Source organism: Triticum aestivum, chromosome 4A, assembly GCF_018294505.1.
Source record: "Triticum aestivum cultivar Chinese Spring chromosome 4A, IWGSC CS RefSeq v2.1, whole genome shotgun sequence".
In the NCBI taxonomy this organism is placed as follows: domain Eukaryota; kingdom Viridiplantae; phylum Streptophyta; class Magnoliopsida; order Poales; family Poaceae; genus Triticum; species Triticum aestivum.
Genome location: NC_057803.1, coordinates 88,515,808 through 88,587,896, shown reverse-complemented (window position 1 = coordinate 88,587,896; position 72,089 = coordinate 88,515,808). Strand labels below are relative to the sequence as shown.

The following is a 72,089-nucleotide window of genomic DNA, read 5'->3' as shown; positions in this document are numbered from 1 at the left end:
AGCACCGGGCGCGTATCCTCCGTTTCTTCTGCTGCGACCGCGAGAACTGACGCCCCAAGCTTAGTGTTCTCATGTCTTTGTCGAGTATAAACTGCTGTGAGTTCAGAACTTTTTTGTCGTCTAAAAAGTTCAGAAGTTGTAAACTTTGTTTAGACTCGGAGTAATAACAAAAGGGAACGCCTAATCTTTCAGTCGATTTTGTCAAAGCCGTTTGGATTTACTGGTTCGTCCTCCTTCCGCCAGCCACTATCCATCTTCCTCCTCCCGCTAGTCGACATTCTGCCGAGCCTGACCGCGTGCGGCCCAGCCTTGTTTGACCTGATCATCCCTCTAAACCCCGCACTCAAACAATCGAGCTTCTGATTGGCCTCCACAGGTGACATCGCGGCCACGTCGCCGCTAGCTCCGGCTCGCTTTAGGCGAGACCTCGACGGGGAGTCCCCGTCTCGGCCTCGGGGTTACATGCACACGAGAACCGACCCATGCAAACAAAACCTCAATTGCATGAGGAATAAATGTGTAAGTAACAAAATGAAACTTCAAGTTGCTGATGGAGACATGTCGGCGATCTCGACCGAGCAGCGCCATTGCTGGGATTCCTCTTCCCCACGCGGCACATACCCTTTTTGTGGTGGTTGACAACCTTTTTTTTTTCTTTTGAGAATGATGGTTGACAACTAACAGACAAATCCTTGCAGCAAATAAGAATGCGCTGCGTACCCTGATCTTGGCCGGCTCAACAAGGCTTATGAGCACTTATTTATTTGTTTATTTATGTGCTTTTTACCTAGATAATGTTCTATTTTCTCAACAAAAAAAAAACTTTTGCCTACACCTAGTTTGGCTCCCTATAATTTAACTTTGATTTATTCAATTTATGCTTATGAAATTGATTCTGAAAGAGTTTAATTTCAATATTTTACTCGGATGCCACATGACAATGAAAATTACTCATTTCTAATTTCTTAAGAATTTGAATTTCGTGTTCACACATACTCCCTCTCTCTACAATTGTAAGTCATTTCTTGACACTATACGTCTTACATTTTAAGACGGAGGGGGTAAAAATTGATTGGCATCAACTGAAATTCGACCAACAAAGTGCACGCATAGAGAATCTACTTACAGCCTTTCAGCAATCCGAACAATACAAGCTTGTGAACATTTTTTTAAAACTTGGGAATTTATTTCTTCCATTTTTTGTGAACATTTTTTACTGGCCATCAATTTTCTACATTTAAATTGCATTATTCTTCCAAACCTATATCAAAATAAAAAATTACAAGCTGGTAGTTCGGCCGGACCACTGTCGCACATGATGTGGATCGGAGACTATATAGGTCGGAGCTCATATTTTTGGCGCGCGTGTGTTTCCTCACTATTCTCAGGAGATCAGGCGCTCACTCGGACGGCACATGGCCGCTCCCTATTAGAGCAACTCTAGCAGACCTGCATCTTTTCGGCCCGCAAAACGTGTTTGCAATTTGCGGAAAAACGTCTTTGCGGGACAGCGTGGACGACCGCAGTTGCAGACCCCGCATAATGAACCCGTAGAAAAGAATATTCTTAGAATATATTTTTTTTACAGGTCGGCTTTGCGGTGTCTGATCTGGCGCAGTTCCTCCTGGCCCGCAAAAATTAAATTTGCACCTTAATTTGATCAAGCATATTGCATTTCTTTGCTTTTTCAACACTATTGGATACAAAAGACATCAGCAAATCTTTGCTAGAGTAATAAGACCAAAGAAAACAAGAACCACAAGTATGCATTTTTAAAGATTTCCAACTTCCATTACTGTGTCCTAAAAAATTTTGCGGGCCAGGGCGGGATGCGGAGTCTGATCGGGCTGGTTTTTCCGCCCCAACCCGCATTTTGGCGGTTATTTTGCAGGTCGGGGCGGGATGCGGGATCTGCTAGAGTTGCTCTTAAGCATCACTCTCCTCCCTCGGCCCTGCTTCCCTAAGATCGCTCGCTCAATTAACTCGCGCTTTTTTTGGCTGTGTTGTGCTACTGATTCGGGAAAAAGATCAACCTCCGGTTTTTTGTGATTTTGAATATGTTCGTGAAATGAAAAAACAAGTTCATGGATTTATTTAAATGTTATTGGGTTTTAAAAAGTTCATGTAATTCAATAAAAAATTACTAATAAAAACCACGCATTATGACAATGTTCACTGAATTCCAAAAAGTTTAATGATTTTGAAAATAGTTCATCGATTTCTAAAAAAATCATCGATTTTGAGAAAATCTCATTGATTTTTTTTAAATCATCGACTATGAAAAAAGTTCATCGTTTTTTTTAAGTTCATCCATTTTGAAAACGGAAGCCCATCAATTATGAAAAAACATTAAATTTGTATAAATGTTCATCAATTTTGAAAACTCCATCCATTAAAAAAGTTCGTCGATTTTAGAAAAATGTTTACGAATTTTTTAAAAAGTTTACGAATTTAGAAAAAGTCTGTGCATTTAGCAAAAAGAAAAGAAAAATACAAAAATAAAAAGAAATAAGAGCAGAAATAGAAAAAAGGAAAAAAAGAAAAAATTGTTCCAAAAAAGGGGAAAATGGAAGAAAGAAAGAAGAAAAGAAGAAAAAAGATGTAAGTAAACTCATCAGGTGAGGTGGTTTGGGTGGTTAGCCCTGCGTACGTCGAACCACAGATGGTTGGTTCGAATGGCAATTTTTTACTGTGTTAAAATAGGAAAAAAATATGAAAGATGGGCCAGCCAAGTATGTAGCAGGGGTGTGTGCCAGTTTACAGTTTGCACTGTAGCCGGTGCCTGAAGCGTCAAATAGGAAATGTCCTTCACACAAAAAAGGAAATGCCATTCACAGTCGTCCTCTGTGTGCGAGACCTTTATCTTGCATAAGGCATTTCCTATTCGGCGCCGTTAATGCGTAACCGGCAAGCCGGCACACACACACCCTCCGCGTCGAGTAGCCCCATTTTAGCTTTGTTTTATCCTTTAAAATGCGGAAAACATGGCCAGTTGGCGACTTGATCCCGCGATCTCTTGTTCTCAATAAACGGGAGTAATAAATAGGGACAACACACTGTTGTGTTTACTTGCTCCCTTTTTCCTCTTTTAATTTTTTCCCTTTTCATTTTTTCTTGTCCTTTTCTTAAATTCATGATTTTTTCTCAAATTTTGTGATTTTTTCCAAAAACAATGACTTTTTTCAAACTTGATAAAGTTTTTGTCAAATTGATGGTTTTTCCAGTTTTTTGAAGTTTTTTTTCATAAGTGATGAACTTTTTTCAAATTTTGTGAACTTTTACTCAATTCGATGAATTTTTTTTCAAACTCGATAAACCTTTTTTTCAAATTGAACGAACTTTATTTTAAAAGTAATGATTTTTTTCCAAAATTGTGAAAACAAATTCAAATCGATGAACTTTTTTCAAGTCCTTGATTTTTTTTGTAATTTTTTGTGTTTTCATCTGTTACGATTTTCTCAAATTCATTGGCTTTTACAACAATCATGTCACGTACTCACCCGAGAGCGAACGAAGTTACATACGGAACCGAGAGCGAACGAAGCAAACATTGTTTTTTTAGTCAAAAAGCAAACAAAGCAGGCGGGCACCTTGATGGGCCAGGCTAAGGTCGCGGGCGCGTGAAAATATTGTTTGCTTTATGCCAGATAGAAGACCGCTGAAAGGATCGACAAGAGGTGTCTAGAGGAGGGGTGATTAGACACTAAGTGCCAAAAGTTGCAGTTTTTAATATTCTTAAGTTTAAGTGGAGTTTAAGCACAAATTTAACAAACACAATACATATCAAGCAAGCATGCAATGAGTATATGAGCAGCGGAAAGTAAAGCATGCAACTTGCAAGAATGTAAAGAGAAGGGTTTGGAGTACTCAAACACAATTGGAGACACGGATGTTTTTGTCGTGGTTCCGATAGATGGTGCTATCGTACATCCACGTTGATGGAGACTTCAACCCACAGCGGGTAACGGTTGCACGAGTCCACGGAGGGCTCCACCCATGAAGGGTCCACGAAGAAGCAACCTTGTCTATTCCATCACGGCCGTCGCCCACGAAGGACTTGCCTCACTAGCGGTAGATCTTCACGAAGTAGGCGATCTCCTTGCCCTTACAAACTCCTTGGTTCAACTCCACAATCTTGTTGGAGGCTCCCAAGTGACACCTAGCCAATCTAGGAGACACCACTCTCTAAGAAGTAACAAATGGTGTGTTGATGATGAACCCCTTGCTCTTGTGCTTCAAATGATAGTCTCCCCAACACTCAACTCTCTTTCACAGGATTTGGATTTGGTGGAAAGAAGATTTGAGTAGAAAGCAACTTGGGAAAGGCTAGAGATCAAGATTCATATGGTTGGAATGGAATATCTTGACCTCAACACAAGTGTAGGTGGTTCTTTCTCAGAAAATGTGTATTGGAAGTGTAGCTATGTTCTGATGGCTCTCTCCATGAATGAAGAGTGGGTGGAGGGGTATATATAGCCTCCACACAAATCTAACCGTTACACACAATTTGCCAAACTCGGTGGGACCGAATGGTTAAACTTGGTCGGACCGATTCAGCAAACTTAGTGACCGTTAGGATTTTCGGTGGGAATGAGATGCAACTCGGTAGGACCAATATGGTTAGGGTTAGGGCATAACGTAATCTCGGTGTGACTGATTACACAAACTCAGTGGAACCGATTTTGGTAATAAGGTAACCAGAGAGTTGGTCAGACAAACTCGGTGAGACCGATTACATAAACTCGTTGGGACCGATTTTGGTAATAAGCTAACCAGAGGGTTTGCATTATAATCTCGGTAGTACCGATTGCTCAAACTCGGTGAGAACGATTTTGGTAATGGACATACACAAAGAGATTACAATCCCATCTCGGTGAGACCGAGATCCCTATCGGTGAAACCGATTTGCTAGGGTTTGTGGCAGTGGCTATGACATCTAAAACTCGGTGGCGCCGGATAGATAGAATCAGTGGGGCCGAGTTTGACTTTTGGTTTAGCTCATATGTGGATGTGGGAAGGTAGTTGAGGGTTTTGGAGCATATCACTAAGCACTTTGAGCAAGCAAGCCATTAAGAAACACCTCATCCCCTCTTGATAGTATTGGCTTTTCCTATAGACTCAATGTGATCTTGGATCACTAAAATAGAAAATGTAGAATCTTGATCTTGAAGCTTGAGCCAATCCTTTGTCCTTAGCATCTTGAAGGGGTTCCACATCCTCTAGTCCATGCCACTCCATTGTTGAACTTATCTGAAACATACTAGGTAAAAGTGTTAGTCTAACAAGAGATATGTTGACATTAATTACCAAAACCACCCAGGGAGCACTTGTGCTTTCAATCTCCCCCTTTTTGGTAATTGATGACAATATACATCAAAGCTTTAGATAAAGATATAGAGAATAGCAATTAAAGCTTTGGAAAGACATGTAACATGCATAGGCTCCCCCTACATGTATGCAATCATGTGAATATTGAATATAGGAGCATGTGAATGCGTAAACATGACAGAGTAAGCAATGTGTTACATGTATCTTGGCTATATGCATCAGAGCAAATGATGTGAATGTGAGAAATGTACCTTCATGCTCATGAGTCCTTCTTGCAAACAGTATGTACATCAGCAAGAACTTCTCATTCACATGACTGTGATGCATATACTTACCTTGTGGTCTTGAGTTGGCTTAGGATGGGATGAACCTACGCAAACAAGGTTAAATAACACAGATACACCTACTGACCAGAGCAAGCAAGAGAAACCACAAGAGAACCAAGACTGGGATGACATGTAGAGTGAGTACTAAGTACCATGTTGGATATAGACATGTCCCCAAAGGTAAAGATATGCAATAAAATCAGAGATTTCCTTCCCTTGGATGTCTTGCTCCCCCTGAATCTGCATGGGATATTGGGAGAAGATAGGGAACAGAAAATCAGAGCAACAAAAAGGGAAACAACAGAGCTTGAGCTAAAGCAAGCAACCAAACATGTCTTTCCCCTTTTAAAGACATGTGACATCTCTCCTCTTGAACACCAAGCATCTGGGGTCTTTGATGATATTATTTTATCCTAGTTGAGAAACTCTCTCCCCCTGAGTATTCTCTCTTTCTCCCCCTATAGGAAGGATTAAGCTTTGATGTGATCTCTCTCTCCCCCTTTGACATCAATTTCCAAGAAGGGCTCTTCTGGACATGTGATACAAATGGGTTGGTCCTCGAGTCACAGAGCAAAGCAGCATGTCTAATATGATGCTGGTAGAGGACAAGAATCATTGAGTGGAGCTGGAGCAAACAGAAATCAGGAATAAGTGGCAAGTTGGTTTTCCTGTGGTGGAATCGGTGACTCCGAGTTGTGTGCTTCGGTTGCACCAAAAGATTTCAGTTGGGCCGAAGAGAACAAACCGTAGTGACTGAGTTCATTAGAGTGAAACCACTTGTCACCTTAGCTCGCTAGACAAATAAGATCTCACAAGGATATGCAAGGAATTTACTGAAAGATTTGCAATGAATTGGATGCAGAAAATGCAGAACAAAAAGGAAAGAAAAGAAACTAAAAGTTCTAGATGAAGTTTTTTTTAAAGGGGAAACAAATATGCAAGAGACAAAAGCATGGAGACACACACGAGAACTTCATCTAGAGATGGTCGGTGACAAAGTCACCTATGTTAGAGTATATTGACTTAGGAGTCAAGTGAGAGCACTTGATCATAGGTCATACTCATCGTTTAAGCTCAAAATGGGGTTACCATTTTTTGTTTAAGCCTTTTGATGTATTCACATCTTGTCGAGTTGCTTTAACTCATGACTTGGAGTAAAGCTTCTCTAAGATGGAATAACATACCTTGGGTGGTGGTGTTGTAGTTGAACTTGTGTGGGTTGCTCAAGGTTGATGTAGTTCATCAAGGGTTGGGAGCACCACTTGGAGTTTGAGTTCATCTACCTACATGGGTTAGCTTTGCAAGGAAGAGCACTTGTGTATCCAAAATGACAATCATGAGACTCAACATAGAATTTGCCAAAGGATATGTTTGAATGGTTTCGTGCTTCCTTGTCTTCAACCACCATTGTGTAGAGACTTGGTGATGTAGAGATTGCTCAAGATGTGAGCGAGTTGCAATCTCATAGATTTAGATTCAACCAAGTACCTACACGGGTTAGATAACATGCAAGGTACAAATATATCCAAGACATATGAATAGCATCATAAGAGAAATATCGAGGATTAGTCATAGGCTCATGCCCCGCATGTATCAAATGGAGTTCCTACTCCAAGTTTGAAGCATCAATGATGTTCAATTCACCTCTCAACCTGCAAAACACTTTCTCATCAAGTGGTTTAGTGAATATATCCGCCAATTGCTTATCGGTGCGAACATGCTTAAGGTTAATGTCCCCTTTTGCAACATGATCTCGAATGAAATGATGATGAACTTCAATATGCTTAGTTCGAGAATGTTGCACGGGATTGTGAGCAATCTTAATAGCACTTTCATTGTCACATAGCAATGGAACATGTTTCACATATATCCCATAATCTTTAAGAGTTTGGGTCATTCAAAGTAATTGAGCACAACATGAACCAGCGGCAATGTATTCCGCTTCGGCGGTGGATAAGGATACCGAGTTTTGTTTCTTGGAAGACCAAGACACAAGAGATCTACCAAGGAATTGACAAGTACCTGAAGTGGATTTTCTATCAACCTTGTCTCCTGCATAGTCGGAATCGGAGTAGCCAACAAGATCAAAAGAGGACCTCTTAGGATACCAAATGCCAAAATTTGGTGTATGGATTAGGTATCTCACTATCCTTTTCACAGCCTTAAGATGACACTTTTTGGGAGCAGCTTGATATCGTGCACACATGCACACACTTAGCATAATATCGGGATGAGAGGCACATAGATATAACAATGAACCAATCATAGAGCGATAAACCTTTTGATCAACCGGTTCACCATTTTTGGTCAAATCAAGATGTCCACTAGTAGGCATGGGTGTAGTCATACCTTTGCATTCTTGCATATTGAACTTCTTGAATAAGTCCTTGGTGTACTTCGTTTGAGAGACAAAGGTACCTTCCTTAGTTTGCTTGATTTGCAAACCGAGAAAGAATTTGGGTTCACTCATCATAGACATATCAAACTTCTCCGACATTAGCTTTCCAAACATCTCATTAAAATGAGGGTTAGTTGAACCAAATATGATATCATCAACATAAATTTGGCACACAAATAGTTCTCCATTAACCCTTTTAGTAAAAAGAGTAGAATCAATTTTACCAATTTCAAAGCCTTTTTCAATAAGGAACTTGGTCAAGCATTTATACCATGCTCTAGGAGCTTGTTTAAGACCATAAAGGGCTTTGTGAAGTTTGTAAACATGATTAGGTTTCTTAGGATTGACGAAGCCGGGAGGTTGCTTAACATAAACTTCCTCCTCAATTTTTCCATTTATAAAAGCATTTTTAATGTCCATTTGGTACAAGGTGATATCATGGTGATTAGCATAAGCAAGTAAGATGCGAATGGACTCAAGTCTAGCAACGGGAGCATATGTCTCACCATAGTCCATACCTTCAACTTGTGTGTAGCTTTGGGCGACAAGATGTGCTTTGTTGCGAACCACTTGTCCATCTTCATCTTGCTTGTTGCGAAACACCCATTTGGTACCAATGATGTTGTGGTTGTTGTCGGGCTTCTGGACCAATGTCCACACTTGATTTCTCTCAAAGTTGTGTAGCTCTTCATGCATAGCGTTTATCCAGTCCGGATCCTCCAATGCTTCTTCAACCTTCATAGGTTCAATGCTAGAGATGAATGAGTAATGTTCACAAAAGTTAGCTAAACGAGTTTTAGAGCGAGTGATTCTCCCGGTTTGGATATCATTGTAGATTTGCTCGACGGGATGATCCTTAGCAATTCTTGCTCGAACTCGTGAAAGCTTTTGCTTGGGTCGGGGTGGAACATCCTCTTCATCTTGTGCTTCTTCTTGGCCTTCTTTATTGTTGACGTTGTCGTTCTCTTGTCGTGGTGGAGAAGGAGGTTGTTCATGTTCATCTTGGTGCGCTTCCTCGTTTTCTTCATCTTGGCGTGTCCCACTTGTGGATGCTTCCGTATCAACTCCTGGTTCACCTTGTCGTGAGGTAGAAGCTTCCACTTGGACGGACGAGGTACTCTCCTTCACTTTCGTTTGACGAATCTTGCCAATGGACAAGTCTTGAATTGCTTCCGAAGGGTCTTTGTCTCCTACATCAATTGGCAATTGCTCTACTTGCGAGCCGTTAGATTCATCAAACTTCACATCTACCGTCTCTTCAACCTTTCGGGTGAAATTGTTGTAGACACGGTAAGTGTGAGAGTTTGAGCCATAACCAAGTAGGAAACCTTCATGAGATTTAGGAGCAAATTTAGAACGACGATGCTTGTCAAGAATGGAGCACTTTGAGCCGAATACTCGAAAGTATCCAACTTGGGGTTTGTTACCGGTGAGGAGCTCATATGCCGTCTTGCCGAGTAGCTTGTGAAGATACAAGTGATTTGTTGCATGACAAGCTGTCTCAACCGCTTCCGCCCAAAAGTGCTTTGGCATTTTGTACTCATAAAGCATCGTTCTTGCCATCTCGATAAGAGTCCGGTTCTTCCTTTCAACAACTCCATTTTGTTGAGGTGTGTACGTAGCCGAGAACTCGTGTGAAATCCCTTCTTCGTTAAGAAAGGTGTCCACATTTGCGTTCTTGAACTCCGTTCCGTTGTCGCTCCGAACCTTCTTGATCTTCACGTCAAACTGATTTTGGGCCTTCCTAGCGAAGTTTTTGAAGATCTTTTGGACCTGCGATTTGTCATCAAGAAAGAACACCCACGTAAATCTTGAAAGATCATCAACTATGACTAGACCAAATGAGTTACCACCGAGACTCTTGTAGGCATTTGGACCAAAGAGATCCATGTGAAGTAGCTCGAGTGGTCTTCTTGTGGTCATGATGTTCTTCGCGTGGTGACTTCCTACAACTTGTTTCCCTGCTTGACAAGCACTACAAAGTCTATCCTTGTCAAATATGAAATCTTTTATTCTAAGGATATGATCACCTTTAATAAGCTTATCAATATTTCGCATACCAACATGACCTAGTCTTCTATGCCACAACCAGCCTTTAGAAGATTTGGTAATTAAGCAAGTTCTAGGTTGAGCCTTTTTAGTGAAATCAACAATGTAAAGATCTCCTCTACGTATATCGGTAAAGACCATTTTATGATTGTCTATACGAAACACTTGGCAATCTACTTCAGTGAATAAGACATTGAAACCGAAATCCGCAAGTGTAGAAACTGAAAGTAAATTGTATCCAAGGGATTCAACGAGCATGACATTTTGTATGGAGCTATCATGTGAGATGGCCACCTTACCAAGGCCAACCACCTTACCCTTTGAATTATCACCAAAAGTGACATATTTTCGAGGGCCGTCGTTTTCAGCAAGCTCACGGAACATATCTTTATCTCCAGTCATATGATTAGTACATGCACTATCAAGGACCCATTCCTTTCCTCCAGCCATGTAGCCGCGAAGATTTGCCATAAGACCAAAATGCCTCATTGCATCATCAAGATCATAGTCACTATCATCATCTTCATCATAGTATCCATGTTCAACATCATTTTGTGATTGATCAATTCCTAGAGAGGGTAATTCATTAGATAAATGATCATCACAATGGTTACATTTATGAATTCTAATAGCTTCGGATATGATATCGCTAATGATTCCAACATTTCCTTTAGCACGCATGAGATTGGTAAGCTCAAATAGACAATCACCAAAGCTAGGATCACTAGAGTTCATCTTACTCAAGGCAATAGACTTATGGAGAATTTCGTCTAATTTTTCAAGGAATAATCTGGAAATCGTTCCTCAAGAAATCTCCATATGGTGTAAGCACACTTGAGAGTAGGCAAACATCTAATCAAGTTTCTAGGCAAGCCTCTAATGATGAGCTCAACAGTTCTAAGATTGCGAATCATGTCAATATATTCATCTAGGGTAGGCTGCAAAGAATCAACATGAGGTGCACAAGGGCTAGTAATGTACTTGTTCAAATGATATTCATTGAAAATCTCAAGCATTTCATTTTTCCACTCATGAAAATACTCTCCATCAAGAATAGGCACTCTATGTCTAAGACTCCCCAAAGTAGACACATCCATCTTCCTCCAATGGTGTTAAACCAAGGCAATGGAGACCAAAGCTCTAATACCAATTGAAAGGATCGAGAAGAGGTGTCTAGAGGGGGGTGATTAGACACTAAGTGCCAAAAGTTGCAGTTTTTAATATTCTTAAGTTTAAGTGCAGTTTAAGCACAAGTTTAACAAACACAATACATATCAAGCAAGCATGCAATGAGTATATGAGCAGCGGAAAGTAAAGCATGCAACTTGCAAGAATGTAAAGAGAAGGGTTTGGAGTATTCAAACGCAATTGGAGACACGGATGTTTTTGTCGTGGTTCCGATAGATGGTGCTATCATACATCCATGTTGATGGAGACTTCAACCCACGAAGGGTAACGGCTGCGCGAGTCCACGGAGGGCTCCACCCACAAAGGGTCCACGAAGAAGCAACCTTGTCTATTCCATCATGGCCGTCGCCCACGAAGGACTTGCCGCACTAGCGGTAGATCTTCACGAAGTAGGCGATCTCCTTGCCCTTACAAACTCCTTGGTTCAACTCCACAATCTTGTTGGAGGCTCCCAAGTGACACCTAGCCAATCTAGGAGACACCACTCTCCAAGAAGTAACAAATGGTGTGTTGATGATGAAACCCTTGCTCTTGTGTTTCAAATGATAGTCTCCCCAACACTCAACTCTCTCTCACATGATTTGGATTTGGTGGAAAGAAGATTTGAGTGGAAAGCAACTTGGGAAAGGCTAGAGATCAAGATTCATATGGTTGGAATGGAATATCTTGACCTCAACACAAGTGTAGGTGGTTCTCTCTCAGAAAATGTGTATTGGAAGTGTAGGTATGTTCTAATGGCTCTCTCCACAAATGAAGAGTGGGTGGAGGGGTATATATAGCCTCCACACAAAATCTAACCGTTACACACAATTTGCCAAACTCGGTGGGACCGAATGGTTAAACTCGGTCGGACCGATTCAGCAAACCTAGTGACTGTTAGGATTTTCGGTGGGACTGAGATGCAACTCGGTAGGACCGATATGGTTAGGGTTAGGGCATAACGTAATCTCGATGTGACCGATTACACAAACTCGGTGGGACCGATTTTGGTAATAAGCTAACCAGAGAGTTGGTCAGGCAAACTCGGTGAGACCTATTACACAAACTCGGTGGGACCGATTTTGGTAATAAGCTAACCAGAGGGTTTGCATTGTAATGTCGATAGTACCGATTGCTCAAACTCGGTGAGACCGATTTTGGTAATGGACATACACAGAGAGATTACAATCCCATCTCGGTGATACCGAGATCCCTATCGATGAAACCGATTTGCTAGGGTTTGTGGCAGTGGCTATGACATCTGAAACTCGGTGGTGCCGGATAGATAGGATTGGTGGGGCCGAGTTTGACTTTTGGTTTAGGTCATATGTGAATGTGGGAAGGTAGTTGAGGGTTTTGGAGCATATCACTAAGCACTTTGAGCAAGCAAGCCATTAAGCAACACCTCATCCCCTCTTGATATTATTGGCTTTTCCTATAGACTCAATGTGATATTGGATCACTAAATTAGAAAATGTAGAGTCTTGATCTTGAAGCTTGAGCCAATCCTGCATCTTGAAGGGGTTCCACATCCTCTAGTCCATGCCACTCCATTGTTGAACTTATCTGAAACATACTAGGTAAAAGTGTTAGTCCAACAAGAGATATGTTGACATTAATTACCAAAACCACCCAGGGAGCACTTGTGCTTTCAACCGCGGGAGCAACTAATGAAGTAGTCTTTGAAGAACATGGTGTCAATGATCCAGGATAGCAAACGTTGGATCTATAAAGTAAAGTAGATCCTTAAAAAAGATCTATAAAGTGAAGTATGAAAAACTGCGTGACTGGTGTGCGGTTTGTGGGATGCTTGGCCATCTTCACAAGGAACACGGAAGCAGAATTCACCCTTCGTCGGCCCTGGTTTTTGAAGATCTGCATGCATCATGGTTTATGCATAGAGGGGGATGAGGCCGACGTGGTTGTCAGCGGGGTCGAGGCAGTCGTAGTGGTGGCCGTGGCAGGAACTACAATTCCAACGCTTTCCAAGATGGGAAGATAGAGCTAGAGGAACCTGAAGATGGGCTTGATGCAGTTATGACCAATGTTGAGAAGAGCGGGAAAAGGGGCTCTGAACTTGCTTCAGGGAACAACTTTGGGCTATTTTATTCCAGTGACAGAGACCAACACGGCCCTGGGAGAGCAGCTTGCACTACCAGCCCCCACGATTCCAGCAAGTACTAATGCAAAACAAGAGCCTAAAAGAGCAAAAGTGATGCTCGAAGATGAGAAGAGTTTGACACCAGAGAACGGAGTGCAGAACAAGACTGATCCAGAGTTGACTGGCCCGAACGACGGGCGGCCGCCGAGCCTAATGAGTGCCTTCTGCTTAAACTGTCGCGGTGTGGGCAAAGCCGCGACAGTCCGTGAACTTTGCGATTTTGCGAGGAAATTTCCCCTGCCCTTCTCTGTATCATAGAAACTCAGCTAGTAGGCTCGAGGGTAGAAGCTTTAGCAGGAATGCTTGGTTATGATAATGGTTATGCAGTTAGTAGTAATGGTAGGACTGGTGGCATGGCATTTTCTGAAAGAATGAAATAAAGATAGATTCCCTTGGTTACTTTGATTATCATCTTGATTGCTCTGTCAAAGAACCAGACCTAACGGTTGTGTATGGGGAGGCTCAAACCCACCTTAGGCATCAGACATGGACAATTCTTAAAAACATAAGCACAATAAGCAACCTCCCATGGTTGTGCTTAGGTGATTTCAATGAAGTGCTATGTCCTGAAGAACATGATGGAGTTGGACAATGAAGTAACATGCAAATTCAAGCCTTCATGGATACCATTGATGTTTGCATGTTGCTAGATATCGGCTACTCGGGCCGGTTCCAGACCTTTGAGAAAAAGGTTGTGGGAGGAACTTTCACAAGAGTATGACTTGATCGTGCATCACTATCGGCAGATTGGCATATGAGGTTTCCTCTGGTAGACCTTCAACATCCGACGGCGGTGACATCAGACCACGGGCCTAACTTGTGGATATGCACAGGGAGCAGAGGCCAAACATCAAAAAACTTTTCCGTTGTGAAGTGATGTGGGAGGGTCATGTGAACTTGAAGGAAGCAATCAGCTCTAACAAGACCTCGTCAGGCACGTGTTCCAGGGTGGAGGATTTATGAAGGAAGCTCTTGGATCTGGCCAATGTTCTCTCATGCTGGAACAATTTCACTTTTGGCAACATTCACAGAGAAATACAGAATTGGAAGACGGAGCTTGAGAAGCTGCGATCAGATCCTAATAGGGCACCAGTGCGAGGAAATGTACTAGTGCGAGGAAATCATGTGGCGTCGGTGGTCTAGGGTTGAGTGGTTGACTTCGGGTGACAAGAACACCAAGTTCTTTCATCTAAGGGCTAGTATTCGATGGAAGAAGAATATGATCAAACCGGTTCAGAACGCCCTTGGTGTGTCGGTAGATGATCCGGTGGAATTGAAGGCAATGTTGCATGATTTCTATTCCACTTTGTACACGTCAGAGGGGGTGACCAATATGGAGGCGGTCCTCAATACTATTCCGAGCAAAGTCACAACAGATATGAATCATCTTTTATGTGCTCCTTACACCAGTGATGAAGTAAAGATCACCCTTTTTCAGATGTTCCAGCGCATTTTTATCAGCGGCATTGGGATGTATGTGGCAAAGAGGTAACAGAAGCAGTTTTGCGAATTGTTAGAGGGGAAGAGAGCTCTAAATGCATAAATGATACCGTGTTAGTGTTCATAAGGTAAAGAACCCATCCCTGTTGCCTTAGTTCAGACCTATTAGTCTTTACAATATATTATACAAGATTGCATCCAAGGTTGTTGCAAACAGGTTGAAGCAAATCCTTCCAGACATTATTTCTAAGCAATGGTCGGCGTTCGTGCAAGGAAGGTTGATTATTGATAACATCATCACAGTGTATGAGTGCTTACATTTTATGAAGCGAAGCAAGTCCAAGGAGAATAGCTTCTGTGCTTTGAAGCTGGATATGATGAAGGCACATGACGGACTGGAATGGGCCTACCTTCAGGCTATGATGATAGAGTTGGGATTTGCGCCTCCATGAGTACATATAGTGATGGGCATGGTCCGGTCTATTTCATTTTTAGTCCTTTTAAATGGTGATAAACTTGAGAAATTCACACAAAGCAGAGGTATTCAGCAAGGAGATCCAATATCCCCATATCTTTTCTTAATTACGGCAGAGGGCCTTTTCGTGCCTCCTGGAATCTAGTCCCGTCATCAACTCTAGGTGGAGTTAAGGTGGCCCCTACAACCCCGGCTATGAACCATCTTCTTTTCGCTGATGACAGCCTGTGGCTTTTTAAGCCAAATATAGAGGGGCGGTTACAGTATCAAACCTACTAGAGAACTATTTCTTGGCATCGGGACAGAGATAAACCATGATAAGTCTTCTATCTTTTTCAGCAAAGGATGTCCAAAGTTGGTTCGTGCAAGTGTTAAGACTGTGTTGAATGTGCAAAATGAGTCCTTGAGTAACAGATACCTAGGTATGACTACCGATGTGGGTCAGTCAAAGAATGGAACATTCAAGTATCTAAGAGATCGAGTATGGGAGAAGGTCAGAGGATGGATGGAGAAGCTACTATCCATAGGTGGAAAGGAAGTTTTAATAAAATTGGTTGCACAATCTATACCAGTATATTCTATGGCTTGTTTTTTCCTACCACGAGGTTTGTATGAGAGCATAACATCTCTGATTAGATAGTTTTGGTGGGGTAGTAAATAGGGAAGAGAAAACCAAGTTGGGTGTCATGGGATGTGATCACTAAGCCCAAGCATTTGGGAGGCCTCGGTTTTTGAGACATGGATATCTTCAACCTTGCTTTGTTATTTGGACAAGCATGGCGATTATTGCACCATCCTTCTTTTTTGAAAGTGGTTTACTACCCGGGTACTTCTTTTTTGAAGCCATGCTAGGGTCACATCCCTCACATATTTGGCGTGCTATCTTGGATGGAAGAGACATGATGATTCAGGGCTTGATTAAGAGAATAGGGGACCGAGGAACCACAAGCATATGGGACGATAATTGGATCCCGAGAGATAATTTCAAGAGGCTAATCACATGTCTAATTGCGGAGCTACCTCAGAAAGCCTCCGAACTCATTGACCATACTTCTTCTTCATGGTACGAGCAGCGAGTTAGATCAGTTTTTATCCCAATGGATGATGAAGCAATCCTCAAGATTCCCCTGTGTATGCATCAGGTTGATGATTTTTGGGCCTGGGGTGAGGAGGTAAAGGGTAACTTCACTGTTCGATCTAGATATCGGATGACCCGGAGACAAAAATGAGCAGGGAAGGATGGTTGAATGAGCAGCAGGGTGTCTCCAATTTATAGGTCGAGATCACTGGAGGGACGAATCTATGGAGTCTAAAAGTTCCTTCAAAGATTAAGAATTTATTATGGCGGTTTGCTTAGAATACTATACCAACAGCCAGCCTGCTATACCATCGAAACATGTCAACAACTAGTTTGTGTCACTTTTGCAAAGTCGAGGATACATGGAAGCATGGACTATTAGAATGTTCGTTGGCTAGGAGTATGTGGGAGTTGTCGGCGAATGAGATAGTCGAGCAGGTGAGTGCGACTGGGGATCTCAATGTTAGATTGTGGCTGTTATCAATACATGAGTAGTTATCACATGCTCATTTCACTACATTGACAGTCGCCCTTTGGGAAATTTGGGGAGCCCGTTGCAAGACATTTATCAGAGCACAATACCAATACATGGCATCATGCAATCATATTTGAGGGACATCAGAGAAATCGAGCCTCCGAGACCGTTGGCTCCAACTAAGGTAGCGCATCGGACCACGGGGTAGATTTCCCATCCCGAAGACTTGGTGAAAATTAATGTTTGATGCAGTTGTTGGTCGAGGAGGATCCTATGGTGCTGCCGGCACCTTATGCAGGGATCAAGCTGGCAAGTTCTTAGGTGCGTCGGCAATCATCTTTCCAAACATATCTGACCCAGCGACACTAGAAGCTTTGGCTGTTAGAGAGTGCCTAACTCTAGCAGGCGATCTGTATGAGAGGAGGATATAGGTGGCATCGGAATGCATGGTGGTAGTTGATGATATCAAGCAAAGGAGTGCAACTATATATGGTGCAGTCACACATGAAATCATACTTAGGAAGTCTACTTTTTCTATTTGTAATATAGTTCATGAATTTAGAAGCTCAAATATCGAGTCTCGCAAACTTGTGAAGCTTGCTTTATCCCTAGGGCCTGGTCGCCATGTTTGCTTTGGCCAACCTGGTTGTCTTTCTTTCGTCCCTGTAAACATTGTGTGAGTTCGATAAAAAACTCCGGAGTTTGCCTAAAAAAACTAACAAAGGAGCGCTCCTTCGGGAGCCTCCCCAAGGGTCACTTCGGGTGGGCTGAGAGAGCGTCGCTTGGCCGCCGCAACGCGTCGCGCTCTGGGAGCTCCCTCCAGATATTTTTTTTCGCACGCATTTTCAGTTTTTAGATGGGGTTTTTCGGGGTTTTCGGCTTTTAGGTTTTCCACTAGTCATTCTTAACTTTTTGATCAAAAACAAAAATTAACAAAAATGAAGCAAAAGACACTTTTTTTTGCTCCCGCAAGAGTCACGGGTTTACTCCCCCGAGAGACATGTCCGTGCCTCTCGAAAACGGGGAAAACACGTTTCTTTTTTCTTTTACTTCCGCGAGAGGCTCGGATTTGCTTACGCAAGAGGCACCAACGTGCCTCTCAAAAAACAAAAAGAAACACATTTTCTTTCATTTTCCTTCCGCGAGATGCATGAATTTGCTTCCACGAGGGACATGGATTTGCTTCCGCGAGAGGCACGGCCATGCCTCTCGGAAACGGACAAACACGTTTTCTTCTTTTCCTTCCGCGAGAAACATGGATTTGCTTCAAACGGATTTACATTTTCTTTTCGCACATTATAAAATGTAAATGCAGTGTGAAAAGATTGTTCGCTCAACTTTTTGAAAATGATTCTATCATTCAAAAAAACGTATGTGAATTTTTTGAAATGTTCACGTATTTCAGGAAAAAAGTGTATGACATATTTCAAATATGTTATACCACAATGTAAAAAATGTTCGAGCAATTCAAAAAAATCATTTGAACAATTCAAAAAAATGTACACTACATTTAGAAAAATATTGACATCGTTAAAAAAATGTTTGTGATATTTAAAAAAATGTTTATGCAATGTAAACAAGTATTCACAAAGTTTAAAAATTGTTTCATATCACACAAATTTTTTTAACATGCATTTAAAAAATGTTTAACATGTATTCAAAAACATGTTGAACTTGTAATTATAAAAATTTTAACATGGAATTTCAAAAGTATATTTAAAAATGGTATTTGAAAAAAATAACATTGTATTTAAAAAACGTTAAATGTATATAGGGAAATATTTTGGATATGTACAAAAATGTGCAATTTGTATAAATAAAAATAGATATAAAAACATATATTTGAAAACATGTTGCTCATGAATTTGAAAAATGTTTAACATGTATAAAAACTGTTCCCGATGTATACAAAAATGTACAATGTGTATAAAAAATAGTTATATTTTGGAAAAAGGTAATATAAAATAACAAAGGAAAAGTAAGAAAACCGAGAAAATGGTGAAAACACAAAAAATAAAACGAAGAAAAAAATAAAACCCAGAGAAAATCAATACAAACAATGGAAACACCGATAAAAAACCCACAAAAAACACGCACAGAACTACAATATTGGCCGGCCCAAATGCCACCACCTTGTAGGCGAGCCGTAATAATAATCACTATGAGCGGCATATAGCTTGCGCGCTCCTATGCGACCTGGCAATAGGATGCCTCATAGTAACATGGTTTGTGAAGTTAGAGCGTGCATATTGATTTCACCATCATGGCGGACTGCAAGTTGTTTCCTTGATTATGATGATTGTGTAGGGCAGGCCGGACGGTTTATATGCGGCGGCCATAGTCAAAAACATTGGAGCCTTCAGTCTTCCTGTTGGCGTCGGAGCTATCTCCACGGTCTCGCAATTGGCGAGTCGTATTGGCCAGCTCAATCTGGGTTTTTTGTGAGTTTTTGGTTTTCCGTGTTTCCTTTGTGGTTTTCTTCAATTTTTACTTTTTTCATTTACCTTCTCCTTTTTAACAATTTCCTGGGTCAGTTATTCGTGTTCCTTTAGCGGTTTTTTTTCCTTTCCTTTTTATTTTTTTCAATACACGTCTAATAATTCGTGCACACTATACATTTTTCTTATACATGGATTTTTTTATACAAGCTTAATATTTTTCAAAGACACGATAACATATTTTCAAATATATGTTTTAATATATACCTTTTTCATACACACTGTATATTTTTCATACATCTGGAATACTATTTTATACACGTTTAACATTTTTCAAATACATGTTTCGAACATTTTTTAACATGTGTTCAACATTTTCAAGTACACATTGAAACATTTTTTTATGAAACTAAGCAAACCTTCTTTACATTATATAAACCTTTTTATAAAAATTGCATGAACATATTTTTGAAATGCCTGAACATATTTTTTAAATGTTAGGTAAATTTTTTGAATGGTAAAAACTTTTTTTTGAGTCACACGAACATTTTTTATCTATTGTACAAACATTTCTTGGAAATGTCACGCACATTTTTTTGAATCATGTGAATTTTTTGAAATACCACAAACATTTTTTGAACACTATCATCATTTTTTTTAAGTTATGCTAAGAAATTGCATGAGCCGTCCTACTCGTCAGCCGGCTGATCTTTCAGAAAGATCCGCCGCCTCGTGAACCGTCAGATATGGCGAATCTAGCGGCCGAGCAACATCCAATACATTTGCAATAAAAGCTTTGTTGCAGAAACATTTGCAACAAGGGTTGTGTTGCAAAAAACTTCTTTTTTGAAGCCACCAGTCAATTGCTGGCAATTATATTATGAGGGTAGGGAGCAGTATTTACAAGGCCGCTGCCGCGGTTTGAGGAGAAAAACAAAGAGAAGGGAAAATTAGGGCCCCTAGGCCATGCTTGGGTGTCTCTCATGTTGGATCCCCAAAGGGGTGCTGCAAGCATTTTGCTCCGCCAATCTTCATGCCTCCAAGGATCCTTGCACTGCCTGGAGTGGCCCACGGCGCGGCGATCTTCTTCTGGAAAACCCTACGGTTTCGCTCCAGCCATAATTCCCATGAGATGAGCATGGTGAGTGACCTGATTCCTCTATGATGCTCGGCCTGGGTGGTGTTGATGATGTGTGCCCGGTATGTCTCCGATCTGGCACCCTCTGGCCAGGTGCTTGGGGCAAGAGCAGCGCAGCCGTGCCATCCTGCCGCAGCAGCTGTTCGCACACGAACACGTCACCATGTATCTCCTACGTTGAGGGTGATGCACCACAGCTCACGTCGAAGGAGACCCGTCCGGAAGCGCGTTACGCAAGCAATCCGGCGTGCGCTTTTGTAGACCTGAAACCCCACGCGCCCGGGAGGGACCCCGTCTGGACGCATGTTGGCTATGGACTGTCCTAGGTCGGCCGGACCGCCCCTAGGGCCTCGAGGTTCGCCGCCCTGCAACAAGAAGAACGAACGAAGAATAAGGAAGAAGAAGAGCAAGGGAGAGAGATAAAGATAAAGGTAAAAAGTGATAGATGAATTGATTGATTGTGCGTTGTTCAATCGGCCGTCACCCCTTAGGTATATAAGAGGCGGCGGGACTTCCCGTGCAAGGAAAAGGTTTGGATTCACGTCCAAAACCCTAGTCAAATTCGGATTGGTTTTGTTTGAACTTTTCAAAACTGTTCGGTTTAAACTGGCTGCACCTTGCAGATCTTTTTTGTAGTGGTAAACGACCTCGGATGGAAACGAGTCCAAAAGCAATTTTGACCGTTTCGACGAGGCGAACAACTTTAATGTTGAACGTTTTTTGATCAAAGGTCATCTTGAGGGTCAAATCGCTCGCGCAAAACAGGCTATTATTCGCGCTACCCATCAGACAGGGTGTTTGGTGGGGCGCGCCATTTTTTGCCTCCTGATAGAGCTGCATTCTGATGGCTCTAACTTTTGCATACATACTCGTATTGGAACGATTTTTATATCAAAATCGATCATTTCGACGAGACGAAGACAACTCATATAGAAAGTTTTTCCATTTGAGATCATCTTGGGGGGCATAATCTGCCAAAATGTACTCTGGATATAAGATCTTAGTACTTTGAGCATAGTTCCGACCTTCGAGATGAAATCAGACGGTGATGGCCCGAACTTCAAAGACATTCATATCAACAAAACGGAACTCTCTCGTGTAGATCACTCCTCCATTTGAAGCCATTTTAAACAAGTTCTTGACCGTGCCAAAAATCTAGTGTCAACAGCAGCCCAGGTCCTCCGTGCCTCCGGGCATTGCCATATTAGGTGGACTGATGATTTGAGGTTCTGAACACACAGCGGACGGAAGTAGCCATTTGGCCACCCGCGCCTTTGCAGTCTATCGGCGCACCAAAGCCTGTCGAGCATCAACAGCCAAGTGAAGAACTTGCAGCGTGGAGGAGCCCAGGCTTTTCAGAACATGTTTGCGAAGTCAAATTCTATCCTGCCAGCGAACTGCAGCTTGTAGGCTGTCGCTGCGCTGTATGTGCCAGAGTGGGTTGTGTTCCAGGTGATGTTGTCTGGCACGTCCTGCTACAACGTGATTTGGGCCTCGTTGATCATATTCCATAGCCTCCCGAATTCAAAGATGTTGGTGTCGGAGAGGGGTGGGCGATGGATGTCGTGGAACCATTTTTTCCCTTGCAGCGCATCCTTGACAGTGCGATTCTTGCACCTGCATCGGGCAAAGAGAGAGGTGTGATCGCCTTTGGCGGCATCAGTCCCAGCCAGGTGGATTCCCAAAAGAGTGCACCCTCGCCATTGCCAACAGAGACACTCGTTGCAGCAGCAAAGATCTCGTGATCCTGGTCATCACACGGCAAGGGGAAGCTAGTCCAAGGGCGGGCAACCTCATCCCACGACAGCCATAGCCATCTTAGCCGTAGGGCCCTTGCGAATTTTGCACTATCTAGAACTCCTAGTCCGCCAAGTTCGATCGGGGAGCAGACCGTCTGCCAGTTGACTTTGCCTTTGCCGCCGGACAGTTTCTCTTCCTGAGCCCAGAGGAAATGCCTGCATATCTTGTCAATATCCTTCGAAATTCCACCCGAGGCCTTGATTGCAGTGAGCGCGAAGATAGGAATGGCTGAAAGCACAGAGCAGACAAGCGCTCGCCGGCCCGCGCTGTTCATTAGTCTCCTCTTCCATCCTGCTAGTTTAGCCTTGATGCGATCAAAAATGAACTGGAGGTGCACCTTCTTTGGTCTTCCTAAGGAGATTGGCAAACCCAAATAGATGATCGGGAAACCTGTGCGCCGGTCGGGGAAACCTTGCAGTATGCTATCTAGGTCCAATGCGTGGCATTGGATAGGCGCAACCGTGGATTTTGAAGGGTTTACACGCAGACCCGTGGCTTCCCCAAACTTCTCCAGGATAGTTAGCAGGCAGGAGACCTCCTCATTGCATGGGTTGGAGAAGATGATTGCATCATCCGCATAAAGGCTAACGCGTAGTTTGATGTCGCGCCTAGGAAGAGGCGTCAGGTATCCCAGGGCAGCAGCATGGTCTAGAACCCACTGTAACGTGTCGATAGCTAGGATGAATAGGAAAGGAGAGAGCGGGTCGCCTTGGCGCAGCCCTCAGTGGTGGTATATCAGCTCGCCCTTGATACCATTCAGAAGGACTGCAGAGGAGGATGATCACAGCAGCAGAGCGATCCAATCACGCCATCGGGCAGAGAAGCCTAGTTTCTGTAGGAGCTCGAGCAGGTACTCCCAGGAGATTGAATCGAAAGCCTTAGCTATATCCATCTTGAATAGCAGTGCAAGCTTCTTTCTACGATGCAGGCAGCGCGCTGCATTTTTTACGAACAAAAAACTATCGTGGATGCATCTAGTCTTCAGGAAGGCACTTTGCGCTGGAGAGATCAGACTACCAAGCTTTGGGGCGAGGTGCAGTGATAGAATCTTGGCGATGAGATTTGCAAAGGAGTGCACTAGGCTAATTGGTCATAAGTGTCCAATGTTAGTTGGATCAGGAGTGTTTGGGATGAGCACCACCATTGCTGCATTAAGATTTTTGAAACTATCGCCGCCATTGAGGTCGTGGAATTGTTGCAGAGCTCGCGTAAGATCAGCTTTTATGATGTGCAAGCATTGCCTGTAAAAGACATCGGAGAAGCCATCCGGGCCGGGGGCTCCGTTTGGCGGTGACTGCTTGATGGCGTTCCAAACTTCAACTTCCGAGAAGGGAAGATCTAAGCCAGATGTGTCTAGTTGAGGTAGCTGAATTTCATCCCAGTTTATTGTGCACGCGCGATGCTGTTGTGTGCCCAACAACATGGTGAAGTGATCCTTGATCACCTCCTCCTTTTCAGAGTGACTTGTGCAGCCACACAATTCTTGTTCAGGGATAGAATGAAGTTTTTCCTTTTCCTAGCGTTAATTTTGGCATGGAAGAATATCGTGCTAGCATCCCTAGCCTGCAACCAGTTGATCCTGGAGCATTGCCTCTTCCTAGACCTCTCAATGGCTGCTAAGCTCAGCAGGCAGAGCTTGAGCTTTTTTCTAAATTCTAATTCAGCAATCGTGAGAATACGCTTTTCCTCGGCTGTGTAGAGGCGCAGGATGAGCTCCTGGGCCATGTGGAACTGTAGTTTTGCGTTGGAGAACAGGCCCCTGCTCCAGATCTTCAGGGCCTTTGCGGTGCGGTGCAGTTTTGTATGCAGGATCCGGATGGCACAACTAGAACTAACTGGTCTGGACCAAGCTACTAGGACAGTTTCATGAAAACCAAGAAACTTCGGCCAAAAAGCTTCAAATCTAAATCTGGGTCTACTAGTCGGTGGTTTAGCACTTGTAAGGACGAGGGGGCTGTGGTCCGAGACTGACGTAGAAGCTGCGTGCAGCAGCATTGAGGGGAACATCGCATCCCAGGCAGGGTTGCAGAAGACACGGTCCAGGGCAACCCGGATGGGGGGCTTCTGCTCGTTGCTCCAGGTGAATTTTCTATTTTTCATCTAATCTCGAACAACTCAGGATAATTAATGGCATTGCGGAATTTTCCCATGAGCCTGCGATTGAGGTTGAGGTTGAGGTTGTTTTTGTCCCTGACCTCGTAAATTTGGTTGAAGTCTCCGAGCACAATCCACGGGTGGCCTAGTGGTGGTGCAGAGCTGCACATCTCAGCCAAGAAGCTCTTCTTGAGGCTATCATCTACTGGTCCATAGACATTGGTCAATAAAAATTGCGAGTGGGAGGTTAGCAGCCTAATGTTGGCAGTTAGGTTGAACTGCATGGTTGTTAGATCAGAGGTTTGCACAAGGACACTATTCCAAAATAGGCTAATCCCTCCCCTGGTGCCAGCGGTAGGTATATGAAAGGTTTGATCTAGCAAGGAACCACCTATTTCTCTAGCCATGGCAGGGTCCCAGGAACTGATCTTGGTCTCCTGCAAGCATACGATTGCAGGTTTCCAGACTGCAATTGCTTCATGAACAGCTAGGCGTTTGGCCGGCATGTTGATGCCTCCAACATTTCATGAGACGATTGGTCAGAGGTTTTCACACATGGTAAACTAGATAAACCAGCAGAGGAATTACATCACTACAGAGTACACGATCCTGACTAGCAAGCCACACCACCGACGACCACCACCAATAGCACTCTACAGTCGTCGGCGGACTACAGCTCCTACCCCTCTCCAGGAAGAACACACCACTGAACACCATCCTGACTAGCAGGAAATCGCGGCGAGGGGCACCACTAGTAGCACCAATCCCCTGGCGCCGGCAAACTGCATCCACCAACCCTAAACTAAAAAGGAAAAGCCCTAACACCGGCTGGCGACAGGCCGCCGGCCTCTGCTGGAATTTACGATGGCTTTCTAACATGATCAAACTAGTCGGCGCCAATGGCCGAGCTGCTTGGGCCCTCAAGCCCTGCCGTGACACGGAGTGTCGCGCCGTCCAGGCCGGTGAGAGCCGTGAATGCCTCAATCTCCTTCTGGCGGATTGGCTCATCAAAATGCTTGATAAACTTCCGAGCGGCTTCTTTGGTCATTGCCTCCCCTGGGCCAAGAGCACCCATTGCCTAGACTACGCACAGAGTCGCGCGGTTGGCCACTGGGACGTCATTTTTTGCTTCGTCCTGGCGTGCGCTCCGCCTGGAAGGGGCAGTTGCCGGTTTCACTTGCTTCTGTTGTGCGGTCTTCGGGGTGCTGGAGATCAACGGTTGTGGAACGACGGAGAAGAGAGTGCGGGCCACTGGCGGCTTGCACTGGCCCAGCCCCAGCTCTAGCCCCCCCCCCACCATGGAGGCTAGATCTTCAGCAGCAGTAGTTGGCAGGGCCACCATCTTGGGGACAGAGGTAGGCTGCGCCCTAAGAGGAGTGCGACTACCAGTGCGGGCCGGGGTGCGGGCCGTCCTCTGCTCCGTGCTGATGGCAGGGGAGAAGGACAACGGCGTGGCGAGCGCGGCTTCAGCTGCGGTGTTGACCTCAAAGAGCATGCTATCCGTCCAGCGGGGAGGAGTGAGGGCGGTGTTGCGGTTTGCAAAGAACTCCGCCACCGGATCTTCTTGATTAGCCATGTGATGCACATCCCCCTACTCGTTACCTTGTTGTTGCACATCCCCCTGCTCATCGGCTTGTTGCACCACCTCCGTTTCAGTAGCAGGTTGGGGCAGCGGGTGCACTTCCACGGGAGGCAGATGCTGGGGAAGCAGGGGCATTGGCAGGGCAAGCAGCCGCACCGGGCATGGCTCTGGCCTTGGAGTGGCAGTTGGGAAAGGCGCAGCATCTGCCTGGGCCTTGGGCTGGTGCGCCTGTCGCGGGTGGTAACGACGGCGGTGGCTTGGGCCAAGGGGTCCTGCTGCGATGGCGCTCCGTGCTTGAGGATCGCAGCACCGACGAGGCCCTGCTCTGGCGCCCGATGCCGAGCAGGGTGTCCTTCCAAGAGCGGCGGCTCGGGCCGCTCCCATCGTCCTGGTCACCGCGCCAGGACGGGGCAGGCATGCCCCGGCAGCCCATGGAGGCGACATGCGGGGCCTGCCTGTGCCTGGCTAGAGCGGGTGGTGGCGAGGGAGGGGCTTGCAGCAGAGGGGCCGGGGCAGCAAGTTGGAGCAACAGGTGGGTTGGTGCAGCGACAGGGTAGAACGGTCGGCTGTCTTCTACGTTGAACGTCTAGTCCAGTGAGTTGACCTCATGGAGTGGCCGGCACTCATCATTGTCTAAGCCAGAAGAAGGCAGCCCACTGACACCAGAGGCCGGGGAGCGCTGCTCGCGTGGGGTCCAGTCTTTGATGCGGTCGAGATGAAAGAGCAGGGAGCTCCTCTCCCCTTCTGGAGGCTCCGACACCATGCGGCTGTCCTACAGCGGGGGCGAGAAGCCCTGCATCTCCACCACACACCCAGCGTCGTCCTCAAAGCACAAGAGGCAGTGCCGGGTGGGGATGTCGGTGGGGATCCACACCCACGCCCAGCAGGCGAAGGTGCGCATGTCCCGGCGCTCGATGGTGTGGCTGTCAAGGCTGTCGATGATGTAGAACCGACCAAGCACCTCCTCCGCGCCCTCCAGTGTCCACATGTCCAGGTGCAGCTGCTCGATGACGATGCGGACGTGCAACAGCCATTTCTGGCGAACAGCGTGATCGTCCGGCGTCCATGGCTTGGTCCGGAAGGGCACCCCGTCGACGTTGATGGTGTTGTGGCGCAGGAGAGCGTCGCTGTTGGCAGGCACGTTGAAGTGGACGAGGAAGTCTTCAGGGTGGTTGTTACGGCATATCTCTCTCAAGGTAGTTTTGGTGATTGATGACAACATGTTTGCGGACTAATCTTGTGCGTTGAATTATTCTTAGATTCTCCCCTGGCACGAGACGCTTTCTTCCCCTCGGAGTGTATTTCAAGACGGTGTACCTCTTTCATTTCTTTCTAGGTGGACTAGTTGCGTAGAGGGCACCGTACTATCAAGAGGGGGTCCGCTGGGGTTTTGCTTGGGTGGAATCACCACGTACACATCAGCTTCTCACTCTCCGAGCTTTTCTTGTCCATTGAAGAGATCTCTCCTCTCTTCCTTGTTCTGTCTAGGTCTAAGCGGCAGTACCACGCACCCAGCGGTAGTACCGCTGAGAAGCCACAAGCGGCAGTACCGCTTCGCAGCGGTAGTACCGCCGTGGCTCCACAGCAGTAGTACCGCTGGGGGCCTGGCACCTCCGCTGGTCCTCAGCTTATTTGAGAGATCCCTTCTCTCTCTCGTGTGCCCCAGCGGTAGTACCGCACTGCCTGCGGTACTACGGCCGAAGGGTCACAAGCGGCAGTACCGCTCCATAGCGGTACTATCGCCCTTGACCCCACTGTCGTAGTACTGCTGCGTAGTTTGGCTCCTACCGCCTCGATTTGAGAGGTCTTTTTCTCGTGTCGGGTTTTGCGGCACTAGTCATGGTTGTAGTGGCGGTAGTACCGTTCCAGGAGCGGTAGTACCGCCCTACCACCGCAGTAGTACCACATTTGGGTCCGTTCCCTACTAAGTCTCCTCAGTGCGGCAGTACCGCTGGTTGGCGTGGCAGTACCGTCGCCTGGCGATAGTACCGCCCCCTCTCAGCGGTAGTACCGCCCTGTGCGGGGCTGGTTGGTGGGGGCAATGGGATTATTGCCCCCACTATAAAAGGGAGTCCCCTTCCTCCTTCTCACCTACCTCTTCCTCCCCCAAGCTCCATTTATTGCTCAAGCTCCATTAAATACTCCAAGCTTCATTTCGCCCGATCTATCTCTCTAGCCAATCAAATTTGTTGATTTGCTCGGGAGTGGTTGAGAAGGCCCCGATCTACACTTCCACCAAGGGATTTTCGATTCCCCCACTCATCCCTAGCGGATCTTGTTACTCTTGGGTGTTTGAGCACCCTAGACGGTTGAGGTCACCTTGGAGCCATATTCCATTGTGGTGAAGCTTCGTGGTCTTGTTGGGAGCCTCCGATTAAGTTGTGGAGATTGCCCCAACCTTGTTTGTAAAGGTTTGGTCGCCGCCTTCAAGGGCACCAATAGTGGAATCACGGCATCTCGCATTGTGTGAGGGCGTGAGGAGAATACGGTGGCCCTAGTGGCTTCTTGGGGAGCATTGTGCCTCCACACCGCTCCAACGGAGACGTACTTTCCCTCAAAGGAAGGAACATCGGTAACACATCCTCGTCTCCACCGGATCCCCTCTTGGTTATCTCTTACCTTTACTTATGCAAGCTCTTTATTGTTTCTACCCTTGCTTGCTTGTATGCTTGTTGTTATTGCATCATATAGGTTGCTCACCTAGTTGCGCATCTAGACAACCTACTTTGATGCAAAGTTTAATTTGGTAAAGAAAAGCTAAAAATTGGTAGTTGCCTATTCACCCCCCCTCTAGTCAACCATATCGATCTTTTCAATTGGTATCAGAGCCTCATCTCTTTATTAAGGACTTTACCGTCCAAAGAGTATGGTTGATATTGTAGACGGTGTGGGGGAACACTCCAGTGTGAATCCGATCTCGTCTACGGGAGATGGGGGAACTTCGGTCTCTCGTGAGGAGTTCAATGTGGCCTTGGAGACATTGAAAACCTCCATGATGACCGAAGTTGAAAGCATGTTTACTAAATTTCTTGAGGGGCTTAAACTATCCACCGCACTGTTGAAAGTGGGTGATTCCGCCAACAAGGTGTCGGATGCTATCCCCGACAAGGGGGAAGCTAGTAGTGAAAAGGCTCCTTCTTCTAGTGGCAAGAATGGCACCGACATCTTTGCCCATGTGGAAACACCACTTGTTTATGGTGGACCGGTTCCTTCCACTCATTTGAATCATGCCGGTCCTCCCCCTAAGATTGTGAAAAATGAGGATTTTGATTCTTGGGTTTACCGCTTTAAACGTCATTTAAATCATGTGAACACTAACCTTTAGAGAATCATTGAAGAAGGTTTCTATCCACATGATCCAAGCAACTTCACTTCTCGAGAAGCCGTGGACAATCAATTCAATGAGAATACTCTCTTCATTATTCAAGATGCAATTCCACCCGAAGACCTACCTCATCTTCATCCCTTCGCCTTGGCTAAAGATGCATGGCATTGTGTCGTGTCTCTCTACCGGGGAAGCGCAAGCATTCAACGCTCCAACTATGAAGTGGTACAAGATGAGGCCGATGAGTTTGCAATGAAGGAAGATGAAGAACCTCGTGAGCTTTATCGGAGAGTAACCAAACTCGCGGTCTCACTACGAGATCACGGGAGCAAGGACACGGATGACAATTGGATCAAGCGCAAATTCCTCAAGGCAATGATGCGCTACCACAAGGCCATGTCCTCCGTCATTCGTCAAAGACCGGACTTCCACACTTTGACCTCAAGCGAAGTGTTGGATGAGTTTGTGGCCATGAACATTTTGGACAAGACCGCCGACAATGCGGTGCTCCGTTCTCAACGGGCAAAGAAGCCTAACCTTGCATTGAAGGCCAAGCTCACCGTGGAAGAAGAAGAAGAGGAAGAAGAGGAGAGCAACCCCGAAGATACGAAGTATGCATATCATGAACACATGGCACTTGCTTCAAGGCAATTTTGGAGCAAGAAAAACTCGAGGCCCAACTTTAGCAAAAACAACTCGAGTGGCACAAGGGGCAAGCAACGTGTAAGAACTTGCTACAATTGCGGCAACGTGAGTCATTTCGTTGCGGAATGCCCGTATGAGAAGAGGGAAGACAATGGTGGCAAACTCATCCGAAAGGACAAGGCCAAGTTGTTCCCCAACAAGAACAACTTCACCAAGAAGACTCCTCCCAAGGCTTTGGTTGTGCAAGAAGAGTACAATGAGGATGATGACGATGATGAAGATGATGAGTCAGTTGCCATGGCCTCCGTTGCCATTGCAACAACGTCACGGGTGTCTCTCTTCGACTCACCCAACGAGAGCATCACCGCCAAGTGCCTCATGGCTAAAGCCACCAACAAGGTAACCTCCAACATCAAAACTACCATCATTAATCATCCTTCCCAAACGGATAGCATTAATGAACTTGAGGGAGCTAATGTGGAGGCTAACGAGTTTGAGGCTTTTATGGGCAAACTCAAGGGAAAATCCAAGAAGCACTTTGTTGCTCTCTTGGAACAACTTGGTGAGGCCAATGACATGATCGAGGCTCACGAAGACACCATCTCTAAGATGGAAGGGCATAGTCGTGACTATGCCGATGAGATTTCGGATCTTTCCAATGCTCTTGAGGAAGAGCGTGGTCTTCGTTTGGCTCTTGAGGAGTCACACAACGTTGATCATGCTAAGATAAAGAAAGATTATGATCATGCCCTCATTGTTTCTCGTGTGCTAAATTCCGAGAAGGCCAAACTCGGGGTTGATCTTGCTAGACTCAAAGAGGAGTTTGATATACTTGAAAAGGCCCACAAGGCCTTGAAGGGTATTCACGCTAGTCTCAAGGAGTCTCATGATCAACTCCAAGTGAAGCTAACTAAGGAGAAAGCAACTTTTCCTCATATGGTTTTAATTGATAATGCAAATGCTACTAACCCGTGTTGTGAGCATATACATCTTGTTGAGTAAAATGCTAAGTTGAAGGAGCAACTTGAGAGAGGTCTTGCGACTTGTATACAAGGCAAGAAGAACCTCAACGATCTCTTGATCAACCAAAAGGGAGGTGTGGCCAAGGAAGGGGTTGGGTACGTGTCCGACTCCAAGAACAAGAAGAAGAATGACAAGACCAAATGACCTCCTCCCCTTATGCAAACCTTTGTGAGGGAGGGAGAGAGTACCCCCGAGGAGAAGAAGAAGAACAATGTCAAGAAGGGCAATGTCATCCCTCCCAACAAAGCCGGCGATTTTAATCCTTCTTATGTGTTATGCCGTGCTAGTGATGGGCATGTTTATGCCAAATTTGTTGGTTCTCTTCATGAGTACATTGAATGCTCTATTTGGGTTCCTAAGACCCTTGTTACTAACATCAAAGGACCCATTACAAAATGGGTACCTAAAACCAAGCATTGATCTCTTGTAGGTGTTTGCTTCCGGTGGTGGATCATGGTTGCTCGATAGCGGAGCTACAAATCATATGAATGGAAGCAAGGACTTGGTGGTGGACGTGCACAAAGTTCCATCTATGCCCACCAATGTCGAGTGGGGTGACGCCTCATCCTCTAAGGTATTGGGACTTGGCAAGGTGGTCATCTCTCATGATTTCACGATCGAGAAGGTCATGCTTGTTGAGTCCCTTGCATACAATTTACTTTCCGTTCGTCAACTTGCAATCATGGGCTTTGCCACTTTCTTTGATATCGATATTGTGGCCTTCTTGTGGAGCAAGACTCTTAAAGTAGTTTTTATTGGGCATGTCGAGAATGGTCTATATGTGATTAACCTTTCGGAGCGACCCACTAAGACCGCGACATGCCTAATGGCTAAAGTTGATGTGGGATGGCTTTGGCATCGCCGTTTAGCCCATGTCAATATGAGATCTTTGCAAAGTCTTCTCAAGGGGGACCATGTCCGTGGACTAATGAATGTTAGCTTTGTTAAAGATCGTGCTTGCAGTGCCTGTATCGAAGGAAAGCTACATGAGAAGGCTCACCCTCCCACGACTATCATTTATTCAAAGAGGCCCTTGGAGCTCCTTCACATGGATCTTTTTGGGCCCCCATCCTTCGATAGTCTTGGAGGTAGGAAGTATTGCTTGGTGATTGTGGATGACTACTCGAGGTACACATGGGTGTATTTCTTCAAGAGGAAGAGCGAGACCCAACAAACCGTCATTGACTTTGCAAATGAAGCACAACGTCAACACAATGCAAAGATCTTGACAATAAGAAGTGACAACGGCACCGAGTTCAAGAACTACACCTTGGATGAATTTCTTAGTGATGAGGGAATCAAGCATCAATATTCCGCACCATACACCCCTCAACAAAACGGTGTTGTGGAGAGGAAGAACCAGACGTTGATGGATGTGGCAAGGACCATGATGGCGGAGTTCAAGTCTCCATACAACTTTTGGGCCGAAGCCATCAACACCGCGTGTCATGCATCCAATCGGCTCTACCTCCGCAAGGGCTTGAACAAGACCCCATATGAGATACTCACCAGTAACAAGCCCAACCTCAAGTACTTCCGGGTATTCGGGTGTAAGTGTTTCATTCTCAAGAAAGGTGTTCGGTTGTCTAAATTTGAGGCTAGAGCTTATGAGGGCATATTTGTTGGTTATGCTACAAACTCTCATGCTTACCGTGTCCTCAATAAATCCACGGGACTTATTAAGGAGACGTGTAACGTGGAGTTTGATGAGAATAACGGCTCCCAAGTGGAGCAAAGTGGCACTTGTGATGTAGGTGATGAAATTCCTCCTCAAGCCATAAGAAGAATGGGTGTTGGTTTCATCCTACCCATTGAGGAACCCCTTGTGGCAGAAGGAGAAGGACAATGCTCCACTCAAGTGGAGCCATCACCAACCCAAGGCCCACACGCTTCCGAAGAACAAAGTGAAGGCCCTCAACCTCATGAACAAGACCAAGGGCAAGATCATACTCAAGACGGTGTTGACACACCAAGTGATGCCCAAGGTCAAGTTCTCTCCCCCGAGCAAGTTCAATATCAAGAACAAGTTCATGACGGTGCTCAAGATGATCAAGTAACCGCTCTTCAACTCACCATCGAGGAGGAATTAGAGCGTCATGCCGCCAAGGTTGCTTCCAAGCTCTCCACCAAGGATCATCTCATGACGAATGTGCTTGGAAGCTTAAGAAAGGGGGTAAGCACTCGTAGACAATTAGAAAATTATTGTGAGCATCACGCGTTTGTCTCTTGTGTGGAGCCCCACAAGGTCTATGAGGCACTAGAAGATCTAGATTGGCTCAATGCCATGCACGAAGAACTCAACAACTTTGAGCGCAACAAAGTGTGGAGATTGGTGCCAAGGCCAACGGGGAACCATAATGTCATTGGAACCAAGTGGATATTCAAGAACAAGCAAGATGCCCATGGGATTATCATTCGCAACAAGGCTCGTTTGGTAGCACGAGGTTACTCCCAAGTCGAGGGTATCGACTACGGTGAAACCTTTGCTCCCGTTGCTCGTCTTGAATCCATTCACATGTTGATTGCATATGCTTCTCATCATAACTTTAAGTTACAACAAATGGATGTGAAGAGTTCTTTTCTTAATGGTCCCATTAATGAATTGGTTTATGTCAAGCAACCCCCCGGGTTCGAGGATCCCTACTTTCCCGATCATGTGTATCAACTCTATAAGGCACTCTATGGCCTTAAACAAGCCCCACGTGCGTGGTATGACCACCTTACCGAGTTGTTACAAGACCATGGTTTCGAAGTTGGGCTAATCGACCCCACTCTTTTTACTAAGAAGGTCAAAGGGGAGTTGTTTGTGTGCCAATTATATGTTGATGATATTATCTTTGATTCTCCTAACAAAGCTTTCAATGAGGAATTTGCCGCTCTCATGACCTCAAAGTTCGAGATGTCCTCCATGGGAGAGTTGAAGTTCTTTCTAGGGTTCGAAGTGAAGCAAAGAAGAGAAGGAACTTTCATCAATCAATCCAAATACACTCAAGACATGCTCAAGAGATTCAAGCTAAGTGACGTCAAGCCGGCTTCCACTCCAATGCCCACAAAGTGCCAACTTGACTTAGATCCCAATGGTAAAGTGGTGGATCAAAAGGTATATCGTTCAATGATTGGATCCTTGCTTTACCTTTGTGCATCTAGACCGGACATCATGTTGAGTGTGGGAATTTGTGCACGGTTTCAAGCCGCACCTAAGGAAAGTCACTATGTGGCGGTCAAACGAATCTTTCGATATTTGGCTCATACCCCAAACTTTGGCTTATGGTACCCAAGAGGATCAAACTTCAAGCTTGTAGGGTACTCGGATTCCGATTGGGCGGGAGACAAAGTGGATAGGAAGTCCACTTCCGGAGGGTGCCAATTCCTTGGTTGCTCTTTGGTAAGTTGGTCTTCCAAAAAGCAAAGTTGTGTGTCTCTCTCGTCCACCGAAGTGGGGTATGTGGCGGTCGGTAGTTGTTGTGCACAACTCTTATGGATGAGGCAAACTTTAAAGGATTACAGTGTCACTTGTGACAAAGTGCCTCTTTGGTGTGACAATGAAAGTGCCATCAAGATCTCTCTCAACCCGGTGCAACACTTCAAGACGAAGCATATTGAGATCCGGTATCACTTCATCCGGGATCACATTAGGCAAGGAGAGATCGAGCTCAACTATGTCAACACTCATGATAACCTTGCAGATATCTTCACGAAGCCCTTGGATGAAGCAAGATTTCGCGAGTTAAGGCATGAGCTAAATATCATTGATTCGAGCAATGTTGCTTGAACTCGCGCACACCCTATCACGCTCAACTTGTTGTCTAGTTTAGGTGTAGGCATGGACATAGGGGGAGTGTTGTTCTCTCAATGAACTCTCCCTCCCCCCATTATGCATAAATTGATCAAGTCTTTCACCTTAGCCATTGTTGATGGCACTTGTGCTTCAAAGACGAGTTTTGGTCATGGGCCCAAGGTTAAAATCTTCGTGGTGCCATACCTTTTGACTCAAACATGGGTGGCTCGGCCACCACCCTCTTTTGAAGAGGTGTGTCTTGGTCGTTTGCTGTTGTGCTTTGTTGTTTCTCTCTTGCCGTTTTTGTCGTTTCGTCGAGCTAAAGCCGTGTCTGTTTAGTTTCCGTGGCGTGCTGGGCGGTACTATCGCTGGTGGTGCGCGGTACTACCGCTTACAAGCGGTACTACCGCCCCCCAGCGCGGTACTACCGCTGAGGGACGGGACCGGAGGGTTAAGTCGAGGCAGGGGGAGGTTTCTTCTCCCCCATACCCATTCACTTCGCCCCTCTTGTCTCTTCCTCTCTCCAGCCTCCTCTTGCCGCGGGAGGGCTCCGGCGGATCTCCGTCTCCGGGGCGTCCCTCTCCATTTCCTTTGGTGGAGTCGATCCCCACCTCGTCCTCTTGCCATGGATGCCGGTATTGCCCCCGTTCCTTCTTTCGTTTTGTCTCCTTTTAGTTCTTGTTTCTTAGGGGCAATGGTGGTTGCATCTCTAGATTTTTGGCGAAATCTAGGCATGAGTTGGTTGGAGAAGGCAACTAGACTTTCTAGATTAGAGTTTGGTAGGATTATTTTTTGAATTTGGTAGGCCGGTAGTGCCGGATCTGACCACGGTAGTAGGAAACCACTGTTTCACCACCTCGTGCTATGAAACTGTTGTTTATCCGCCTCAAGCCGTACTACCGCTCCCTTTGGAGCGGTACTACCGCTTGACCTAGAGTGGTACTACCGCTCCCTTTGGGGCGGTACTACCGCTTGGGGCGGTACTACCGCGGGCAGGTCACAGTACTACCGCTGCATGCCAATTTCCATCATTCTCCTGCCTTACCTTGATCTTTTTGTTGTGTTTGTTGGCTTTTGCTCGTTCTTTCTGATTGTTTCGCGTTGTTCTTGTGTTTGGTTCCAGGTGATGACCGTTCCGAGCAGCAAGGTCGCCGTATCAACCCTGGGCATGCCACATCAAAACGCTACCGCACCTCAGAGCCTGCCGGTGGTTCCTCGAGCACCCAACCGCCTCCAGCAAGTGCTTCTGCAAGTGTTCCTCCACCTCCTCAGCAATCGAAGCGAGCCGCTAACAAGCCAAAAGGGAAGACTGTGACTGAGATGACCAACAAGGAGTTTTGGGAGAAGCGTCGCCGCAACCCCTATGCGGTGGACCAAGAACCCACTTTGGTCAACCGCCCGTTCTGGAACCGTTTTCAGTTTGCCATCTACTTTGATGTGATCAAGGCCAAGAAGAATCTGTTTGTTGATGTTCGCTCCATTGACACTGATGCTATGGAGAAGGATCCGGAGTACTTTGGCGAAGCTCTTCAGATGTGCACTCAGCTAAACATTCTCAGGATCATGCAATTCAATAAGGATTTCGATGCGGATTTGTTGGCTCAATTCTATGCCACCGTCCACCTTGGGACGGATGTCGACAGGACTCTGACATGGATGACCAATGGTAAGCTGCTTTCTGTCAAGTGGAAGGCTTTCATGGAGTTACTTGATGTGGTGGATACCGGGCTTGAGACTCTTGTCGGTTTCCGTCCTCACCGCAATGCTACATCCACCCACAAGCAAGCCCTTTAGCCCTACTGCACTGTGAAGCTTCACCCAGTCACTCAGAAGAAGACCTATGAGCTGTCTCCGTATCTGGACATTCTTCATTGCATATTCCGTGAGACTCTCTTCCCTCGGATCGGGAATCTGGATATGGTCCACTCTTACCTCGTGGACATGCTCCTTTTCTGTCAGCATAAGAAGGAAGCAAGCACTGGAGAGAGCCTGGATATCTCTCATGTCATGTGGTCTGAACTTCTATCTGCCGTGTCTGAGCGCAAGTGTCCTATCTATGGTCCATTCATCATGAGGCTCATTGAGAGGGCCTGGGCACAGACTTATCCCAGAGTGCTGCTAGAGACTGGAGACTTGATGTCTCATGAGATCAAGCGTCTGAGGAAGAAGGACAACTGGACAGTGCCTCACACAGGGGGTCCATCTGCTACTGCTGCCACAGGGGATCCGTCTGCTGATGCTGCTGCTGCTGCCATGGGGACCGAGGGTGAGGCTGCTACTGATGATCATGAGGAGAACTTTGGCCCCTCTAGTGCAGAACCGTCGTGGGCACAGAAGTTTAAGCGCAAGATGAAGAAGCTTTTCTGCATGGAGTCTCATGGTCAGTACATGACTCATGTGGCAGAGAAGCATGCCAGGACGCGCCACAAGGAGCTCATGCATCAGATGGGAGCAACTATTGTCAGTGGGTCTGAGGGTCAGATCACTGAAGAGGAGGACTGGATTCATCAGAATTGCCACTGGACCTACTCCGATGCCGAGCAATTTTCGACCCACGATGAAGATGCAGAGATGTGATGTTCGAGACCTTCCCATCCCATCACCTGGAGTCGTAGTGTCACTCTATGCCCCTTTTGGTGTCTCGCTGCCAAAGGGGGAGAGAGTGTAGGGATTTGCTTCTTGTGTCGTGCTTTGAGTCTTCTTGTGTTTTCTTGTGTGTTCCTTCTTTGGTTTGGTTTGGTGTGAGACCTAAGTCCTAGTCATATGGTGTAAGACATATGCTCCCTATCGCTACCTTATTACTTATGTCACTTCAGAGTACTGTAGCTTATATTGAGATGCATGCTTGTCCTGTTTATTCTCTTCTCTCATATATCTTGTGCTTAGTGTTGTTGGACTATAAAATATAGGGGGGGTGTTGATCCGAATGTGTGTGTCGTGCCTTATCTTGGTGCACACATTTTGGGGGAGCCCGTCTATATTTTGTAGTTCTTAGTTTTATTCGTTTTAATTCTTTTCCTTGCACAAATCCCTTGTTGTCATCAATCCACCAAAAAGGGGGAGATTGTTACGGCATATCTCTCTCAGGGTAGTTTTGGTGATTGATGACAACATGTTTGCGGACTAATCTTGTGCGTTGAATTATTCTTAGATTCTCCCCTGGCACGAGACGCTTTCTTCCCCTCGGAGTGTATTTCAAGACGGTGTAGCTCTTTCGTTTCTTTCTAGGTGTTGCGTAGAGGGCACCGTACTATCAAGAGGGGGTCCGCTGGGGTTTTTCTTGGGTGGAATCATCACGTACACATCAGCTTCTCACCCTCCGAGCTTTTCCTGTCCATTGAAGAGATCTCTCCTCTCTTCCTTGTTCTGTCTAGGTCTAAGCGGCAGTACCGCGCACCCAGCGGTAGTACCTCTGAGAAGCCACAAGCGGCAGTACCGCTTCGCAGCGGTAGTACCGCCGTGGCTCCACAGCAGTAGTACCACTGGGGGCCTGGCACCTCCGCTGGTCCTCAGCTTATTTGAGAGATCCCTTCTCTCTCGCGCGCGTGCCCCAGCGGTAGTACCGCACTGCCTGCGGTACTACGGCCGAAGGGTCACAAGCGGCAGTACCGCTCCACAGCGGTACTACCGCCCTTAACCCCACTGCCGTAGTACTGTTGGGTAGTTTGGCTCCTACCGCCTCGATTCAAGAGGTCTTTTTCTCGTGTCGGGTTTTGCAGCACTAGTCACGGTTGTAGTGGCGGTAGTACCGTTCCAGGAGCGGTAGTACCGCCCTACCACCGCGGTAGTACCGCATTTGGGTCCGTTCCCTACTAAGTCTCCTCGGCGCGGCAGTACCGCTGGTTGGTGCGGCAGTACCGTCGCCTAGCGGTAGTACCGCCCCCTCTCAGCGGTAGTACCGCCCTGTGCGGGGCTAGTTGGTGGGGGCCAATGGGATTGTTGCCCCCACTATAAAAGGGAGTCCCTTCCTCCTTCTCACATACCTCTTCCTCCCCCAAGCTCCATTTATTGCTCAAGCTCCATTAAATACTCCAAGCTTCATTTCCGCCCGATCTATCTCTCTAGCCAATCAAATTTGTTGATTTGCTCGGGAGTGGTTGAGAAGGCCCCGATCTACACTTCCACCAAGGGATTTTCGATTCCCCCACTCATCCCTAGCGGATCTTGTTACTCTTGGGTGTTTGAGCACCCTAGACAGTTGAGGTCACCTCGGAGCCATATTCCATTGTGGTGAAGCTTCGTAGTCTTGTTGGGAGCCTCTGATTAAGTTGTGGAGATTGCCCCAACCTTGTTTGTAAAGGTTCGGTCGCCGCCTTCAAGGGCACCAATAGTGGAATCACGGCATCTCGCATTGTGTGAGGGCGTGAGGAGAATACGGTGGCCCTAGTGGCTTCTTGGGGAGCATTGTGCCTCCACACTGCTCCAACGGAGACGTACTTCCCCTCAAAGGAAGGAACTTCGGTAACACATCCTCGTCTCCACCGGATCCACTCTTGGTTATCTCTTACCTTTACTTGTGCAAGCTCTTTATTGTTTCTACCCTTGCTTGCTTGTATGCTTGTTGTTATTGCATCATATAGGTTGCTCACCTAGTTGCACATCTAGACAACCTACTTTGATGCAAAGTTTAATTTGGTAAAGAAAAGCTAAAAATTGGTAGTTGCCTATTCACCCCCCCTCTAGTCAACCATATCGATCCTTTCAGTGGTGACGAGTGACACGCAGCAGGTGCGGGACGATGCACAGCAGTGCCTCGATGGTGCGGCCCACCATCATCGGGTTGGCGGCGTTGAAGTTGTCGGTGGCCGTCAGGAGCACAACATGATGCTTGAGGACGAAACGAGCGTGCTCCATCGCTCTAGAGCGCATGACCACCCCATGGATTTGTCGCTGATGGTGAGGCGGGGATGCAGGGATGTAGGTGACTTCCATCGCCGTCTCCGGAGGCGATGGCGGGGGCGGCGATGGTTTTAGATGGATCGGGCGAGACGGTGGAGGCGGCGCCGCAGGGGTGGGGAAATGCAGCTGATCGCGGACAGGCCCCCGGCCTGGCGGGGCGGCCGGGGCATGGCGGGGCACGCCTACTATCAGTAGTGGCTTGTTGGCAAGGCACGCGCTGGATTGGTGGCCCGAGAGACGGCAGGTGAGGTAGTGGGTGGGATCTCTGCAATCTTTTCTCCTATGCTCAGAACTAAGGCACCGCAGGCAGAGGCCCTTGCATCCCCTTAAGAAGGCCTTCCTAGCGGCATCGATCTCCTGGTTCTGGCGGCGTTGGCGCATTGAAGGAGGAGGGGGATTCCCATTATCCAGGGGATAGGCGCGGCGCTGCTTCCTTGAATGCACTTGCGTCCATCCATCCTCGGACGCCGGTTGAAAATCGGCCGGGGATCCGGTGCTAGTGGATGGGGGAATGATGATCAAGGAGTGCAGCCTAGGGCCTGGCAGATATGCGGGCGCAACGCATGGAGATGCCCGGAGATCCTGGGATCCGGTGCCATCAATGCCCGGAGCAACCACAATTGATTTGAGGCAAGCGACTCCGCCTGCACAAGGCAGCGGGCAGACCGGCAGGGCATGAGCAAGGGCGACTGGATTCGGAGGGGAGCGCACAGCCGGGCCCCGGGGAGGCATGGAACTCGGCGGGTCCAGAGAGGCCTGCGTCGCCGAGATGAAGGATGGGAAGCCGACATCAGATCTGACCTTAGTTTCCACCGACGAGGCCCAGTCGAGCAGCTCCGAGGCCGCCGGGGAAACCGGGGAGCATGGGCGTGGGCTAGGCATGGGGGCTGAGGAGGGGGAGCACTACTGCCCGACAGGCAGTAGAGGGGGCCGATGTCCGCCGCGGCCGGAGTGGCCAGCGGCGTAGGCCTGTGGGAGGAGCGGGCTAGCCTAGCGACCAAGGCTTCGTCCCTGCAGAAAACTTTTGCAACAAAGGTCTTGTTGCATAATTTTTTTTGAAACGAGGCAAAAGATTTGCCATTTTCATTGAATAAGGCGAAGAGTCTGTGTTCATACATAACAGCCCCGCAAAAACGGGAAAGGGGCAAGGCCTACTCTCGTGGCATCAAATTACACAAATGTCTAGCACCCGCCAGGGCCCAGATAGACACCTCCTCCTTGATAATCCGCACGATCACCGTCCTAAACACTCATGCATTTCGCTCCTTCCAGATCTCCCAGCTAACAAGACGAAGACATGAGGCCAAGGATTTCCGCGGTTGTGCGTTGCTGGCGAGGACCCCCTCCCACCACGACCGCACCGTGGCGTAGTTCATCCAAGGAGCGGTGTCGACATCAAGGTGCAGCCAAGCAAGAACCTCCTTCCAAACCCGAATGGAGAAGCGGCACTTGAAAAGGAGGTGCGCCGCGGACTCTTGCACTTGGTTGCAAAGAGGGCAACGGTCATAGTTTGGCCACCCACGGCGGTGGAGTCGGTCTGCTGTCCAGATCCTATTTTGTGTGACCAACCATGCAAAAAAATTGCATTTTGGGGGGGGGGGGGCAAGCCTTCCAGACAATAGTTTGTAAATTGGATTGCACAAGGCCAGCAAATTGCACCAAGTAGGCCGTCTTGGCAGAGTAGAGACCATCATTGGAGAGCTTCCACAGAATGGTGTCTGAGACACCAGGCTGGAGGATGACAGGCAAAAGCTTGTTCCACAGGGCGGTAAATTGTTCAAGATGAACCAGAGATAGTCCTGCACTTATATCAATCCAATTGACCCAACTAGCATCTCTGAGGGCTGAGGCAACAGTGCCACACTTCTTCCTGGATAGCTCGAATATTTTTGGAGCGATATCTTTGGGGCGGATGCCATCTAACCAAGATGATTCCCAGAATTTGGCCTTTGTGCCATCACCAAGAATGACCTTCGTGGCTGCTGCAAAAATGTCGCGATCTTCCTTGCCACAAGGGATCTCAGTACCGCACCAAGCCCTTGGCGGGTGATCCCAATCCAACCAAAGCCATCTAAGACGGGGCGCGGTGGCGAACTTTTTCAGATTGAGGATTCCCAGACCCCCAAATTATTTGGGTCTGCAAACTTGCTCCCAGTTAATTTTGCATTTGCCGCCAGTCACAGAGTCCGTTCCAGCCCAAAGGTAGGCTCTGCGCAAGCAATCCAGCTTCTGTATCACCTCTACCGGGAGATCCAGCGGGGTGATATGGTAGATGGCCACCGCCGTGAGAACCGCTTTGACCAAGGTCATACGACCCACAGTAGCCACATGCCTCCCTCTCCATGGAGCAAGTTTCCCAGCCGCCTTGTCTTCGAGGTGCTGCAAATGGGTCCTCTTGAGTCGTCGAATAGCAAGCGGGAGGCCCAAGTAGCGAATTGGTAAGGATGATCGGCCTGCTGGGAAATGTTGTAGAATGTCATCAAGGTCCAGACTTGAGCACTGGATGGGGGCAACTAAGCTCTTCACATAGTTGGTGACGAGCCCGGTTGATTCACCGAAGGAGGCGAGCGTGCTGGCAATGAAACTAACATCCTCCTTGATGGGGGCGCAAAAAACCACTGCATCGTTAGCATATAGTGAAGCTCTAATGCCCGTGAAGCGGTTGCTTAGCGGGTGAAGCAGACCCTGAGTGGTAGCCTTTTCCAGGATGTGGTGCAGCGGATCAATAGCGAGCACGAAGAGCAGCGGCGAGAGGGGGTCACCCTGCCTAAAGCCACAGCCGTGCTTGATCGGATCACCGGCAATGCCATTGAGCAATACTCTAGAGGAGGCCGTGGAGAGGAGGGCCGAGAACCACCCTCTGAACCGACTCAGGAAGCCATGATGGGTCAGAAGTTCCATTAGATAATCCCACTTGACCGAGTCGAACGCCTTCTTAATATCAAGCTTGAAGAGGAGCATAGGGGTTTTTTGCGGTGGAATTTCCTGGCCAAGTTCCGCACGTACAGTAAGTTGTCGTGGATACTCCTTGTTTTGATGAAGGCGCTTTGCGCAATGGAGACAATATCGTTCATGTGACGGGCCAGCCGATTTGCAAGGATATTGGCAATGAGCTTTGCAACAGCATGTATTAGGCTGATGGGTCTGAAGTCCGAGATGTCTTCGGCGCCATCCTTCTTAGAGATGAGGGCGATGTTAGCCGAGTTGAGCCAATGGAAGTGTTCCGCATGCAGATCTGAGAACTTGTTAATCACAAGCATGACATCCTCTTTGATAGTGTCCCAGCAAACCTTGAAGAATTTCCTAGTGAATCCATCAGGCCCCGGGGCCTTGTCCCCAGGAAGGGCAGAGAGAGCATCCTTAACCCCCTCCTCTGTGACAGGCACCCCAAGGTCGGAAAGGTCATGTCCTGTAGGAGGGAAGGCGCCCCAGTTGATAGTTTTGGGGCGAGGCGAACCCCTCTTGATAATGTTGACAAAATGCGCTTGGACAATGTTGCTTTTATGATCATGACTAGTCACCCAGCCATTTCCATGCTTGAGTCTATGTATTAGGTTCTTCTGACGTCTTCCGTTAATCTGAAGATGGAAGTAACACGTGTTTGCGTCCCCCTCTTTGATATATGTTATTCATGAGTTTTGCTTTTTCCTAGCTCTCTCCAATACCGCCAGCCCGACCACTCGTCTTTTGAGCCTCTTTCGAAGGTCCGCCTCATCTGCGCTAAGCTCTCGAGAGTCTTGGGCCTCATCAAGGCGTTAGATGATCTCCAAAGCCATGTGGAGCTGAACTTTGGTCTGGGAGAAGAGGGTCTTGCTCCAGGTCCGAAGCCTCTGACTAGTGCGCTTTAGCTTGTGGAAGAGCCTTTGGTACACTTCTGAGTGAGCGGAGGGCTCATTCCAAGCATCATGGACGGTTTGCTGGAAGCCGGGCATGCTTGTCTAGAAGTTCTCAAAGCAAAAAGTCTTCGGACGTCTTGGACCATCATCATTAGCTTGCAAAAGTGGACAGTGATCCGAGAGGGACGATGACAGAGCATGGAGGATATGCTTGTCAAAAGTGATGTCCCAATCCTCATTACAAAAGAAACCGTCTAGCTTGGACATGGTTGGATTGCTTTGCTCATTGCTCCAGGTGAACTTCCTATTTTGAAGGTGAATTTCCTTGAGCTTGCAGAAATTGAGGGCGTCTCGAAAGTGAGTGATGCGGCTACAGTTTGCATTGGAGCGATTCTTGTCTCTGGCATGGTAGATTTGGTTGAAGTCACCTGTGACCAACCATCCATCACCGGGGGCGGCTTCTCAGCCATCAGTTCATTAAAGAAATCGTCCTTCAGATTATTTCTTGTCGGGCCATAGACCGTGGTGAAGTTGAAAGAGGTACTGGAACTGATAATGGTGATCTTCGCCGAAAGGGTGTAGGTGCCGAAGTGTACGCTTTCAAGCTTCAGGTGCTCTTCATCCCAAAGCAGCATGATTCCACCTCGAGTGCCTATAGCTGGTCGTTGTGCAAAACCTTTGAGCCTGAAGCCGCCCAAGAAGGAAGCGACCATGGGGTCAACAAGCTCTAGTTTTGTTTCCTGGAAGCACGCTAAGTGGCAGACCGAGGCAGCAACAGTCTCATTGACAGTGGTTCTTCTATTTGGGAAATTTAGCCCTCGAACATTCCAGTTCAGAACACTAAGGTTGAGGCTATTCATCAATTACACCAAGCAACAGCAGCTGAACAAAGCAGCCACAAACAGGCGTAGCAACAAGCATAGAGGGATGCATGACATTTGGAAAGTACTAAACATCATCAGCGGAACCTAAGGTTCACCAGGCCGCGTCTGCAGCCGCATCAGTCGCTGGGGTGGCCATCTCTGGGCCTGCATCTCCACCATGCTGCAAGAGCGCTTCTTCCACCGCAGTCGCTAGGTCGCAATCCATCCTGAACAGGGCTCGAAGGGCAGCGACAGCAGTGTCCGGCAACTGGCCTTGGAACATGGCGACGTAGCGGTTCAGCGCCTCTTGAGTGACCGTCTCTCCCTCGCCAATGACTCCCGACCTTTGGCAGTGCAGCTGCTCAGCGAGTTGGGCAATGGGCATGGACCGCTTCTTGGCGCGTAGACGATGGCTGCGTCGGCTGAGGTCGAAGCCAGTGACCCCCGCCAATGTCTTCCTTCTAGTTGTAGGCCGCCTTGGAGGGGTTGAGCTCGGAGCAGCCAGCAGGAGGGCACCACCAACACAAAGAAAGGGGTGCCGCGCTCTCCCACATCCGGCGAGAAAGCCACAGCAGCAGCCACCGGCGACACCACTAGATGTGGCACAAAGACAGGCGTGCAGGGCGATCTTGGACCCGCAGCAGCAGTAGCCACCGGCGACGCCACTGGACGTGGCACAACGACAGGCGTGCAGGGCGATCTTGGACCCGGAGCAGCAGCAGTGGCGAGCTTGGGTCCGGAGCAGCAGCAGCGGGGGGCGGGGTCGTGTTGTCGAGCGTCAGAGAGGGCTGGACTTGAGCTCCGAAGCAGGGCAGCGCCCTATGCAGCCAGACTGGACTTGAAGTGGCCCGAAGCTCGATGATATCACAAGAGGTGGTGCACGACGAGGGTGGAGGAGAGCGTCCTCGCTGGTGCGCCTCCATAGCCGTTGGCCGCTCCACCGAGCGGCTGCGATGATCAGGGAGGCGACGATCAGTGCCGTGGCCAAGGTGGTCCGGCGTTGCCGCCCTGCGCCTCTGACCACCATCGCGCCCATCACGCCTGGAGTCACGGCGGCCGTCCCGCCTGGAGTCTTGGCGGTCTTCCTCATCCCTCTGATGCGGCGCCCTTGAGCGGCTGCAGAAGATGCGGTCTCGCCAGGACGGCTGCCTGTCATCACGTCGCCCTCGACGATCGTCATCATCGCGGTCCTCATCCCGCCTATCTCTGTCATTGTGGTGGCGGCTGGATTGAACGCCACGCTCCCGCGGTCGAGGCTCGCCATCCACCATGCGATAGCACCAGTCGAAGCGGTTGGAGTAGTGTGGGCGCCGTGGCACGTTGCCGTTGGCGTCGGGGGTGTAGTCTTCATGTCGGTCCAGATGAACCAAGACACGCCGGCGCAGCGCCCGTCGCCCGGTGATCCTAGAGGGGCCAGCGAAAGCACCCATCGGCTGGCTATCTCCAACAATGAGCTGCACCACCTTGGGGATGCTCGAAGGATTCGCCGACCAAGCCCAGAGGTTGAGCGAGGTAGCATCCTCCCTCATGACAGTGGAGTGGTCGAAGTAGTGCAGCAAAGTTTCCGGCCCCTTTTTTATTCCCCTTTTTCATTTTTGTTTTGCAACTGGTGGTGTTGTGGAAGAACTTTTGCAACATAAAAATGTTGCAGAAATTTTTGCAATTAAAATGATGTGGAGAAACGCTGTCATTGTCGATGCATGTTGCAGAAACACAGTTGTCGTTCGCCGCCGCCGTTTGCAACACCGCCGATGTTGCAAAAAAACACATCAAAGGATGTTATTGCAAAAAACTGCATCTGCATGTTCGAGCCTGAAAGCCATGGCCACGGCCATGGAGAAGCTCAAACTTTGGTCGGCCCTCCGCATTCTACGTGTGCGCCCCGGCCACGGCCGCATCCCCGTGTCGCATGCTCCATCTAGCTATGCCCGTTGTAGGTATGCACATGTGAAGAAGAAAGATATGTGATAAGACTGAAAAGGGGAGAAGATAAGATAAATGGGACCACATAGAGACGTGTAGCCTAGAGAAGCGGCGGATGCGCGTCGTGTTTTCAGCCGATTGATTAGAATCATTTCCCAAATTGTATACATTGTGTTAACATTTTCAAATTTATGCTTTTTTAAAGTAAACAAAAAGTTTTTAAGTATATGTATTTATAATTTGTTTGAATATCTGAACAAAAATAACGAACAAATAAAAGGACAATGAAAAAATTGAACTAACCTACATGAAGTTACTTGCGTTGGTACATTCGTAGCGACGCTGAAGCAAAGCAAGCATTTGGCTAGCATAAAGCGAGATGAAGTCCCTCCCTCTTGCATAAAGCGTGAACATACACACCCACATTCAACTTTATGAGCATCTAAAAGAGCAAGTCAACGGCTTGTAATATTGACGATGTCATCATAGACGCCTCGCTATCACAAAAAATATTACCTCAAATAGAAATAATATTTTGCATTTATGAAAACACAAAGCATTCAACCGAAGTTTGATCTTTGGTCGACCCAAGGTACCGCTACCCTCCTAACTACTCCATACGTTTCTAAATATAATTTCTTTTAGAGATTTTAATATGAACTACGTACGAAACAAAATAAGTGAATTTATCCTCTAAAATACATTTACATGTATTTATATTGAAATCTCTGAAAAAGACTTATATATATTTAAAAAAGGGAGGGACTACTCGACAACAGATTGGTTTTTCTCCCGGCCCAAGAATTGAGCATGCCTGCCTCGACTTGCCGGTGGTCGGCTGACGTGACCATTTCGCTGTGGAGACTGGGAACCGTGGGACGCCGTGTGGAACAGAGTGCTTGCCGGAGAAAGCGGTTCAGATGAGACGGCCGACCTCCCCCAGGCGACGCCTTCTCCAGGGCCTCATGTACACCACTGACTCTGAGACAGCCGTGTGTGTGGTTTTTCCTGGCAATAGTGAATGTACAGTCCTTGCTGCATAAATCCACGGGAGGCGAAAGATGGCGGATGCTCCCCCGTCAAATCCATCCTTGTCCATGGCCCTCGCTTTAGTATCCCTTCGATCGATGTTGGCAATTAGGCGGCATCGTTCGGATTTGATGGAATCTGGAAAATATTCACCTCCGCTGACCGCGCGCTTAGGCTCGACACCGACGGCCAGCAAAACCTCCCCCCGTACCCGGCCTATGCCCCTTGGCGCATGCATAGCGACCGATGTACTCCGGGCATAGCTTCTTGTGTGTTGCTAGATTTAGATGCACAACTGCACCCTCCGAGTCCTTTTTAGTTCGCATATAAGATTTGACTGAAATCAAACCTCGTAAAATTTGACCAACTTTATAGAAAAAAGTGCCAACATTCACAATCTAAAATCAACACCATTAGATGTGTCGTGACTTAAAGTTTCATATTATATAACTTTAGCATGGCAGATGTTGATATTTTTTCATATAAATACGGTCAAAGTTTGTGAAGTTTGACTCCAGAGAATTTTAATATGCAGAGTAAAAAGGACAGGAGGGAGTACCACACACTGCTTTAAGTTGACAAGCTTTCATTTTTAACCGTAGGAAGATGTGTGAGTCTTGCCGAATTTTATATTCGTGAGCTCGCTTTTTAGTTGCATATACAAAATCATTTATAAGAGCTTCCCAACAGATGATGAACAAGTTGGTGCCCAAAACCCCCGGCAGAACAAAAAAAGTTGATACCTAAAACGTTTTTAGGCTAGGAGAAAGAAGATTTTTGGGCATCGCCGCTACTATTGCTTTTACACATGATGTAAAAGTGGTTTTCAATTATTTTTTAACATCTCAATCATTTCGTTGAACATTTTAGGGACGCCGGTGGCCATGGCAACCGGTGACGGCGGCTCCCCACGTACGACGGTGGGAAGACAGTGGAACTGGCCTTTGGCTATCCAGGAGCTGCTACTTCCGTCGTGGAAGGGTTCATCGGCGGCAAGGGCAGCCTTCTTCTTTTGGGCAGCAGCATTTGCCAACAGGTCCTTCGGCAACCTCTTACCGGCAGCGGTGGTGGACGGGCGTGGCTTTGGGTAGCCTTGAGGGCGATGGTGTGGCCGGAAGCATCCCCATCGGCGGGCGGGCTTTGGCTTGTTGCAACCGCCGTAGGGGAACCACGACATGGATCGCTGCACACGTCCAACTGAAGCAACAGGGATGGCAACTTTGTCGGCGGTCGCATCGGAGTGGCCTTCCATGGAGAATCAGAGGCAGGTGGTGTTCATGGGTGGGGGCGGTCGGGCGGCAGGAAACTTCTGCAGGACGGTTGGGAGTTTGCACGGGCGGTTTTGTTTTTTGCGACACGCACGGGTGCTACAAATATGCAACACTTTGGGTTGTCCAAAAAAACATCCATCACCATTTGCAAATATGTCATCTGTTGGAGCAACGTTTTTTGCTCAAAGTGTCATGCATTGGAAGTTTTGGGCACGCGGGGTTTTTCATCATCTATTGGAGATGCTCTAAGATTATTGGAGACTTAAATAATTTATACTCCCCCCTTTCAGTGCAATGTTGCTTTCCAAGCGACAGCAAACCCTAATTTCCTCTCACCTGGCTGCAGTCGATGGGCGTCGCCAGAAAAAGAAGTCTCGATGTTGGGGCTGCTCTCTGGCGGTGGGGATCTTGGTACGAATGTATGTGGTAGTCTTCCTCGACATTGTCACCGGTGTGACATGACGTCCTACTAAGAAAAGGTATGCTCGAGCGGTGTGGTGCTCTCCCAACGACATGGCTTTGGCCTGCTGATATCCTGCAAGTGCACATGGTTTGGTTGTAGCCTTTTCGAAGTAAGAGTATTGATCCCACATGGAGCACACGAATTAGGCTTTTACCCTTTGTAAAGAATTATTAGCTTTGTGCCAGCAGATAATTGTAGACTTGAAGCAGAGTAAGGGCAGATTAAAATGATAATTGAGCAAAATGGTGACGCGTAACTAAATAGCATGAAAATAAAATAAAGGCAAGGACAGTAAAGAACTCTGAAACAACAGAATTAAAAAGGCGTTCTCATGGAATCTGGAATCCCCATTGGTATGTTTCTAATACTACTATGCATAGGCACATCATGAAATGGACACTTGAGCCACTGTTGACGATTATGCTAGGCGGAGCCGGGTACAGAACACGTTCTACTCATGGTAGACTTCGTGTCGCATGCCACCAACATAGCCTCCCCTAGAGGGTTATAGCTCATGATAATTAAGGGTTTACCCCGTGGACGCGGTGAAAGATCGTGGTAGTCGCCTAGAGGGGGGGTGAATAGGCGTTTTAAAATAATTATGATTTAGGCTTGAACAAATGCGGAATAAACCTAGCGGTTAATTTGTCAAGCACAAAACCTAAAACAACTAGGCTCACCTATGTGCACCAACAACTTATGCTAAGCAAGATAAGCAATTATGTGATAGCAAGATATATGACAAGAAACAATATGGCTATCACAAAGTAAAGTGCATAAGTAAAGAGCTCGGGTAAGAGATAACCGAGGCACGCGGAGACGACGATGTATCCCGAAGTTCACACCCTTGCGGATGCTAATCTTCATTTGGAGCGGTGTGGAGGCACAATGCTCACCAAGAAGCCACTAGGGCCACCGTAATCTCCTCACGCCCTTGCACAATGCAAGATGCCGTGATTCCACTAAGGGGCCCTTGAGGGCGGTCACCGAACCCATACAAATGGCAACCCTTGGGGGTGGTCACCGAACCCGTACACTTTGGCAACCCTTGGGGGCGGTCACCGGTACCCGTCAAATTGCTCGGGGCGATCTCCACAACCTAATTGGAGACCCCGACGCTTGCTCGGAGCTTTACACCACAATGATTGAGCTCCGAACAACACCAACCGTCTAGGGCGCCAAGGCACCCAAGAGGAACAAGCTCTAGGGTGCCCAAACACCCAAGAGTAATAAGCTTCTCAAACTTCACTTCCACGTATCACCGTGAAGAACTCAAACCGATGCACCAAATGCAATGGCAAGGGCACACGGAGTGCCCAAGTCCTTCTCTCTCAAATCCCACCGGAGCAACTAATGCTAGGGAGGAAAATGAGAGGAAGAACAAGAAGGAGAACACCAAGAATTCCAAGATCTAGATCCAAGGGGTTCCCCTCACATAGAGGAGAAAGTGAATGGTGGAGATGTGGATCTAGATCTCCTCCCTCTTTTCCCTCAAAAACTAGCAAGAATCCATGGAGGGATTGAGAGTTAGCAAGCTCAAAGAAGGTCAACAATGGGGGCAGAAACGAGCTCAAGAGATAGGGAATCATAGGGGAAGAAGACCCCCTTAAATAGGTCCCCACGAATCTGCCCGTTATGTACAGAACAACATAGGAGCGGTACAACCTCTATGAGCACCGGTACAACCGGTAATAGGCAATAAGCGGTACAACCGGCCTACAACCACCCAACAACCGCACCACAACAGAGACCAGTCCGATGGTAGAGCGGTACATGACCGGTACAACCTCCGGACAAATTCTGGAGCGGTTCAACCACTCCAAACACCGGTTGTACCGGTCAAGCGGTACAACCTCTCCATGGGGCGGTACAACCTCTCTGTGTAAAATAGGCAATATCAAAACAACCACAACTTTCGCATACGAGCTCCGAATTCGACGAAATCAAGTTTGTTGGAAAGCTAACGACAAGGCTAACACAATCTTGAGAGAAATGTCAATAAGAAGCAAATGAGAAAAGGACCATAATAAAATGGTGAGAACCCCTCCTCGGATAAGACCGGTAAAACCTCCAACACCGAAAACATCATAGAAGATGCATGCGAACTCCATTTTTGATGAACTCAAGCTTGTCATCAAGATGACCATAAGCTCTAAGACTCACAAATGGAACCAAACAAGAACCAAGAAAGATGATGCAAGGATGCAATGGTTTGAGCTCTCGACGAATGATACGATCAAGCTACTCCCTAGAGAGCCCCCCTTGATAGTACGACAATCGATCCTACAACCCAGTCTCCCAACTACCACTATGAGACGGGTAAAATAGAAAACCTATCAAGGGCAAACCTTTGCCTTGCACATAGTCCACTTGAGCTAGATGATGACGATCTTGACTTCCTCAAATTGGACCACCTTTCTTGATTGTGTTGGCTCGATGAAGACTAGTTGATTGCTCCCCCATACTCCACTATGGGTGAGCCACTCTTTGGCACATCTTCACAATTCCATTGACACCACAATGGACGGCAAGCTTCAAGCTTGATTGCTCCCCCATACTCCATTATGGGTGAGCCACTCTTTGAGTTGCTCCACTTGAACTTGCACACTGCAAACTTGATGACGATCACCACTTGATGTCATCCTCCATGGGTTGTATGAGATCTTCCTCTTGGCGCAAGACCATGAAAACATACCTAACCCCACAAAGAACTCTCACGTAGACAATGGGTTAGTACACAAAGCATAATGGACAATGCTTACCATACCATGGGATCACTTGATCCCTCTCGGTACTTCTTCTACGCTTTGTGAGTTGATCAACTTGATTCACTCTTGACTTAGTCTTGATCAACATTAAATCTTTCCAACTCTCTTCATTTGGATGATGTCTTGAAGGTAAACATGAATGATCACACAATCTTCTTCTTCAAGACATGCTTGCAATAAGCTCAACTCACACATGACCAATCTTTGGATAATTCCTTGAAAAGCACTTTGGCCATCCCATAAACTCCTTGAAACCAACACATGGACTTCAAGACAATCCTATGGACAAATCCTTCAAATATAACTCAAGGCAACCGTTAGTCCATACAGATTGTCATCAATTATCAAAACCACACATGGGGGCACCGCATGTCCTTTCAATCTCCCCCATTTTGGTAATTGATGACAATCACTTTCAAGAGAGTTTATATAAGGAATTATTTATCACCATGCAATGCAACAACCAATAATGCATGTGTATGAGATGCAAATGCTTAGGTACAAAACCAAAGCAAGAAGAAAAAACTCTCTAAACTTATCCACAAAACTCTCTGAAACTTCTCCCCCATTGGCATCGATTGCCAAAATGGGCGAAAAGCTTAGAAGGCCAATATAAATTGTGTTCCTCCATAAGTTGTGTATTTCTCAACAAGAGAGTGGAATGCAATACACATATCCAACGGTAATACTTGGAGGAAGACCAACTATATTGAGGCACCAAGATTGCTAAAGGAATGATATGCCACAAGGACATAACAAAGAGAGACACAAGCAATCAATCAATCAAAAGGTACCAATTGAAGCAAGCAATCAACGGGTATCAATTGAACCAACTAGACCAAAGATCCTACGAGCTACATGAATAAAGGATATTATGATATGAGCGAAGGAGTGTTCTAAAGAAACTAGAGGAGCTCCCCATGATTTGTGCACACATAAGAATTTTTGTATTTGGATACAAAGTGCACAAGATAGGATCACAGCTCCCCCAAAATCAATAGAAACTTACAACAAGTGTAAGTGAGCATATAGGAAACTAAGCCTAGTACATGTACCAAACACATGGTTGAGCAACAAGTGAAAGAGGCAACTTAAGAATTGGCTCAACCAAAATGATGTGTGTGAGTCAAGGCAATGCACTTGAGAAGACTAATGTGTGTGAGTCAAGGCATAAGCATCAATAAAGTCTTGAAAGAATGAGGCACACGGTGCAATGCCTATCATTCCCACACACAACTACCAAATGGGTTCACAAGCTTACTAATAAGCATATAAAGAACCTATGCTTGTGACAACCCGTGGTGAAGATAGAGGATGAAAGCCTCATCAAGACGAGGGATACCAATTAAGATGGCAAAACCCTCATAAATATAAGCATGAGGAAAATAATCTTCACCACACAAGAGTGCATCAAGATGCAATGATATAAGACACGCACTCAAGGCAAAAGCTTTCACGGAGCCACCAAAGAAATAACAAGAGAAAGACAAGGTGGACGTGAAAGAAAGGATATCAACTAGATATGCAACTTCTCTCAAGTGTATAAGATTCTAGGTAGACGAAATCATGATGATATATATCTACAAAGAAGGATGTACACCCGAAATAGTTACAACACGAGGAACAAAATATCCAAAGGGAGGTCATACATATACCAATAAGATATTTGCTTGGGAGCATAGCACATGGCTAGATATGGTCTTATCGTATATAAATGAAGTCCACACACGGACAACAAAGACATCACAACTAGCAACAAGAGATCATTGTTGGGATGCTTTGAGAAAGGAAACAAGTATCACAAGAATAAATGAATAACATGCCATGATACAACCTACACAAGGTTGATGCAAGAAATGTGTGCATGAAGAATATGAAGATACTTGTTACCGAGTTAACATTGGAAGGATGTAGTAGATACCAATTGAAGGTAGATAGTAGTTCATTGATCATCCTAGCTCGACTCCAATAAGCACATGATGACAACACCTTCCTTGTGAGTGAGCCGAGCATCCAATGTATCTCCAATTGTTCCTAGAACAACAACACAAACAAAATGGTACCCAAACTCATTGGGACCAAAGAGTTAGAAACACCAACAATACATAGGACAAACACCACATAAATATGTGCATATAGAAAAGGAAATGAAATTCATGCACATCTCATCCAATTTGAGACTTCGTCGAGTTTCCCCTATATATTGGGTCGAAGAAAGAAAGCATGCCAAAGATACTACATGAAGTTAATATGCATGCTCAAGACTTTCAAGAACCGATACCAAATGACAAAGAAAAACCAAGTGAAGAAAATATACCAAATGAATAAAACATCACTTGGAGGATATCCATAAAAGATACATCAAGGAATGAGATATCCATTGATACACTAAAAAAAAGGTATCAAACTCCCAAAAGTGAGGATGGTTCCAAACAAACCAAGCTCTCTACAAAGTTTCATGATGGCACAAAGTACCAAAATGAAAACGGCTTGCCTTCCACCAACACACACTTGATAAGGATCGCAAGACGAGTGTTTTATAGAAAATAGGATAGCTCCCCCAAGACTAGTGCATTGAGAGAATTTGCATTTGAATACAAAATGCACAAGGTGGGATCACCACTTTCACTATATCTAGAAAACACTAAACAAGATCAAGAAATAAGCAAGATCCACAAGTGGTATGGAAGACAAAGGGAGATGATACAATCCTTGGCAAGAGAAAAGGCAAATAAAAAACAAAAGCCAATGTAAAGATGATCAATAAATTCTACCACAAAAGTGAGTACCAATTGTCAAAAGACAAGAAGTAAATGGAAAAAATTCCCGGTGGTAGTTAGCAAGGATATCCGACATCATCTTCACACCAAACAAAAAAGCAAATTGCAACTTGTAGAGCTAACATGCCACCTAGGAACAAAATAATTTACAATATCAACTCTAGATGACAATATTTCAAATGTACACATTTTCTAGGCTAGTAATATACACATAGCATATTACTCCCCCATAATATGATACCAATTGAAGATAGACAAGAGGCAATTAAAGGATCCAACAAGAGATAATTAATGGACTATTTAGAATTTGAATTTCTCATGAGAAGACATACCACATAGTGACTGGATAAGCTTGCAATATCAGTACTAAGTGGTATTCCCCATGTACCCACCTTTATAGGATTGTGAAGTGCACAAAGCACATCACTCCCCCATAATGGGATATTCCATTAATCTCTCACAAGAGCCAACTAAGAAATAAACAAGATGCAAAAGGCTCAACGCATGACACACACGTACATGATGTGCAAACCAACACACACATACTTGATTGCTCAAGATAATCAAGTTGGAAGCACAACATATACAAACACATGCAAGGAACAAAACCAAAACATGCAAGGGGGCAAGTAACTTTCAATGTAAGCAATTGAGGTACAAGTTACCGCAAGGAGGCACATTGGATATAAGATATAATCTTGATGATTCAATTGACTTGGCTTGAGACAATAAGAATGATGAAGTCCCCTTAATTCTTCATAATGTAGCCAAGTCTCCAATCACCTCCAACATCACCTATTAATCAAGTTTGACCTTGTTGGTCCCCAACCAAGTTGGGTCCTAAGAGGTTAGTCACAATAGGCTTGGCTACCCAAATGGTTCTTTACTTCAAACCACTTTGAGTACCAACAAACTTGGCAACCACATTTCCAACCTTATCCTTCCCAAGAGAATATACATCATCAATAATAATTGGGTTGGATAAGTTACCACTAGTGCATGAAGAGGCGAGGTGACCTTTCTCGTGACATAGGTAGAAACGTCTACTCTTCACTTTCTTCTCACTTGATTTCTCAACTTGAGAAGCATAAGCTTGAGTCTTCTTGGGAAGAGGCTTTTCTTCAACTTGAGGTTGAGAATGAGAGTGTACTTGTGGCCGCTTCCCTTGTTGCTTGTCACTAATGGGCTTCTTCTTCAATGGGCAAGATCTAACATGATGCCCTTCTACTTTGCACTTGAAGCAAACAATCTTGGCCGAATTCTTGACTTGTTCTTGGCCCTTCCTTTTGTTCACCTTGGACTTCTTCTTCTTGTTGGAGTTGAATCCAAGTCCACCTTTGTCATTGGGGATTTTTGCACACTCAAGATATTGTTGAGTGTGGATTTCCCTTCATGACTCTTTTCCAAGTCTTTCTTCAAAGAAGTGACTTGGGCCTTGAGCTCTTTGATTTCCTCTACATGGTTAGTCTCAACACAAGTACTAGAGGAAGTATAAGCTTCATCGTTAGAGCAACAAGGTAAGGAAAGAAATTCATCACAAGATGTACCAACATTGTGAGTAGATGAATTACAAGGACTAGCACATGGCAATATAGCATTTTGACTAGAATTAGTGGTAGTATCCACATGAGGCTCACTAGATGTTACCTTAGAAATCATGGCCTCATGAGATATCTTTAGCTCATTATGGGATACTAGAAGATCATCATGAGAGCTTGAGAGCTTTTCATGGTTTTCTTCCAATTTCCCATAATTGCTAGATAGCAACTCAAGTTGAGCCCGAAGCTCAACATTCTCCTTCAAAATGGATGCTTCACAAGTAATAGAGTTAGTATCCCAAGCATCATCATTAACAACAATAGGAGAGGACACCTTGGCAAGCTCTTTTAAGTAAGAAGCTTCAAGTTGAGCATGAGACTCGGTGAGTTTGATGAGGTCACCCTTGATGACCCTTGAGCCATTTTCGAGGTGCTCAAAATCCTCAAGGAGTCTAGCATGAGCAACTTCAAGCTTAGCATTTTTAGTTTTGAAAATCATTGGCCACCTCTAGTGCTCTATCATGAGATTCCTTTATTCTAGATAATTTTATAGCAAAGGTCTCCTCAAGAGATTCGGATGAGGTTTGTTCATGTTCAAGAGCTTGAGATAGCTCCGCGATCTCATTTGCGTAATCACGCTCATGAGCTTCCATTTTCTCAATGGTGATCTCATGCTCCTCTAGATGAGATTCCAACTCCTCAATGTGTTTCTTGCCTTCAATGGCAATAGACATGGTTTCCATGAAGTTGGAACGAGCAAGTTTATTTTTGTGAAGAGCTTTAAAAATCATTTCCCCCTTAGTTTTTAAGGAGGCAACATTATCATTCTCTTCATCATAATCAACATCATCATGACTCTTGCCATCATCACAAGATATATTGGGATTCAAAGTGGGAGATACCTTTGAAGCCTTGGCCATAAGGCAAAATGCAATAGATGATGATGTAGGATCCGTTGAAGCACCATTCAAGACCACATCTTGTTCCATGGGGTGTTGGGTTTCCTCTACATTGTTAGCACAACAATTCGAGGACATATATGCATTTTTATCATGGCAACAAGACATAGTAAACATATCATCATGAGATTTAGTCAAACAATTTCTACATGATATGCAAGGACCATCAACACAAGCATGTGAAACATTTGGAGTGCTCGAAGTGTTAAATCCCAAAGAAGGAGCATTGCAATAAGATAGTGATGAAGGATCATCCACAATAAACATACTATCATCATTGCAATGACCAACACTACTCACCATATCATTACCTTGTGGCAAACCACATGTAGGTGAAGTAGAAGAAGTTGAGAAGACTATACGGCCGGATGTGGAGGGAGAACAATCATCCCCACAAAACTTGGACACGCCATATTTATCTTGAAGCTTTGTCCACAACTCATGAGCATCCCGGAACGACATGAGTTGAAATATAACTACATTGCTCAAAGCATTGAAAATCACATTAGAAGCTTGAGCAATGAGATAAGAGTTTTTCTCATCCTCTAAAGATAATCTTTGCGGATCCATTGGAGGAGAAAAACCCATATCTACAATTCGCTCTAAATTTGGGTACATGACCCTAAAGAGATTAAGCATGTGAATTACCCAAACATCAAAATTTGTGCCATCGAAACTAAGAGTGTCAGAGAATCCCAATCCCCTACTCGACATCTTTACTCTCTAGGTGGTAAAGCCTAACAAAGAGAGACGAGGCTTTGATACCAATTAAAGATCGTGGAAGTCGCCTAGAGGGGGGGTGAATAGGCGTTTTAAAATAATTACGATTTAGGCTTGAACAAATGCGGAATAAACCTAGCGGTTAATTTGTCAAGCACAAAACCTAAAACAACTAGGCTCACCTATGTGCACCAACAACTTATGCTAAGCAAGATAAGCAATTATGTGATAGCAAGATATATGACAAGAAACAATATGGCTATCACAAAGTAAAGTGCATAAGTAAAGAGCTCGGGTAAGAGATAACCAAGGCACGCGGAGACGATGATGTATCCCGAAGTTCACACCCTTGCGGATGCTAATCTCCGTTTGGAGCGGTGTGGAGGCATAATGCTCCCCAAGAAGCCACTAGGGCCACTGTAATCTCCTCACACCCTCGCACAATGCAAGATGCCGCGATTCCACTAAGGGACCCTTGAGGGCGGTCACCGAACCCATACAAATGGCAACCCTTGGGGGCGGTCACCGAACCCGTACACTTTGGCAACCCTTGGGGGCGGTCACTGGTACCCGTCAAATTGCTCGGGGCGATCTCCACAACCTAATTGGAGACCCCGACACTTGCTCGGAGCTTTACACCATAATGATTGAGCTCCGAACAACATCAACCGTCTAAGGCACCAAGGCACCCAAGAGGAACAAGCTCTAGGGTGCCCAAACACCCAAGAGTAATAAGCTTCTCAAACTTCACTTCCACGTATCACTGTGGAGAACTCAAACCGATGCACCAAATGCAATGGCAAGGGCACACGGAGTGCCCAAGTCCTTCTCTCTCAAATCCCACCGGAGCAACTAATGCTAGGGAGGAAAATGAGAGGAAGAACAAGAAGGAGAACACCAAGAACTCCAAGATCTAGATCCAAGGGGTTCCCCTCACATAGAGGAGAAAGTGATTGGTGGAAATGTGGATCTAGATCTCCTCCCTCTTTTCCCTCAAAAACTAGCAAGAATCCATGGAGGGATTGAGAGTTAGCTAGCTCAAAGAAGGTCAACAATGGGGGCAAAAACGAGCTCAAGAGATAGGGAATCATTGGGGAAGAGGCCCCCTTAAATAGGTCCCCACGAATCTGCCCGTTATATACAGAACAACATAGGAGCGGTACAACCTCTATGAGCACCGGTACAACCGGTAACAGGCAATAAGCGGTACAACCGGCCCACAACCGCCCAACAACCACACCACAACAGAGACCAGTCCCGTGGTAGAGCGGTACATGACCGGTACAACCTCCGGACCAATTCTAGAGCGGTACAACCGCTCCAAACACCGGTTGTACCGGTCAAGCGGTACAACCTCTCCATGGGGCGGTACAACCTCTCTGTGTAAAACAGGCAATATCAAAACAGCCACAACTTTCGCATACGAGCTCCGAATTTGACGAAATCAAGTTTGTTGGAAAGCTAACGACAAGGGCTAACACAATCTTGAGAGAAATATCAATAAGAAGCAAATGAGAAAAGGACCATAATAAAATGGTGTGAACCCTTCCTCGGATAAGACCGGTAAAACCTCCAACACCGAAAACATCATAGAAGATGCATGCGAACTCTGTTTTTGATGAACTCAAGCTTGTCATCAAGATGACCATAAGCTCTAAGACTCATAAATGGAATCAAACAAGAACCAAGAAAGATGATGCAAGGATGCAATGGTTTGAGCTCTTGACGAATGATGCGATCAAGCTACTCCCTAGAGAGCCCTCCTTGATAGTACGACAATCGATCCTACAACCCGGTCTCCCAACTACCACTATGAGACCGGTAAAATAGAAAACCTATCAAGGGCAAACCTTTGCCTTGCACATAGTCCACTTGAGCTAGATGATGACGATCTTGACTTCCTCAAGTTGGACCACCTTTCTTGATTGTGTTGGCTCGATGAAGACTAGTTGATTGCTCCCCCATACTCCACTATGGGTGAGCCACTCTTTGGCACATCTTCACAATTCCATTGACACCACAATGGGCGGCAGGCTTCAAGCTTGATTGCTCCCCCATAATCCATTATGGGTGAGCCACTCTTCGAGTTGCTCCACTTGAACTTGCACACTGCAAACTTGATGACGATCACCACTTGGTGTCATCCTCCATGGGTTGTATGAGATCTTCCTCTTGACGCAAGACCATGAAAACATACCTAACCCCACAAAGAACTCTCACGTAGACCATGGGTTAGTACACAAAGCGTAATGGACAATGCTTACCATACCATGGGATCACTTGATCCCTCTCGGTACTTCTTCTATGCTTTTTGAGTTGATCAACTTGATTCACTCTTGACTTAGTCTTGATCAACATTGAATCTTTCCAACTCTCTTCATTTGGATGATGTCTTGAAGGTAAACATGAATGATCACACAATCTTCTTCTTCAAGACATGCTTGCAATAAGCTCAACTCACACATGACCAATCTTTGGATAATTCCTTGAAAAGCACTTTGGCCATCTCATAAACTCCTTGAAACCAACACATGGACTTCAAGACAATCCTATGGAAAAATCCTTCAAATATAACTCAAGGCAACCGTTAGTCCATAGAGATTGTCATCAATTACCAAAACCACACATGGGGGCACCGCATGTCCTTTCACGCGGCCTCACTAAGGGTTCTCTGTGATCCTCGGTCACTTGTACAGCTTAGGAGCAGTAGGCTTTTATTGTCACCTCGAATTACCTCCACATCCTAAACCTATGCAAATAAAGTTACATACTTCGTGGCCTACAAAGGTACAAATGCCGAGTGGGCCCCTTCACAACATTCACGAAGTTATTAAACTAATCATTCAACGGGTGATCTCATATCCACATTATACATTTTAGATCCTACACATGCCAAGGTTCATCCATATCCCCGGCAACTAGGGGTTTACTCACACATAAGAACAACAAGCATCATGAGGATGGTAATGGGATACATGGGCGAGTGATTCAACCGCTACACCCAAGGATCCACTAGGGTTCTTGATGTTGCAAATGATAAGGATGTGGATGATGATGATGATGTAGATGGTGGTGATGTAGACGTTGATGATGATGACGTTCCTCCCGTGGTGAGAGGAATCCCCCTCTTCTCCTGGTCGATCCTCTCTCCATATGGGACCTGGAGGCCAGGGTTCTGCCTTCTGGATGAGTTTCTGGAGTCTTTGTTCATCCCCTCAACGATCTGTTTCCACAAGGTGAAAATAGTTGATCCCTTGGAGGCACCGGCGCACCAAACGACCTCTCATACCGTCACGCGTGGTCGCTTGGAGCGCCACCATTCGCTCTGGAGGCGCAATGACGGCTATTTCTTTGGCCTTCTTCCTTGATTTTTCTATGGAATGTGTTTATCACCTTTAATACATGATTCCACTGCCGTATTTGGTTGGTTTCTCCATAAAATGAATATTGCTCCAAAATACATAACTTGAAGGATCAACAACAAAAAGAAGTGTGTGAATGCGGTAAAATTCCAGAAATCCCACCTTGTAGGTACAAAATATAAGGGAAAACATCACGTAAATTGGACTCATCACCCGCCGGTGTTCCTCGACACTGCACCGATCCTTGACCTCCCGGTGCCCTGGCTCGGGTTGGCCATGGGGCATCAACGCAACAAGGCAGTGGGATGTAGATTGGATCTCGAAGGTCCTACCGAAAGCTCTAGCTTTTACGGGGGCTATCTGGGTGATGGCCGTAGGTTGAGCATGTATTGGTGATTTCTCTAGGCGGCGCCGATAGTTCAGTGGTCAGGACTGTCCCAAGGCTCAGGGAAGTGTGAGGCAATGCCAAGTGAAAATTGTGCCTTTCACTGATCACGAGGAGGGGCATAACAATGGCGAAGCCCTCGGGATCCGCTTTCTTCTTGAAGGTTCCATCAGGGTTTGGTGTTCACCCTTCCCCCAAACAACTCGAAGGGAACCTTGGATCTCCTTGGATTCGAACAATGGTGGCAATTTCACGTCATTCTCCCACTTATGAGAGTTGTTCTTGGAGTAGTCAGCGGTAGGAGGGACAAGCGAACCAGGGGAGTGATGTCGGGGTCATGAAAAAAGTGTCGATAGTCGACCCTTTGATGTATCCACTAGATTATCTTACATTCTTTGTTGTTGTGAAGTCGGGTACAACGACGACGGAGTCCATGCGGTAACGATGCCATGCGAAAGATGGTTGGTTCGTTGACCTCCAAGGTGAACCTGTTGCATACTTTCTCCTTTTAACTCAATATCTAAATCGAAGATGCACTTTCATAGGCATGCGTGCCTACTTGCTTGGTATGAATCTTCATCTGGCTTCTCATGGATTTTGCAGTGTGGGCTCTGTCAACGGTCTCTTGCGTAAAACTGAACTCACTTGCTTAGAGAAAGTGAAGACAATGACACTAATGTGCAACATCAACGATGTTTTCTTCATAGTGGAATGTGTTGTATCTTTTGTGTGAGTAATCAATCAGTTGTAGTAATCTTCATCAGATTTTCACTAATTAATCACACATTTTTCTTCTTAGTTAATGAAAATGGTAAAAAAAATACCATGTTTTAAAATATATGCACAGGTCGATGCACATAAGCAATGGTGTTAGACAATTCAAGGTCAAGATAAGATCAGGTTAAGTGAGTACATCTTTCAAGCAATTGAAAGGTTGTGGTTCAATCTCAGTGAGCCGTATGAATTCGGGTTTAAAATAAATCTTTTTTCTCAAGAGCACATAAATTGTGTGCCTTGCATTAATAGAAGGCAGAGGGTTGAATACAAGAAAGAGCTTTCACCATCCCGGTGGGAAGCAAGAGGAACTCCTACACGAACAGACAAAATACAACCATAACACAAAAGAGCCTATTCTAATTTGACTAAACCAAGCCGTGTCTCGACCAATGCCAGTCACCTCCAAAGATTAACAACTCCAAAAGAAACTATCATTGCCTACGCACCAACCACCCTTGATCGCCTAAAAGAGTTGGCAGGTGGATGGTGGGACTCGGATAGGCGTAAGAAAGCCGTCGCCTTGGAATTACCTGTGACGGTGTGTATAATTCCCTAGAAGACCAAGCTCGAACTACGGCGAACACCAAAGGAACTCAAAAGGACCTCCAAGCCATGTATCGAAAATGATCTCTCATTATAGGAACGATGTCGAGACGCCACCATCGTCAATTCGGATTCGAACCTAGGCTTTCGCCCGGAGATAACAACACAAAGTGAGAGAGAGGGAGAGAGAGAGAGAGAGAGAGTGAGGTGCCGACACATAACAGTGACACCTCCAAAGAGGGGAATGACATCCACGGGCGCAGTCACTTCTGGCATCAGCCGGAGTCGTGCAAGACTTTCATCCATATTTCTTGTACACCTACATCCTTGCCCACAGGCATGGGGCAACACCGCCAAAATTGGTACACTTTGCCGCCACTGCTGCACCTCACTGTTGAGCCGCATCGTCACGCTCCACCACCATCAGCATAGGCATAATCATAGCTCCAAACAGTCGCCCCCATTGAGGCAACACCACCAAGCGACGCAATAGTAGCCCGAACCACCACTCTGAGAGCACACCGCCTCCATCAGCACCACATGCCGAGTATACACCGTCGCTCGGATTGGAAAAGGTGGTAGGCGCAAGCGAGGCGGCTGGCCTACGCCTAGTGTTTGGGCGGTGCTTAAGCATCCTAGGCGCGGCCTAGGCGGTAATATAGTTTCTGCTATCAGGCTATATCTATGGTTATTATATGTGTATTACTGCCAGGTACTGCCAGCAGAATATGTCCCGTTTGGCATATTAGTGCAATATGGCATGATTTCTCACTTTGGTACACAATTTCTTGCTTTCCCTGCCTAGACTTTCGCTTATGCCCTAGGCAGGGCGTCTGGTCATTGCCTAGCGCCTAAGCATGCCTAAGCACCTTCTAGGAACTGCCTTTTCCAACATAGACGCACCTCATGATGCCCGGAGGCCACTGAGACCCGACGAACACCATGCCTGTCATGCCGCCACGGCACGGCCCGATCACACCCAGATACATATCGAGATCAGGGGTCAAGAGCCCCAGGCCACGGTTGTCGCCGAGGCAGCACCACCAGACGGAGTCCTGCCCTCCACCCCCACCACAGAGTCGAACCGACGTCAGTGCTTCGCCGCACCACATCGTTGTTGGGGAACGTAGTAATTTCAAAATTTCCTACGCACATGCAAGATCATGGTGATGCATAACAACGAGAGGGGAGAGTGTTGTCTACGTACCCTCATAGACCATTCACGGAAGCGTTATATCAACGCGGTTGATGTAGTCGTACGTCTTCACGATCCGACCGATCCAAGTACCGAAAGCACGGCACCTCCGAGTCCTGCACACGTTCGGCTCGGTGACGTCCTCGCCTTCTCGATCCAGCAAGAGGGGCGAAGTAGTAAATGAGTTCCGGCAGCACGACGGTGGTGACGGTGTTGGTGAAGAACAATCTTCGCAGGGCTTTGCCTAAGCACTACGAAAACTATGACGGAGGATAAACTAGAGGGGACGGGGTTGCCAGCACACGGCTTGGTGTTTCTTGATGTGTCTTTAGTGCTAGCCTGCCCCTTTATTTATATGTTGAGCCCTAGGGTCGAAACTTGGAGCAAAAGCCTCCTCAAAGTCGGTTTTGCCCGAAAGGCAAGAGTCCCACTCGGACTCCAGGACCAAACGCCACAATCCTTGGCGTCTGGCCCAGACGCCATGGGCCTCGGCGTCTGGCCCTGGGCCAGACGCCAGGGTCTCCGGCGTTTGGCCCCCTGGCTTCCGCAAAACTCCTTTTGCACCGACTTATAGCCCCATGGGCCTGACCCCTTGGCCAAACCATATCATCCAATATATGAATCTTTACCTCCGGACCATTCTGGAGCTCCTCGTCATGTCCGTGATCTCATCCGGGACTCCGAACAACATTCGATCACCAACATAGATAACTCATATAATACTATATCATCAACGAACGTTAAGCGTGCGGACCCTACGGGTTCGAGAACTATGTAGACATGACCAAGACACCTCTCTGGTCAATAACCAATAGCGGGACCTGGATGCCCATATTGGCTCCTACATATTCTACGAAGATCTTTATCGGTCAGACCGCATAACAACATACGTTGTTCCCTTTGTCATCGGTATGTTACTTGCCCGATATTCGATCGCAGGTATCTCAATACCTAGTTCAATATCGTTACCGGCAAGTCTCTTTATTCGTTCCGTAATACATCATCCCGCAACTAACTCATTAGTTTCAATGCTTGCAAGGCTTATAGTGATGTGCATTACCGAGTGGGCCCAGAGATACATCTCCGACAACCGGAGTGACAAATCCTAATCTCGAAATACGCCAACCCAACAAGTACCTTCGGAGACACCTGTAGAGCACCTTTATAATCACCCAGTTACGTTGTGACGTTTGATGGCACACAAAGTGTTCCTCTGGTAGACGGGAGTTGCATAATCTCATAGTCATAGGAACATGTATAAGTCATGAAGAAAGCAATAGCAACAAGCTAAACGATCAAGTGCTAAGCTAACGGAATGGGTCAAGTCAATCACATCATTCTCCTAATGATGTGATCCCGTTAATAAAATGACAACTCATGTCTATGGTTAGGAAACTTAACCATCTTTGATCAACGAGCTAGTCAAGTAGAGGCATACTAGTGACACTCTGTTTGTCTATGTATTCACACATGTATTATGTTTCCGGTTAATACAATTCTAGCATGAATAATAAACATTTATCATGAAATAAGGAAATAAATAATAACTTTATTATTGCCTCTAGGGCATTTTTCCTTCAGTCTCCCACTTGCACTAGAGTCAATAATCTAGATCACATCGCCATGTGATTCAACACTAATAGTTCACATTACCATGTGATTAACACCCATAGTTCACATCGCCATGTGACCAACAGTCAAAGGGTTTACTAGAGTCAGTAATCTAGTTCACATCGCCATGTGATTAACACCCAAAGAGTACTAAGGTGTGATCATGTTTTGCTTGTGAGAGAAGTTTAGTCAACGGGTCTGTCACATTCAGATCCGTATGTATTTTGCAAATTTCTATGTCAACAATGCTCTGCACGGAGCTACTCTAGCTAATTGCTCCCACTTTGAATATGTAACCAGATTGAGACTTAGAGTCGTCTGGATCAGTGTCAAAACTTGCATCGACGTAACCCTTTACGACGAACCTTTTGTCACTTCCATAATCGAGAAACATATCCTTATTCCACTAAGGATAATTTTGACCGTTGTCCAGTGATCTACTCCTAGATCACTATTGTACTCCCTTGCCAAAATCAGTGTAGGGTATACAATAGATCTGGTATACAGGATGGCATACTTTATAGAACCTATGGACAAGGCATAGGGAATGACTTTCATTCTCTTTCTATCTTCTATCGTGGTCGGTCTTTGAGTCTTACTCAATTTCACACCTTGTAACACAGGCAAGAAACTCTTTCTTTGACTGTTCCATTTTGAACTACTTCAAAATCTTGTCAAGGTATGTACTCATTGAAAAAACTTATCAAGCGTCTTGATCTATCTCTATAGATCTTGATGCTCAATATGTAAGCAGCTTCACCGAGGTCCTTCTTTGAAAAACTCCTTTCAAATACTCCTTTATGCTTTGCAGAATAATTCTACATTATTTCCGATCAACAATATGTCATTCACATATACTTATCAGAAATGTTGTAGTGCTCCCACTCACTTTCTTGTAAATACAGGCTTCACCGCAAGTCTGTATAAAACTATATGCTTTGATCAACTTATCAAAGCGTATATTCCAACTCCGAGATGCTTACACCAGTCCATAGATGGATCGCTAGAGCTTGCATATTTTGTTAGCACCTTTAGGATTGACAAAACCTTTTGGTTGCATCATATACAACTCTTCTTTAAGAAATCCATTAAGGAATGTAGTTTCGACATCCATTTGCCAAATTTCATAAAATGTGGCAATTTGCTAACATGATTCATACAGACTTAAGCATCGCTACGAGTGAGAAAATCTCATCATAGTCAACACCTTGAACTTTGTCAAAAAACTTTTTCCGACAAGTCTAGCTTTGTAGATAGTAACACTACTATCAGCGTTCGTCTTCCTCTTGAAGATCCATTTATTTTCTATGGCTTGCCAATCATCGGGCAAGTCAACCAAAGTCCACACTTTGTTCTCATACATGGATCCCATCTCAGATTTCATGGCCTCAAGCCATTTTGCGGAATCTGGGCTCATCATCGCTTCCTCATAGTTCGTTGGTTCGTCATGGTCAAGTAACATGACCTCCAGAACTGGATTACCGTACCACTCTGGTGCGGATTTCATTCTGGATGACCTACGAGCTTTGGTAGTAACTTGATATGAAGTTACATGATCATCATCATTAGCTTCCTCACTAATTGGTGTAGGAGTCACAGGAACAGATTTCTGTGATGAACTACTTTCCAATAAGGGAGCAGGTACAGTTACCTCATCAAGTTCTACTTTCCTCCCACTCACTTCTTTCGAGAGAAACTCCTTCTCTAAAAAGGATCCATTCTTAGCAACGAATATCTTGCCTTTGGATCTGTGATAGAAGGTGTACCCAACAGTAACTTTTGGGTATCCTATGAAGATGCACTTTTTTGATTTGGGTTTGAGCTTATCAGGATGAAACTTTTCACATAAGCATCGCAACCCCAAACTTTAAGAAACGACAACTTTGGTTTCTTGCCAAACCACAGTTCATACGGTGTCGTCTCAACGGATTTAGATGGTGCCCTTTTTAACGTGAATGCAACTGTCTCTAATGCACAACCCCAAAACTATAGTGGTAAATCGGTAAGAAACATCATAGATTGCACTATATCAAATAAAGTACAGTTATGACATTCAGACACACCATTACACTGTGGTGTTCCAGGTGGCGTGAGTAGTGAAACTATTTCACATTGTTTTAACTAAAGGCCAAACTCGTAACTCAAATATTTCACCTCTGTGATCATATCGTAGAAACTGTTATTTTCTTGTTACGATGATTCTCCACTTCACTCTGAAATTCTTTGAACTTTTCAAATGTTTCAGACTTGTGTTTCATCAAGTAGATATACCCATATCTGCTCAAATCATCTGTGAAGGTCAGAAAATAACGATACTTGACGTGAGCTTTAACACTCATCAGACTGCATACATCAGTATGTATTATTTCCAATAAGTCAGTTGCTCGCTCCATTATTCCGGAGAACGGAGTCTTAGTCATCTTGCCCATGAGGCATGGTTCGCAAGCATCAAGTGATTCATAATCAAGTGATTCCAAAAGTCCATCAGTATGGAGTTTCTTCATGTGCTTTACACCAATATGACCTAAATGGCAGTGTCACAAATAAGTTGCACTATCATTATTAACTTTGCATCTTTTGGCTTCAATATTATGAAAATGTGTATCACCACGATCGAGATCCAACAAACCATTTTCATTGGGTGTATGACCATAGAAGGTTTTATTCATGTAAACAGAACAACAATTATTCTCTAACTTACATGAATAACTGTATTGCAATAAACATGATCCAATCATATTCATGCTCAACGCAAACACTAAATAACATTTATTTTAGGTTCAACACTAATCCCGAAATTATAGAGAGTGTGCGATGATGATCATATCAATCTTGGAACCACTTCCAATACACATCGTCACTTCACCCTTAACTAGTGTTTGTTCATTTTGCAACTCCCGTTTCGAGTTACTACTCTTAGCAACTGAACCAGTATCAAATACTGAGGGGTTGCTATAAACACTAGTCAAGTACACATCAATAACATGTATATCAAATATAGCTTTGTTCACTTTGCCATCCTTCTTATCCACCAAATACTTGGGGCAGTTCCGCTTCCAGTGACCAGTCCCTTTGTAGTAGAAGCACTTAGTCTTAGGCTTAGGTCCAGACTTGGGCTTTTTCACTTGAGCAGCAACTCGCTTGCCGTTCTACTTGAAGTTCCCCTTCTTCCCTTTGCCCTTTACTTGAAACTAATGGTCTTGTCAACCATCAACACTTGATGTTTTTCTTGATTTCTACCTTCTTCGATTTCAGCATCACGAAGAGTTTGGGAATCGTTTCCGTTATCCCTTGCATATTATAGTTCATCACGAAGTTCTAGTAACTTGGTGATAGTGACTAGAGAACTCTCCCAATCTTATCTGAAAGATTAACTCCCACTTGATTCAAGTGATTGTAGTACCTAGACAATCTGAGCACATGCTCACTGCTTGAGCTGTTCTCCTCCATCTTTTAGCTATAGAATTTGTTGGAGCCTTCATATCTCTCAACTCGGGTATTTGCTTGAAATATTAACTTCAACTCCTGGAACATCTCATATGGACCATGATGTTCAAAACGTCTTTGAAGTCCCGATTCTAAGTCGTTGAGCATGGTGCACTAAACTATCAAGTAGTCATCATACCGAGCTTTTGTCAAAACGTTCATAACGTCTACATCTGCTCTTGCAAAAGTTCTATCACCTAGCGGTGCATCAAGGACATAATTCTTCTGTGCAGCAATGAGGATAATCCTCAGATCACGGATCCAATCCACATCATTGCTACTAACATCTTTCAACTCAGTTTTCTCTAGGAACATATCAAAATAAAACAGGGGAGCTAAACGCGAGCTATTGATCTACAACATAGATATGCTAATACTACCAGGACTAAGTTCATGATAAATAAAGTTCAATTAATCATATTACTTAAGAACTCCCACTTAGATAGACATCCCTCTAATCCTCTAAGTGATCACGTGATCCATATCAACTAAATCATGTCCGATTATCACGTGAGATGGAGTAGTTTCAATGGTGAACACCACTATGTTGATCATATCTACTATATGATTCACGCTCGACCTTTCGGTCTCCGTGTTCCGAGGCCATATCTGTTATATGCTAGGCTCGTCAAGTTTAACATGAGTATTCTGCGTGTGCAACTGTTTTGCATCAGTTGCATTTGAATGTAGAGCCTATCACACCCGATCATCACGTGGTGTCTCAGCACGAAGAACTTCCGCAACGGTGCATACTCAGAGAGAACACTTATACTTGGATAATTTAGTGAGGGATCATCTTATAATGCTACCGTCGATCAAAGCAAGATAAGATGCATAAAAGATAAACATCACATGCAATCAATATAAGTGATATGATATGGCCATAATCATCTTGTGCTTGTGATCTCCATCTCCGAAGCACCGTCATGATCACCATCGTCACCGTCGCGAAACCTTGATCTCCGTCGTAGCATCATTGTCGTCTCGCCAATCTTATGCTTCTACGACTATCGCTACCTCTTAGTGATAAAGTAAAGCATTACAGGGTGATTGCATTGCATACAATAAAGCGAAAACCATATGGCTCCTGCTAGTTGCCGATAACTCGGTTACAAAATATGATCATCTCATACAATAAAATTTAGCATCATGTCTTGACCATATCACATCACAACATGCCCTGCAAAAACAAGTTAGACATCCTCTACTTTGTTGTTGCAAATTTTACGTGGCTGCTACGGGCTTAGCAAGAACCGTTCTTACCTATGCATCAAAACCACAACGATAGTTTGTCAAGTTGGTGTTGTTTTAACCTTCTCAAGGACCGGGCGTAGCCACACTCGGTTCAACTAACGTTGGAGAAACTGACACCCGCCATCCACCTGTGTGAAAAGCACGTCGGTAGAACCAGTCTCGCGTAAGCGTACGCGTAATGTCGGTCCGGGCCGCTTCATCCAACAATACCGCCGAACCAAAGTATGACATGCTGGTAAGCAGTATGACTTATATCGCCCACAACTCACTTGTGTTCTACTCGTGCATATGACATCTACGCATATAACCTGGCTCGGATGTCACTGTTGGGGAACATAGTAATTTCAAAATTTCCTACGCACACGCAAGATCATGGTGATGCATAGCAACAAGAGGGGAGAGTTTGTCTACGTACCCTCGTAGACCGTTCGCGGAAGCGTTATATCAACGCGGTTGATGTAGTCGTACGTCTTCACGATCCGATCGATCCAAGTACCGAAAGCACGGCACCTCCGAGTTCTGCACACATTCGACTCGATGACGTCCTCGCCTTCTCGATCCAGCAAGAGGGGCGAAGTAGTAAATGAGTTTCGGCAGCACAACGGCGTGGTGATGGTGTTGGTGAAGAACAATCTTCGCAGGGCTTCGCCTAAGCACTACGAAAACTATGATGGAGGATAAACTAGAGGGGACGGGGTTGCGGGCACACGGCTTGGTGTTTCTTGATGTGTCTTTGGTGCTAGCCCTGCCCCTCTATTTATATGTTGAGCCCTGGGGTCGAAACTTGAAGCAAAAGCCTCCTCAAAGTCGGTTTTGCCCGAAAGACAAGAGTCTCACTCGGACTCTAGGACCAAACGCCACAATTGTTGGCGTCTGGCCAGACGCCATGGGCCTCGGCGTCTGGCCCAGGGCCAGACGCCAGGGTCTCCGGCGTTTGGCCCCCTGGCTTCCGCAAAACTCCTTTTGCACCGACTTATAGCTCCATGGGCCTGACCCCTTGGACAAACCATATCATCCAATATATGAATCTTTAACTCCAGACCATTCCGGAGCTCCTCATCATGTCCGTGATCTCATCCGGGACTCCGAACAACATTCGGTCACCAACATACATAACTCATATAATACTATATCGTCAATGAATGTTAAGCGTGCGGACCCTACGGGTTCGAGAACTATGTAGACATGACCGAGACATGTCTTCGGTAAATAACCAATAGTGGAACCTAGATGCTCATATTGGCTCCTACATATTCTACGAAGATCTTTATCGGTCAAACCGCATAACAACATACGTTGTTCCCTTTGTCATCGGTATGTTACTTGCCCGAGATTCGATCGTCGGTATCTCAATACCTAGTTCAATCTCGTTACCGGCAAGTCTCTTTACTCGTTCTGTAACACATCATCCCGCAACTAACTCATTAGTTGCAATGCTTGCAAGGCTTATAGTGATGTGCATTACCGAGTGGGCCCAGAGATACCTCTCCGACAATCGGAATGACAAATCCTAATCTCGAAATACGCCACCCCAACAAGTACCTTCGGAGACACCTGTAGAACACCTTTATAATCACCCAATTACGTTGTGACGTTTGGTGGCACACAAAGTGTTCCTCTGGTAGACGGGAGTTGCATAATCTCATAGTAATAGGAACATGTATAAGTCATGAAGAAAGCAATAGCAACAAACTAAACGATCAAGTG

At 45.9% G+C, this 72,089-nt stretch overlaps 1 protein-coding gene across 1 annotated transcript in view; it reads left to right on the top strand.

Moving 5' to 3' along the window:
* LOC123081799 (uncharacterized) overlaps positions 1-86 on the top strand; it is a 724-nt gene extending 638 nt beyond the window's left edge. The window contains exon 2 of the mRNA XM_044504323.1: positions 1-86. This exon is cut by the window's left edge and continues 239 nt beyond it. Coding sequence (XP_044360258.1) covers positions 1-50 — 50 coding nt within the window. The 3' untranslated portion in view covers positions 51-86.
* Positions 87-72,089: the final 72,003 nt, after the last annotated feature.